The sequence below is a fragment of the Rattus norvegicus genome, chromosome 15, assembly GCF_021556685.1.
Source record: "Rattus norvegicus strain SHRSP/BbbUtx chromosome 15, alternate assembly SHRSP_T2T, whole genome shotgun sequence".
Lineage (NCBI taxonomy): Eukaryota > Metazoa > Chordata > Mammalia > Rodentia > Muridae > Rattus > Rattus norvegicus.
In genome coordinates, this window is record NC_141548.1 from 23,363,660 (window position 1) to 23,435,748 (window position 72,089).

At 42.2% G+C, this 72,089-nt stretch overlaps 1 pseudogene; it reads right to left on the reverse strand.

Annotated features, from left to right (window-relative positions):
* Positions 1-31,891: 31,891 nt before the first annotated feature.
* Positions 31,892-32,037, reverse strand: LOC120097285 (U2 spliceosomal RNA; annotated as a pseudogene).
* Positions 32,038-72,089: the final 40,052 nt, after the last annotated feature.

The following is a 72,089-nucleotide window of genomic DNA, read 5'->3' on the forward strand; positions in this document are numbered from 1 at the left end:
GAAGGAGAGAAAAGGAAGGAAACCCCATATAAATAGTAAGAGAAGTCAAATTGTCCCTGTTTGCAGGTAATATGATCCCATATATATAAAAATTGCATGACTCCACCAGAAGACTGTTAGATCTGATAGATGGTTATGGGAATGAAGCAGCATATAAAGTTGGCATACAATAATCAGCATCTAATAGCAAATTTTCTGAGAAAGAAATTATAGGAGAAGCCCCATAACACACACACACACACACATACACACATGTATTTAGATTTGACTATATATAGAGAGACTACATATATATATATACATATATATGTATGTGTATATGTATATTTGACTATATACACTATATATGTATATGCATATATACATGTGTATATATTTGACCATATATTGAATATATGATATATATATATGACTAGATTCCTCATATGAGATAGAACATATTTAGGTTTTTAAAATTTATTTCAAGACATACTACAGAACCACAGTAACAAAAATAGCATGGGAAAAATAGACCCATACATAGATGCGTAGAGCAGAAAAAAAGCACCAGGAAGTAACCATGTGTCTAGCTAGAGCCCAGTGTCTCTCAGGATGAGCACTGAGATAGATAGGAAAACTAGATATTCTATGCCCACATCTAAAAAGCTGACCTTTCTCTCTCATCGTATATGCAAATCAATTCTAAATGGATCCAAGTCCCATGGGGCAACAGGTCGGTATTGCTAAGGACCACTATTTTCCCAAGGGAACTTCAGAAGTACAGAAACAGAAGCAAACCATGGCAAACGGTGTTGTGCGGACAGAGAGATCTGCACACAGCAAAAGAAACAATCAGCAGAGGGAAGGGCATGTGCCTTGAATAGACACATCTCAAGAGAAACTGCTGCACGAAGGAAATGCCCCATCAGATTAAGCACCAGAAATGTAAACAGAAGTCAGAACTCTCCAATGAGAGGCCATCAGAGCACAGGGAGAACTGTGACCATCGAAAGAAAAAAATCAATAAATGTGTGCATGGATGTGGAGAAAAAACAACTAGTCTGCCATTGGTGGGAACATAAGTTATTGTAACCACTGTAGAAAACAATATGGATGTCACCCAAAAGCTAAGTATAGAACTCAGTGCGATAGAACTGCAAGACTCCAGGACTTACTCTTGGGAATTCACATCATCGTCTTAGAGATGCATGCAAGTTTGTATTTATAGCAATGTCGTACGCGATGGCTAAAGCTATGGAATCGGCTGAGGTGCTGATCAATCAATGAGAATGTGGAGTACAAGCAATCAAATGGTGTTATGCCATAAGTGAGCAGATCATGCCATCTGCACAAAGACAGACAGAACCAGATGGATCGTAAAGCAAATGAGGCAGACTTGGGGAACCAAGCATCACATTGTCCTGCACTTGTGGAAGCTAAAACACGTCAACTTGAAAACACAACAGTGCTTGGTAAGTGTTCAGGAAAAGGCTAATGGAGTGGGAGTGTGCGAGTCCAGTGAGGGTGGATGCTTCCGGTTAAATGTGCTCTGGGCATGTAGAGAAAAATCACAGTGCATCCAACAAATTTGCACAATGGGAATACGTGATACTTCTTATAAATCAATGTCCCAAGAAACATCTCCAGTTCGATCAGACAATCACGTTCGCGCCTTTATTGATGACTCTAACATCATCAGAGGGTATCTTTTGCAAATGACTGAAAGGAAGGCATTTGGGGGATGAAGAGAAGATAAGTACTAACCGTTCTAAATGTTTATAATTAAAACTCTTACAAGTAAATGAAAGACCTAAAAAGCCTATGGGATATGAAAATCTCCCATGCTACATGGCTTGCACCCTGACTTCTCTTTCTTTGCACTGACGTGTTGCTTAGCCAACAAGTAAATCCAACTGGACCCTTTGCTTAGAATGACGTCAAGCTATTCTAACCTCTTTATCAAGGTAACATGTAAAGGGGTGCTACATTCAAAGCCCCTGGACGTGCCCAGTGTCCCCAGGTTACACATGGGACAGGCTGCAGCAAAGTGCATCGTCCACAACTGTAGCTTCTCAAGACTCAAGTCTGTCCATGATGGAATTCCTCCCCTTCTGTCAGAGAAGACTTTTCGATGGAGGCTCACTAGAGTTAGCCTGTATCATTGTTTGTCACAAGGTTTAATGACAAGGGATGATGGAAGATGGAGGCATCCATAGAGTCTCACCCAGTCTTGGCCTCTTTGTTGGGAAATGTGCTGGTGAAAGCCCCTTATCCTCACGCATTACTTGGTTCCTTCTGGGGAGACGCATGCATGTACAAGTGGTACAGGCTGTGGACCTGGTGGCATCAAGTTAATTTACTGCTTGAAGATGTTACCGAACATGTACTTTGCTTCTTCTCATGGAATCCCCAAAGATCCTCCAATCCAAGTTCTCTGTCGCATAGGGATCTTGTGGCCCTTTGATAAAGTCCAGTAACATATCAGTTCTAAGACATATTTGATGCCACTGGCCTGCCTACACTACACTCATCCTGGACTTGCTTCTTGTTCTAAATCTCTAAGCACAACATCCCGCTTCCTGGTCCACACTCCCTGTAGTAAACCAACCCTGACAACTGCTATCACTAATACACGAACTGGACATACCTATTGCCTCCGATCCAGACCCCATCTTTAGGTCAGAGCAAGCAGTGTAAGTGTGAGGGTCTCAGTAAATTCCCCAGTGGGACTCTGGGATACTGGACTCAATACCACTTCCTTCTCTATGGGATTCTTGGGCACATTCTGGGTGTGTTTTGCTGTCCTGTGAGACTTATTCATGGTTTTGCCCTGAGCATTTTTCCATGGAATTAGTGAGGCTTGGAATCTGTTGATATTTTCTGAAGACACACTGGAGTAAAGAGAGAGAGAGAGAGAGAGAGAGAGAGAGAGAGAGAGAGAGAGAGAGAGAGAGAGAGAGAGAGAGAGAATAAGGTAAATAATACAACGGACCGGATGTCTAGGAAATTCTAGAAGATGCCACCAATGCTACTTTGCTCAGAGCATGTGGAAGTGCAAATGTAACAGGGCAGCTGGACTGGGGGACATGGACTCCTGCTACCACATACTGAGATGCCACAGGCAACTTAAAAATTGTACTTCTTTCCATGAGTTGGACAACACAAGTTAGAAATTTAAAACATGCAAGAAAGGGCTCTGACCAGAGGAAATTTAACAACATAAAACACCAAAACCGGGGTTGGGGATTTAGCTCAGTGGTAGAGCACTTGCCTAGCAAGGGCAAGGCCCTGGGTTCGGTCCCCAGCTCCGGAACAAACAAGAACAAAAACAAAACACCAAAACCAAGCCTTGAAAACCACACTGGTGGCGACATTTATAAAGAGCATTATACTTTTGACTGTACTGTGTGTGTTCTTTTTTAATTTTTAAAATTCATTTATTTTATGTATATGGGTATCATGCCAGCAGGTAAATCTCGAAACACCTACTTGCAGTGGTCATGAAGGCTAGAAGAGGGCATCAGATTCCCTGGAACTGGAACTATGGACGGTTGTGAGCCACCGTGCAGGTGCTGGAAATCAAACCCAGGTTCTCTGGAAGAGCAGCCAGTGCTCTCGGCCACTGAGCCATCTCTCCAGCTGCAACTCCTGCATAATATATTATTTCGATCAAAGATAGACCAGCTCCTATGGTTTCAGGCACCATGGATTTTTGTGGCTGAATCATTTAGTTATTCAAGTCTATGGCTTTGTTTTTTCATTTTCAATTTTATTTTAGTAGATTCATTAAACACACAAATTGTATTTTTTTTTTACATTGAGACAGCCAAAAGTCCAGCATGGTTGGGGGCAGGACTCCTGTGGCCCCACACCCTGCTGAGGAGATCGTTTTGTTTTGTTTCTTAGTGATTATCTGTGGGTTTCATATCATGCACCACCCCAGTCCCACTCATCTCCCTGTCCCCTTGTATCCACCCTCTGCCCCTGCAACCTGCCCTGACCAAAACACCCCACCTACACACACTGTAAACAAAAAAAAAGCATAGAAAACATCTCGCAGTGAAAGATGTAGTCTGTTACAGCATTACAGTGTGTCTCACAGCACATCCTTCTGTCCACACGTCTTCGTTTGCAAATGTTCATTGCAATGAGTTATCTGTCTGGTTAGAGGCCTCTGGCTTCTGTGACAGCATCGATATTAGATCCTCATCTGGACTCCTCCTGGTTATCCTGTTGTTGCCCTGTGCCATGGAGATCCTGCAGCTTTGAATCAGCAGAGTTGATCCTTCCACAGGCCCCAACTGTTCACAGATGGTGTAGATTTTGGGGTGGGCCAACTCAAAGCCCTGGATTGGGCTTCAGTAGTAACTAAGCTGATGAGCTCTCCAACTCTACTACTGTATTAATACTACCGGGGTAAATCTCCCACAGGGCTCTGGCTAGGCCACCCAATGCTGCTCTCAGTGAGAGGCAGGGTCAGCCATCCTTCTCTCATGCTCTTGGGCTGGCTCACTTGCACCCACATCTTCAGAACCAGCTCCACTGTACTGCCCAATCTCGGTGTAGGACCCACTCTCCCAATGCTGCAGCCAGTGAGGGTCTGGGTGAGTTCTTCTGTTCTCACACCCTCAAGGCTAGCTCACCCATGCCTGTGCCTTCAGGGCCAACTTCATCGTATTGCCCAAGTGAGGTGCAGCGCCTGCTCTCCCAAGTGTTACAATCAGTAAGGGGCATGGCTAGTTCTCTCATGACCTCAGTACCAGTTCTTCTGACTGCCTCAAGAGTCAAGGGATGAAGATGGGGGAGAGAGCGTTACCCCCACGCCCACTTAGCAAGGGAGCTTTTAACAGTTAATGGCTACTGGTTGAAGGAGACTTGTTCTTCTGAGGGTGGTCCCTCAGAACTGCTCATGCTCAGTAGATGGCCCTACCTCCGTGCACATACCAAAAGCACTGGTTGGACTCAGTGGGTTATAAAACCAAAGAAAACTACATGACCTTGGGAGAGGGATATGCTGGAGAAGTTGGAAAGAAAAATCGAGGTACGTACATGATAAAAATACATTTTATATGTGTATGAAATTCTCTAAAAATAAATAAAGATGTTTTAAATGCATGTTAGAGGGAACCAATATAATGTTCCAAAAAATGTATAATATTTAAGCTAACTGAAACATCTCAGATATCTGCCATTTCTTTATGGCGAATGTTCCAAAAATGCATATTATTTAAATGAACTTAAACATCTCCTCAAACTCATTTCTTTATGGAGAAACATTCAAAAATCCTTCCTATCAGCGCTTTGAAATACACAGTACATTAACCTCACTCACACTGCTTCACGCTCCTATGCCCATTCGCAAACCTTCCTCTGGCCTCCAGTACCTACTATATTATTCTCAGTGTCTGTGGGCAAAGCTTTGTTACCTTTCATAGGACAGTGGACAGGCCATCCCTAACAGTACAGTTTATGTTTTCTCTCTCCTCGGTACTTCCTGTCCAGCTACTTATTAATTCTCCATTGTGCGGTCCATGCTGTTGCCCCATGATTCCAGATCACCTGTCTCTCCTTCTATGTCTGATGGGCCCTTTGAGGTCTGGCAATGATCTGTCCCTCTTACTCTTTGAATCTATCATCCTATTGATGTACCCTGGACATGAGAGAGACTCAATAAACATCGGCTGAAGGTGCGAGCGAATGACTAATTCTTCTGAAAGCTACTACAATATTGGTTTTCGGTTTCACGTATCCATCCACAAAGGATGCTTTTTGTGCTGTTCAATCAAATTGTGTCTGGCCTCCTCTTTCTTGGACTAGGTGATCCAAAGGGAATGCTTCTTTACCTCATGACTAATGAGCCATCCAGTCTCCGTTCATTGCTATGACTTTTTAAGTACACATTTATGGAGTTTTTAAAAACCATTTGGAAATGTAATTATCATGTCTCCCACCTATATAAATACATAAGGAATGGCTTTATTTATGTGCTTAGGTGTATCAACGGGTCCTGGGCTTTTTCCCCTCTAGAGTTTCCGCTTTTCCAGCAAACATTACCAGAGCAAAGAAGGTTATGCCCTATTTTCAGTCAGTGTCTATCAAAGGTGAGCTGGAGAAAATGTGCATATACCCAAGAGTCCCCTGCTCACAGGCCTTAGGTAGTGACTCACTCCTGTTTACAAGAGGATTTCCCCTCATGTGAAGCAGGTGTTGAAACATTTGGACAGCTCTGTAAAATCAGAGTGAAATGTGGTGGGCATTAATCATCAGTCTGCAGCTTTTAGAAAGTGTTTTGGGTCCTCTGAGCCACTTTCAAATTGTGGGCTAACCCTTTTTTTGTGCTTCCTTTGAGGTACTCTGCGACACCCCCAATCCTGTAGCTGCTACTAATACCTTGCAATATATGTTCTTAGCCTGTGACTCTCGATGCCGCCAGCCTTGTTCAGAAGATCTTCTTTGGAGTTCTGACAACTCCCCAAAATTTCACAACAAATTCGCCACTCTGTGAAATTGGCAGACCCTAGAATTCTCTTGGTCCTTGTGTGGTCTGAATATGCTGCCACTGGTCATTTCTCTAGGTGGTTACACATTGTTGAGTTCATCCCAAGAAATGTGCTTGCAACAAGACGAAAGTTTATTATTGAAAAATGCCTCTTGGCCAACTCCGGACTCAGTTGCCAAAGTGCTCCTTTGAAAAAAGAAAACAAATCATAGCATTTTTCATAGTGTTACCTAGAAGCATAAAATGTTCCCATTTTGTACGAAGCACTCCACTGTTTGAAACAATATCCTACTTGAAGAAATTATGCAGCAACGTCTAATTTGTCAAATTTCTTTTCTTTCTTTTTCTTTGGGTGCAACAGGGTAAAAAAATGATGTTAAACAGAAATGGGAAGCACGTGAACCACATCTACTAAAGAAAACTTAAGTTATGGAGAAATTCTCAGAAACATAAGGTAAAAGATTATTTTATATTGGTAAAATATTATTTTGTATTGCAAAGACATTAATTCTACCAAACTTTATACAGAAAAGCAAAATTGTCATGTTTCCTTTTCAAACTTTGACAAGACAATCATAAAATTTATACTGGCCAAAAGAGGGCGTCAGAGTCCCTGGGACTGGAGCTATGGACAGTTGTAAGCCACCGTGCAGGGGCTGGGAATCAAATCTGGGTTTGCTAGAAGAACAACCAGTGCTCTTAGCTGCTGAGTCATCTCTCCAGCTCCTGTGTAATAAATTATTTTAATAAAAGACAGACCATGTTATCAAACAACTAAATGGCTTGAAAAGAAAAAATTCCATGCAAAGTGATGTTCTGCTGGATGTAAGCATTCTCACAGAGCAATTACAACTACATTGATGAGATTTCTGTCATGGGGTATATAAAGTAACAAATGCATATAGAGAAGAAAGCTCCCACGTATGGTGATGTGTACAGGGGCCTTTGGTGTCAGACATGAGTTGCTACAGAAGACCAATGAGGAAAGGACAACACCTCCCTCTAAGTTTCCCAAGGAGAACTCATGCATGAAACAGAGTATATGGTCCCGTGGGTGCAATAGAGGTTGTCCTCAAATGGCAAGAATGTGTGACTTCACCAATTGCTACCTTCAATCATTTGTAAGGATCACCCTGAAGCAATGTAAATTCCTCAATACTTCCAGGGTTCTCCAAGGATACAGACAAAGCAATTCGAGGTAGACCCATGACCACCATCTGCCAAAGAGCTACTAGGAATGTACTTGTTCATAAGCAAAGGATCAATCAACCTGAGGGTCTGGGTAGAAAACAAGACTGTTTAAACAGAGACTTCTAATAAATGGTGCTAAAATATTTTATATTGATGTTTTAAAAAGAAAATAAGACTCACACCCCAAAAGAACTCCAAATAGGATAAAGCAAATTGAAATGTTAAAACCAGAAAATTTCTCTAATATGCTTCAGTACTGGAAATAGTCTGGAGTACTTGAAGTTGGGAAAAGATTTCTTAGAAGTAGTAAAAAAACATTATCGCAGAAATAATATTAATAAATCCAACTACATCAGAGTGTAAAAGAACACTGAAGGTCTCTTGAAAGCACCCAATAGAATCCCCTACTATAGGAACTGTCTAAAATATTTGCAAACATGAAAAGAGACAGAATCTTCCCTCTATTGTTGGGACCCAAGGTAGACCCTGATTTCATCTCCCCTAGGGAAGGAATTTTAGCTAAAATATGGAACAACTAGGATCTTTATGGGCTGTTTGTAGGAGTGTTAATTGATATGATTGCTTTGCAATATAAGGACATGACAACGGGGGGTTTCACATGAGCAGGACCCCTGTGCATTGCTGTCCAATTTTCTTTGTTGTTTACTCACTTATCCTCTGTTCTGCAGTAAAATGATAGTTAAAGAAGTCGAAAAGGTCTTCAGATCTCCCTGGAGTAACCACGTCAGGAATGGGTAACAAATGGATAAGAGGGTCAGGAAGAAGATAGCTCGGGAGGTTTGACTTCAGGAGAAACTAGATAGTGGTGTAAGTGTAGAACTTCGTACGGAATGTTTCGAAGTAGCCAGCAGAAGGTCTCGAAACAGAAGGACAAAGTGTCGAGTTTAGCTCGGACGCCATGGGTGCTGTCGTTGGGTCACAATGACTGAAGCCATCCATGGTCAACTCTCACAATCTCTGGCCTGTAGGCTGTGTTCAGGGATGATGGGCAAGAAGGTGAATTTGAAAGATTCCACCTCAGTGGAAAGGTAAAAATGATGTCTGATCTCATTCCGCATGCAAACCAATTTAAATATGCAAGCAGGATAGTCTTCAGTAAGTGGATAAGAGAATAGCAAAGAAGCTGTGACCTTGCTAACGGAGCTGTGTCTGTCCGCTCAGTGACTGGTGGTGACGTGATTCTAAATCAAGGTGGACACGTGACAATGAAGTTGTCTTTATTACCGTGCAGAGGAAAGTGCCTCTGAAGCACACAGGGGAGGTCTGTAGTAGGGATACCAAAGGAGAAGCGCACTGTGCTTGCATGACAACCGTGATAGATTTCTCAGACGCCCCCCTCCCAAAAATAATAGTGTTTGTTAGCAGTCAACAGAGGGCCGGAGTGATGGTGCCAATGATAAGAACATCTGCTGTCCTTACAGAGGATCGGGGCTAAGTTCTGAGACACAAAGCAGGCATCTCACGACCATGTGTGACTCCAGTTCCAAGGGCTCTAACTCCGTTTTCTGAACTTCATGCACTGCACACATTTGGTGCGCAGACATTCACGCAGGCACACATATACATAAATAAGAATTTTAAAAATACGTAAAAAAAAAAGAATAAAACAAAAACAAATGTCACACAGTAGGTTGCCTCTTCCTGTCTAGGGAACCCCTTCATGCTCTCTCAATTGATCCTACTGCTTCTTCTCAGCTGAGAGTGTGGGTACAGTCAACAGTGAGTTTTCAAAGTGTGTGTGCATTCGTATATATGTGTGTCTTTGTGTGTGTATACTCATGTGTATATATGTATACACTCACACGTGTGGGTTTGTATATACATGGTGGGGGTGGGAGGACAAGCATGTGTGAGTGATGGTGTTTATGTGGAGGTCATAGGGAAAGGCAGGAACCACTTATCTCCCGACACCATGAGAGTGCTGCGGGTTGAGATCAGAGTATCAGGGATGCATGGCAAGCATCTATTACCTTCTGAGCCATCTCACTGACCCAGCCTTTCAATGGAACTTGTGGTGCAGTTTCATAGGCAGAGACTGAGGCCGAGTTGTTTTTCGCTGCTACAAAGCCATTGTGTTGCATGGGAAGCAGAGATACACCAAATTTTCTTCTCTGTGAAATACTTCTCTCTCTCTCTCTCTCTCTCTCTCTCTCTCTCTCTCTCTCTCTCTCTCTCTCTCTCTCTCTGAGTGTGTCTGTGTGTGTGTGTGTGTCTGTGTGTCTGTGTGTGTCTGTGTGTGTCTGTGTGTGTGTGTGTGTGATAAGGATGTCGTTGCTGATCTTTGAAGGACGTGTCATGAACACAAACCGCCCACACAGTGAACAGCCAGCGATGCCCTTGCTTCCTGTGCCTGAGTTTCATGCACAAAATTGCTTTAAGTATAGCATAAAATACCTTCAGACTATGCGTATTAAGTTTATATAAAACACTTCTTTTGTTTAGACAAAATTCTCAAAGCTGGAACACCTCTCCTGTGCTCAAAGAATCATGGAAATTTAGAAAAACACCAAGTTTTGCATTGAGCAAATAGAAAAACACGAATTAAACTTTTAACATAGCCAAGGGGAGGTCAGGGAGATAGCTTAGTTGGTAAAGTTCTTGTCTTGTTAGAATGAGGATCTGAGTTTGGTACCCAGAACCCACAATTAAAAGGCTGGGGCATGCATGGTGGTAGCTGTGTAGTTCCTGTGCTGGGGAGAAAGAGACGTGTGGACCTGTAGGGTTCACTGGCCTGCTGGCTTATGTCACTGTGAGTTGTAAGCCAGTGAGACTTCCTGAAGTGCACAGGGCCTGACCACCAGCACCTAAGGTCATCCTCTGGCTTCCACACACATGGGCATATAAAAACACACACATGTGCTTCTACACACACACACACACACACACACACACACACACACACACACGCACACTTCAGAAAATGTCCCCAATGAAGTGGCACAGAGAATGTAAGAGACAGAGAATGGGCAGAGTGCACTGTTTTCTGGACACGACATGGCTGCTGCCCACTTGCGCTCACAGAAACTCCATAGTTCCACAACACCATGGATTGATAAAGGAGCGTACTCGAGGCTCCACCCTGACTGAGAAGCTACTGACAGTTAGTAGCTCCTGGGCAACGGGGAGAGTAATTTTTCTTGAGGGGTGTAACCTCTTGCCCATGAATTAATAAATAAACCCACATCTGTGCTCATGCAAGCAACCCTAATAATACTCAGTGGGCCACTACAAAACAAAATACAAAGATACAGAAGGAGGAGAAGTGTCGGGGACAAGAAAGGATGGGCGGTGAATATGATCCAAAAAAAAAATCATATGCATCTATGAACTTCTCAAAGACTAAATAGCTTTCAAGTTAACTGCAGAAGAGTAACCACGAGTTCATTTGCATAAAGTCTGCTGTCCATATACCAATATTTCCTTGGAACGGAAGTCGCACTGCAGTAGGCAGCGTGTGCAGTGATGTCGGGCTGTGGATTACTTTAATATGTAGGAGGTTTTCCACTAAGTGTATGCAACTTGAATAGTTAAAGATGAAACAGACTGGAAAGACGACTGACTCCCTGGGCAAAGCACCTGCTGGCCAGCACAAGGGCCAGAGTTTGAGTCCTAGAATCCATATTCAAAAGGGAAAAGAAAAGGAAAAGACGTGGCTGGGTATCTTTAACCTCAGCCCTTAGGGAGCAGAGACCAGGAAGATTCTGGGAGCTCTTGGCCAGTCACTGAAGCTAGAGCAGTGAGCCCTGGGTTCAGTGAGAAAGTCTGTCTCAAAAATAAGGCAGAGAAGCAACTGTGGAAAATCCTGATATCAAACCCAAAGCTTGAATATGGGTACAACACACATGCACACACACACACACACACACACACACACACACACACACACACACACAAATACACGCACGCACTCACGCACCCACACAAAGGAAAAGAGAAAAAGGCCATGTTTAGCCCTGGCTGGTAGATAGCAATAGAATTGAAGCCAGGGTACAGAGAGCAGTGTCTGAAAATGGCCCCTCCCTTGTGATGACAATGTATTTGGAAGGACCCAAGAGGATGTTTCCAAGGAAACTTAGCAATGAAGTCCCAGACTATCATCTCTGACAAAAAAAAAAAAAAGAAGAAGAAGAAGAAGAAAGGAGGGTGGGGTTTCTGTCTGCACTGTGAGAAGATTAAAAGGGGGGAAGTGAATTAAATTTTACATTAATAACAAAGCAAACATCTTTGTTTAAAACAACAACATCGTTGTTCCCCCTGAAGCTATTGAACCTTAGCAGACAGAGCCAGACGAGGGCTGCCCAGATAAGACCTTGCCAAGAGTGAAAGTATCAGCAAGAGGAAACGTATGCTGGTCTACAACAAAATTAATTTCGGTGAGGGTATCACAGAGAACAAATTATCATGTCTGATAACACGGAGTCCTTGTCAGCCAAAGGACAAAGATAACACTCGAGTTCAAAGACTCGCCGTTTGCTTTGCCTTTAGCGGGCTACAGTTACTCTGAACACAAGAGGAATCATTAGGGATGTTTCCTGTGCAGTCTCTGATATCAATTAAAGCTCTCCAAGGAGACCCGATAGGAGAACAATAGCAGTGTAGCCAGTCAGATAGGAGCACAGATCCATTTGCGTTGCTCACTGCAAGTCAACTAAAGGCTTTGTCTCCGAGCCTATCTGAGAGTCACTTGTTTGTGACTTGGCTTAGAAGAATTCAAAGTGCACTTGTTTTGATGACAACTAATCGGGATTCATCTTTCGTCCCGCAGTAAGGAGACAAATGGAAGCCCAAATGCGGAGGGACACAGCTCTGTAGGGTGGCCAGCTCATTTGGCAGTAGCCAGAGATTTGCGACTATCTGGTTACCATTGTTTGGCCACTCAAATGTGATTGTTTTTGATTTTTGGATAGATTCGGGAAAAATGTGGGGTTGATGAAGCACTCGGGAATGAAGGTTTCGGCCGTGTGTTCTCACTCCCAACTATGACTCATCTCTCTAATGAGGTCTGAGGGCAACTGTGTAATGCCTGTGTCTCAGTGTTTCATCTATAAAATGGGAATGGTAGTGCCACGTGATCCACCAGGGGATTTTCTGAAGTTACCTAATGAGCGTGAAGCTATTTCCAAACAAATAAGGCAACAAGAACATATAGATGTATGTGTAATTTTTTTTATCTAGTTCTGAAAGTTTTTTTTTGTTGTTGTTGTTGTACAAAACAATGGATTTCAGCCCGGTATTTTTATACAAATATTTCTTGTCAATAAAGGTTGACAAATGATTTATTTTTAGGGAAGGAAAACATCTCTCGGGAACGAGCTTTCACAGCAGAATAAATCTCATTTCTCTTGGGTGGTCCTAAAAGACCTGAAGACAAATGCTGTGGTGAGACAAGCTTTCCAGGTTGCCCCGGGTTCTCTGACTTCCTCATCCCGAGCAGATCTGCTCAAATGTGCACATCGTCCTTGTGTTCAAACAGCGGCAAGAGTACCACGGTCCCTGTGCATTTTAGAAATTGGACAGCACTGCTGAATGCTGACTCATGTTTTAAACTGAAGCGACCACAGTTCTTTCAAACCTCAAGGAATGTTCATAAATCTTAATCTCAATTAATTTTAGCAAAGCAGTTGCAGGGTCATGGTTCAATTAAAATTTGACCGGAGCCCATAGTCCTTGGGAAGGGGCAACATAAAGGAGCTGCTTTCAAACGCTGCGACGGGATGGGAAATGAATGCAACAACAATTAGACATTTGTACAAGTGATCTAATAAGCACATGGATGGGTATGGATGCCAGAGCTGGCTGCCCGGTTTGCAGCTAATATTTCTAGATGTCGGAATATGCTGATCGCCATGTGTTTCTGAAGACGGTTTCAGAAAGTGAGCGAAGACAAATGACTGTACTCTGGCATGTTGATTGGCCACGTGAGCAACTAATATGAGAGTTCACCCTAAACTGGGGAATAAAGCAAGAAGCCTGTCTACAGCTGTGTGGGATTGGGGTGAATCCTGGGATTCTTGACGTCATCACTTTCTGGCTGACCAGCTCACCAACGTTAAGCAAATGGAAACGGTCCTTTGAGTATGTATTAATTGTACACATATCTGGGAAGATGAAGACATGGGATTTTGTGTGATATTTCCCAATGAAAGCTGGAAGTATGATTTTGTTTTACTTCAGGAAACTAAAGCCTCTAGGGCTTTTCAATGTTTAATTTGGACAAAGTCTGTGAGATCATTCAGTATTTACCCTGGTGCCACGTGAAGTGTGTGCTTTGGGCCTGAGATTTTGGTCATGGCAAGAACCACGGCAGACCTGGTGCTAGAGAAGTGGCTGAGAGTTCTACATCGGGATCTGAAGTGGACAAGAAGAGAGAGTAAGCCACTGAGCCTGACTTGAACATCTTAAACCTCAAAGCATACCCTGAATATTTCAACACACATCCTTCAACAAGGCCACACCCACTCCAACAAGGCCACACCCACTCCAACAAGGCCACACCCACTCCAACAAGGCCACACCCACTCCAACAAGGCCACACCCACTCCAACAAGGCCACACCCACTCCAACAAGGCCACACCCACTCCAACAAGGCCACACCCCCTAATTATGAGCCTATGGGAACCTTTTTCACTCAAACCACAATATGGGAAATGTGGGGTTTTTTTTTAATTACTTTTTTTATTTTATCAGAGAGTCTTGCCTCATTTCTTCATGTTATGTTCCTCACTTCAGTCCTGTGCTTTTCCACAACTATTTTAGCAACTTAACATAGTACTCTCTTGCTACAGGATGAAGCAGTCTTAACGAAAGCAACAATTTAGGCAAGGAAGCAGCTAATACTCTTGAAGCAGAGTGAGAACACAAAGTAGTCTGGGGATAGATGCATGGAGGAAGGGATTTCTTGGTTCTGAGGAATAGGAAATTGGTAAAAAATAAAAAGGGGACCTGACTGATTCATGTACACCAGGACTCTCCCGGCAGAGCTCAGAAAAATATATGTTATTCTTCCTATTCTTTAAGGAGAATAGCCTTATGTGACTTTACTGGCAATGGAGACATGGGCCAGCAGGACAGCATGGAGCTCCCTGTCCTTGGGAACACAGCAGCCAGCTGCCTGCATCTCTGCTGTGAAAGAGAATCGCTTGCAGTTCCCCCATGATCACGTTCTTGTGAACCGTGGAAGGCATCTGGATCAACATCACTACTCCATAAAACAAAGTCAGGCTTAGCCAGAAAGCTGTACCTTCAAAAAGAAATCTTGTATGGAGACCGAATATTCAAAATATCTAAGTGATAATTTAATTGACTTAAATGATTGCCCAAGACCCATTCACTCTTGAAGAACTGATTTTAAGGCATTGTAGAGAACCTGTTATCTATCTGCTATTGGGATCTACGGCTTATGAGCTTCTGAACCCTTTGTGAGTAATGTACGGTCAGTATTCCTGGAGCCTGTATGTGAAACGGCCCACACACTGTGTCTGTCACTTACAAATGCTCGCCAAGTGTCCATGAGGTGATGGCCTCTGGCCTAGTGTCAGCGAAGCAATTCTAAGTCAGAGAACTATGGTCCTTGCCATAGGGAAATGAATGGACCGAGATGCAACTCTGGTGAAATGACCCAACAACAAAAACATCCTCGTTGCCCTTCTGCCTTCTCTCTGACACTCCCGTTTGCCTCAGGTCTCCATTGCTGCAGTCCTTGAACAGTAAGGCTGGTAATGGAAGGGGAGGCTGAACACGAAGCAAATCCCCTGAGAAGATCTTGGATGCCTCAGGCCACTAAGTTAACTTTGGGCTATAGCAGATCCAGAACCCATTTAAATGAAGAATGCCGTGGGGGAAATGTCTCAAGTGTGGTGGGGTGAGGGCAGAGGGGTAAATATATAAAAACATAATGGAAAGTCACATCAAGTCATTGTATTAGAAGCAGAATAGTCTCTGTTTATATGTTGTGCAAGGTGGGGCTCAGGTCCAGGAGTGAGCATTACAGGGAAGAATACTTACTCTCAACATGAAGATGATTTTTGCAATAATTACAGTGTTCCAGATTTGGAATGGGCTGCCTCAAAAAGGAGAGAGTGCCCTTACTCACTGAAAACATTTGGGTTAGGATGAACTCACCCTCAATTAGGGTGATGTAACGAGATTCCTGGGACTGTTTCAACAGGCATTTGCTGTGCTCCAGCCATGTTGAAACTGGGGGGTGTGGGGAGGAAGAACCTATTTTCCTAGAAAAAAAATCACAATATACAGACTGACATGTGAGCAGACCTTTTTCACAATGTGCACAAAGAAGTGTGGGTCAAGTTCTGCAAAGTAAATGGGTTCTCAGTTCTGTTTTAGATTCCAGATTCCTGGATTCCTGTACCTTGAAATCATTCCTTTGGGGGCATATGAAATATTTCTTTTTTCTTTTTCTTCTTTCAAAGTTTTTAAGATTATGGTGATGGTGATGATGATGATGATGTATCTGTCTGTCTGTGTGTCTGTGTTTGTGTCTGTGTCTCACTCTGTGAGTCTGTGTGAGTACAGAGTGTTTATAAACAGATTACTTACATTATGGTTAAATGTTACTGTTTTTCCATCTGATTAAGGGGAAAGTCTTTCCCCCTGCCATTGTGGGCTTGGTGCCATTTTATCATATTGAAATGATTCACCTCTCTGTCTGCTCTGCTTTATAAGAACTCTTGAAAGGAAATAATTTAGGCCAGAGTTCTAGTGGGGCAGTATAAGTCTTTTACGCGGTAGAGAGAGACACCTGACCACAGTTCTGTGTAGCTTTGTGTGGGGAACTTTGGTTAACTTCTCCTGGGCCATCCTGAATTGCAGAGACAGACACAGGGCCCATTGGATGAACCTTGGATGAACTGAATTTCACGCTTGAGCACAGCATAGACGACTTGTTCAAAAGCACCATCAAGATATGATGGCTGCAGCTTCTAGGCCTCCATTTTGGGGATGGGCGTCACCTTGTAAGCTCTCTTTCGATTTTACTGTGGTGGAAGGGCAGCTCCATTTGTCCTGGGGCCCACAAGAGATCGGCCAATTAATACTCCAAGAAGACCCTCCTCTACCTGGGGCTCTTACATCAGCTTCTGACAAGCTTTTGGTCACTTTGACTAGCCAGGTTTTCTCTTGTCTATTCCATCTTCTCTAAGCTTTGTCCTCTTCTATGCTTCCTTTTAGATCTACATAGGCCTGTGGGACTAGGAAGGAGGTAAAGCTGAGGTGGAAACAACCTCAGAAAAATTGTTCCTTTCTTTCTTCACCACTGTGACAAAATAGCTAGGTGAAGCATCCTATAGGAGAAGGTTTTGTTTCGTTTTCCTTCATGTCTGTCATGAAACGGAAGCAGTAAGATGGCCTAAGTCCAGGGCAATAGAAACCAGTGGGGTGGATGGTTCATATCTTGGTAGACCAGGAAGCCAACAGCAGAACCAGAAACAGATACCACCTTCCAGGCTTGTATCTCAGCAACACACTTCTGCTAGCTGGTCCACAGTGCGTGGGGACGTGTACTCATCTCCCCACTGGGGGTAGATCCTCTCCCATCCAGGGCTAATTTATAATCTACTTTTGAGATCACAATTCTATCAGAACCTTCTCCCCAGCGAGAGTGTTCTTGGAAATAACGGGGGAGCTGAGACCAACAGTGCCCATTTTAATAACTGCCCATCTCACACCAGAAAATATGGAGGTAGTTCCACCCCTCTGAAAGCAGATTCGCTAAAATGATAAGAGTTACCCAGGTTAGCATGAAGCTGTCTGGGCAGGTGACGCTGATCATTCTGATTACTTCAGAAGAAATAATTCAATAGTGCCATAAACTATTCACTGCTTGTGCCCAAATGAGAGTCTAGCAGAGAGTTCCCAGAGGTTCTAGAAAGAAATGCTTTGGTAGCTCATGATACTGGTGGGAAATCGAATGAAAACTTGCAATGTTAATTCAGGGCTCCTATTTCTTACGAGGACAGAAGCAGAAGCAGAAAGCCTCAGCATAGGAGCTAAAAGAGCCAGGGTGTGAAATGCACATGCATGGTTTATTTTTGGACATATCTAATGTATAAAATACAGTTTTACATCTAAATACTTTAAAATACATGTTGTAGTTATATCATATTATGATGCACGTGCGTATACAGCCCATTCATGAGTTTTTTTTTTTTAATTTTCCTACTTGTCAAAATTTCTAATGTCAAAGCTTTCAGCATTTTAGAATCTTTGATGACATGCATATGTACAGAGTGGAAGCTGGTATTTAACTCTAAGGTCATGACCCCTTTGGCAGTCAAACAATCCTCTCACGGGGATCACCGAAGATCATCAGAAAACATCGATATTTACATTACGATTTGTAACACTAGCAAAGTTACAGTTATAAAATAGCGACAAAAATAACTTTGTTGTTGGGGGTCACCACATGAAGTGCTGTATCAAAGAGTCACAGCATTGGGAAGGTTGAGAACCGCAGCTCCAAGGTTTGGCATTTCCAGGTGGTCAAACAAAGGTGGTGTTTGCTTTCTCTCTCATTTTGGTGCTCAACTACGAAGTGTCCCTTTCATGGTCTCTTTTCTGCTACTTTGCTATATTTTATGATTTCTTTTTACACGATTTTGCTGTTCAGAATGTCCCCAAATACAGTTTTAAGGTGTTGGCTAGTGTTTCTACATGCAAAAAGACTCTATATCTGCTTTAAGGAAAAAATATATAGGTTCAACAAGCCTCATCTAATTAGGAATAATAGTAGTATCAGTATTACCTGGAAGTTCCAAACAAAAGGGTAAACAATATGTGTACTCTAATCCTACCTTTCCCCAAGGGCAGAGATGCAGCACTCTTTAATGTAGACTTCATGGTGACTTTAAGGAAGACAAATACTTCACATAATAAAATTTGATTTTGCATTTATATGCTTTATTACTTATGTATATAATCATTTTGCATCCCGTGTTTATTCTGCATAGTCTTTCTTATCGTTATAGGTACATGTGTGGCTTGGGGAATATTGAGCAGATGTGCTGAACAAAGAACTGGATAAACTAAAGGAAGGAGGAGTAAGTTCTCCTGGGCAAGCAGCCCTCTTTGACCATTTTCTTAATTAAGGGTACTTGCTAACTCTGGGTAAAGACTGAAGGTTGGTCTTGAAGGACTGATAGAGACTAGGAAATCTTTCAGTGGCTGGTGCAAGGCTGGTGTAACAAAGCAGAAACTCAGCAGCTGGTACATCAGTTTATTTTCTGAATCCTTACGTGTGAGGCTGGAAACCTTCTGACCAGCACACTATGGGGTTTGGATGAGAATGTCTCCTGTGGGCTCATGTACTTAAACATATGGTCCCCAGTTGGTAATGCTGTTTGGGGATTTGACATCCTACTCCACAGATACCCGTCCAGCCAAGTTCACCACTGCTCTGTTCACAACAGATAGGAAATGAGAGCAACCTACGTATCTTTCAGTAGATGGATAACAAAAATGTGGAATGTGTACACAAGAGGATTCTATCCAGTTGTAAGGAAAACCGGAGTCATGAAATCTGCAGGTAAATGAATGGACCTAGAAAACACTGTATGGAATGAAAGAGCCCAGATCCAGAAAGACAAACACCACATGGCCTCTCCATCTGAGGTACCAAGCTCCAAATTCTCAGATGTATAGAGCGCTGAGGAATTACAGAAATCAGGGACGTATAAAGAAACATTGTGAGGGAGGCTTGGGAAGTGAAAAGCAGAATACAGGTGATATGACGTGAGATGTGGAGTGACAGGGAGGGGGCTCCAACTGAGGGGGGGTCAATATAGAAGGAGGAGAGACAAATAAACCCAAGGTTGTTTGATAAAACCCTCAACGACTCATATTATTTTATCGTTACAGAAAATTACACGTGATACATAGAGACACAAGTGCTTGTATATCCATAAACATATGTATTTGTCTCTATGTATTATATATACACATATTCATGTATATGTGTACATTCATAGGTACATATATCTAGAGGAAGTTAAACCACTTGGGCTGACAATTCTCCTTTATCTTATAACATTTAACCATAGTCATCAAAATAAACTCAGATGTCCCTGCACCCCAACACTGACTTATAATTCAATACTGGAGAGACATAAAGGAGGCTTGTCAGGCCCACTTTGAATTTACCTCTACAAATGAGAATTATAAGACATGTACAGCATTGTTGTACCCTTGGCAAGGACCGGGAGACATTTTTCTAGCATTGCTGAAATGATGTTCCAACAAAATTGGTGCTCAGTGAATGCTGACGTGCTCTCAGTCTCTCTGTGGCCTCCCTAATTTAGAAATAGAGTCTCCCTGAGGTAAGAGGGTCACTCAGTGTCAGCTCATGTAAGTCTTTTCTTCTCTCTTCCACTTAGCCTGACTGGCTCATATAGCAGCAACACTCTTTGTTAAGGAAGAAGCAAATGCCCTCCCCACCCCCATCCCCTTCAGTGGTCAGCAAGTTGAAGGCTCTCCAGTTTTGTGGAAACACTAAAATTATGGAGATGAAAGGGAAGTGGAAGTGATAGGGACTCCTGGATGGTGACTGCCAGCTGAGTAGAGCAAAATAGAAAGGGGTGGCTTGGGCTGTGGGTTGATGTATCTATGCCTCAATAAAGCTTGGTCAGTTATTGCCAGAACTCAGTCCAATAATGGAGTCCAATACTGAGAATTCTGAGTGCTTGTGAGAAAACTCCAAGAAAGCAAGACAAGCCTTCTGACCTCGACTTCTTCAAAATGTGGAATTGTTCTTGGAATGTGTTTTTGTGTTCCTCCTAGGTGTAGCCGGGAGGAGTGAGTGAGTTTACGTCTGTTCACTGTTGCTTGCACTTGTAATTCAGTTAAATGTTTATATGCCTCTGCGGAAAGACATTTTTACCATGTATGGCGCATCCTGGTGACTGCACACAGCTTGAACTCATGAGAACTTTACTCATGCAATTGTTCTTAGTCCTCGGTATAAATTGTCTGATGCTCTAAAGTAGGCTATTGCATGAGACTTTAATCCATCTCGTTTATTGACTTAATTCCTGCAGGTCTCACAGCCTCTAGAGAAGTGACAAGTTGTAGAGGAAGCAGTTAATACACGACAACAAACAGCTTGAGCAGGCTACTTGTTTTGAGGCTCAGCAAAAATAAAACCCGAAAGGTTACCAGCATAAACACGAATAAATTTAAAACGAAGAGAGGAAAGTTAAATTTTTAGAGCCTGAGACTATGATTTTAATCATTTTTTTTTAAGTTTTAGTAGCCAGTAGTTATACCTGTTACTAAAAGTAGATGAATTACAAAGGCCACTATATTGATTTAAATCGAGGTTTAACATTATGGATTCAATTTTGAACTTTGAAATTTTAGTATCGTATCATTCTCTCTAAGTCTCATTTTTAACATTCCTTAAATCACTTCCTCAGACCATCGAGACTTGTATAAACCTTCCATGTTGCCTTTTAATTCTGGAAACACCCAGCCATCTTAATTTTTGTCATGACTTGTATAAACCTTTCACCTGTCCACCTGAAAATATTCCACCATTTTAACCTTCATTACGACTTCTACTGATCGGGGACTTCATTTACTCGTGTGTGTCCAGCTCCTGTGACAGAGTTTGTGAGCCTGTTAGAAAGCTCCGCTGATTCGTTTATTAACCAGTTTAGGCTGGCAGGTAATTGAACCTTGGTTTCGGAGTTTTGGGTTTTGTTTGTTTGTTTGTTTTTTCTATTCACGGTACTTGTTTTATTCAATTTTTTTGTTAAAGCTTTCAAGTATCCGCAGCAAGAAACACATCCATCGTTTACACCGAAGTTATCGAAAAGCCAGGACGTTTTTAAGGTGAAAGGAGGCATTTTAGTTATGGAGTGACCAGGCAGCCTTGGGGAGGAGCCTACTGGGGCCTGTTTGCTGCCCTAACAGCAGGTGGCAGAGCCGATAAACTGTCTGATGAAGAGAGGCTTGGGACGTACAGGGATGAGCTATCAACACTCATCGCAGAAGTCTGGGAAGGATACATTTTACCAGAGTAAGCATGAAATAGGGACCGAGTAACCTCTGTCAATGAAAAAAAAGTGACAGAGACAGTTAGCCTGAGATCTTCTGTGGTAATACTGATGGTTATATTGGGGGCTGAAGTTCCAGGACAGCATCTGTCTGCAGCTGCCAGGTCCTGTAGAGACACAAATTGGGGGACTGATCTACCTTGACAAGGCAAAGGGGGCAGTTGGCCCTCCAGTGTCCAGCCTGTCCACAGTTTGGACAAAGCCCTGACAGCAGACTAATGACTAATGGCTAATGGTGCCATATTTGAAGCAGGTTCCAGGTGGAGTTGGGGCCATCTTGATTTCAGTTACTTTCTTTGGGTTTATTTAGCTCTGACAACAGATAAAGAAGACTGTTTAATGAGGGGATAGAAAGAGGCCTCTACATCCAAGCTGGTCCCTGAAAGTGGACTGCATTTGTGTGCAGCGCGACCGCAAGCACAGTTCTGAGCACATTTGAATTTTCGACTATTTACAAGATGACTGACCATTACGCTGTATATCTTAATTATCTTCAGCGGTTTTCAATCAGTGCGTAACTTATAGAGGTCTGGGATTTCATAACTTTATCCCCGTTAAGTTTGAGCCTTAAAATTCTTAACTGTTGCATTGAAGATCCTTTGGCATCAAAATAAACCTTGTGTCATAAATACAGTTGATGGAGAGACTAGAAACCTCATTTTCCCAATCTCTTTATAGCATACTTTTACAAAATATGACAGTTTGTTATATGACTCAGTTTCTCCAAATAGCTAAGCATAACAAAGTTACCAAAGGCATATGCGGTTAGGCGTACATTTGTAGGCCAGTTTCTATTAGCCTGAATAGACATTACAACCTTAGGAATTTACAAACTTTAATCATCAAACACATGGGTAGCCCAAATAAACCATTTTAACCTGAGGAATTTATAAGTCTTAATCATCAAGCATATGTTGCCAGTAAGTTCCATTTTCCAGAAACCTGTTTATGGTTTTGTCCTCACCTGTTATTTTTTACTTTTAAGACAAAAGTCATCACACAGTATCTATTTTTATCCAAAATATTTTAGAGGCCAATGTTGCTTCCATACTCTAGGGGAAAAAATAAATAAAACAAAACAGCATGGGTTTCTGCTGTTGCTTTCTTATTCAAACAAACAAACAAAAACTATTTTTCTAAACAAGAGTTGAATACAAGTTACATATATATCCAAGTTACATCTCATGGCAAATTAAGATTACCTATACAAAGAGTGTCTAACTTTCGATCCTGTTTGGTTATAAGTTTTAAGCTAACTTTTTCTGCTTGGGATATTACAGATTTAAAATAAAATAATAAAAAAAATCCCTCTCCCAGAGGTCTTATAAATCCTGAAATAAAGAAACTACATTTCAGCAGAAATCTTCAAAGATATCTATAACCTTGAATAAAAGCACATTTTAGTAAATAAAACCAAGAAAATTTAGACATCTATGCTTATATTTAGTCATTTCAGTTTTGTGCATAAATTTTCTTGATTAAAAATGTTTATGTACTGTGAAATAAGAATAGCAACTCCTACTGGAAATAGTTTACCTCCTCGCGGCTCTCAAGCATATAGTGTCCTCTTCCTAGACTGTCCTGTTGTTTTGCCTGTCGTGGAATTAGGGGGCCAGCAAGACCCAGGATAGAGTCTTTGGAGAAATTTTTTAGATAAATAAAGTTGGCAGGCCAAATCCCATCTCCAGAGCTACCTTTTCAATTAGCATTAAAATCCCACGACAATCTTCCAAAATTATCCATACCCAACAGACATTTGAATCTCCTTAACGTTAAGCCCTGTGATCAGAGGGAGGGACATGAGTGGAGAGCAAAGAAAGCTTTATTTCAGATTATTGCTTGCACGATGGCAGATGTCACAATGCATGAGAACCTGGAAATTGAATGTGCCATTTTTTTAGCCATTGAGTTTGATGGTTGAGCTTGTTTTGTGGCCAAGTCATTGCAGCAAGAAATTAGATGGCTTAATGGCATCCCTAAGTCAAAGAAGGTAAAGAGATTGAAGAAGGCAGGCCAGAAGAGTCAAGGAGTCTAATTCTGAGAGGGAAGAGCCCAAGGTTAGCTAGAGGGAGGAGGAAGACTCCCTTGAAGAAAGAGTAACAAGAATTTCAGAAAGAAGTTTCCTTCCAAGTCCAGGTATCAGGGAATATCAGAAGGAGTCTCACCAGAAGGAAAGGTTCAATAGGAAGGAGGAAAGACTCATAGAAGGCAACACAGTAAGGGGTAAGTGTTGTAGGACAGAGTCTAAATCCAAAGGCATCTTCAGGGAATGAAGACTTGTCAGAGGATTGCCTAGTATCTCAGTGAACAGGCAGCCTTTGCCCATTGATGGGGTGCCCAAAGGGTGTGGGAAGGTTGCCTGACCCTACCAGCATGACTTTTGATGGGTGAGCAGAGACAGGCAGAGAAGGTGGCTCCAAGAGGACACTTACCTGAGTCTGTGAGGAGAGGTAGGCGAGTAGAGAAGGTAGAGGAGAAGAGCAGTTGAAGAGATGGACTCTAAATTTGGAGTCAAATATGGTAGGTGGTGGGAATCAGAAGAGACAAATGATCTGTACCCAGGAGGGAAAAGTCAGCAGTTTGGTTCCGTTATAGTAAGGATGGGGATTGAGGGGCACTAAGCAGCCCTCTTGGGTTTCAGCACAAATGTAGTAGGCAAGGTGCAGTAAACCCACTAACCTAGATCACCCTGCAGGTAGAAAAACAATTTATTGGCAGACACAAACTGCCAGGTTGCACCTGTCAGGAAAAGCCATTTATATTGGGAAGGCAGTGGGGGGGGGGGGGCAGGGCCTGGAAGCCAGAGCAGCCTGGGAGTTAGCCTTTGATCTGTTGCAGGCTGTTAGGGTTAATCAGGAACTAGATGCCCATTGTGTGAGGTAGTTGGCCATTGGGGGCAGATAAAGGAAGTGATGCCTTCCCTGGTAAACTGAAACTTGCCTCATGAGATTCCTGAGAAATGTTTAGGGTTTTGTTTACACTGTAGTAATCCTTTTGTTTACCTAGTCAGGGTCAGTCCTGACTCGGCTGGTCTTGGTCAACATTTAAGACATTTAAACAGTATTGCTATGGGGTGGGGGGGCTGACATTGAACCTGACATTCAGCAAAGTAGGTACCTTGCTTTGAACAAGAAGCTCTCACATTCTGTTGGATACGAACCACTTTCCTATTTATAAAGGAATGGCCCATTGCTTTCTCTAGAGCAGCTCTGAAAGTCCTTGTCCTCGTGTGTCCTTGGCTCCGAGACTCTGTTATAAAGTGTAATGTGCTAAGCCCAGTGTACTTTCTGCTGCAGCCTCCCAAATTGGATCTTATTAGCTAGAACAGCGAGGCTCTGCTTACTCCATGATAAATGGTGCTCATAATATGACCTTGATTACTGCAAGATCAGGAAGTGTCTCATGAATCATCGTAGACTAATTGATTCAATATGATTTTTTCCTATTGAGTGTATTTGCATCATGCCAAGCCTTTGAAGTTGGTAACCTAGGGGAGCCCCTTGAGGGAAAGGCTCTGAAGCTGTTTATCAGAGTCCTGTGAGGTACATTCACAAGGCTTGGAGAAGCAAGAGCTCAAGAAATACAAACAAAAGAAGTGAGGGCAAAATATTCGTCGAGACCAGATTTTGCCCCACCCCCAAGCTATTTCACATCGTGTAAAAGAATGTAGTTCTTACAACCACGTCTTACCCATTCTATGAGCAGCTTTTGATTGACATTTTAAGGACAGAAGATGACCATGCTGTGGGTAGGCACATGAATGACCACATCTGCCTGCACCACCCATGAGACACATACTGATAATGTCTTCATTTCTAGAGGTAAAGAAAGTGATGCCTTTTTAATTTTCAAGGCGAACCGTGGCTGCAGGCCACATGAGCATATTAAAACCCTATCAGGCAAACCAGGCCCAAGAACTTAAGGACATAACAGTCCAAGAAAATTGTGCAAATTCCTTACCTGGACCCGACAAAGAGATAGACACCTTATATTGTGGTGGGGGATAGCCCCCAAACTTGTGTCTGATTATTCGTTTTGTACATCACAAGATCACAAGCAGAGCTCAGCCCTAAATGTCCAATGTAATTGCGAATCTACAATCTCTTATGGATTCTTCCATTTATGTGTTAGTATTCTTCAGATATTTTAGGAATATATTTTATAAAATAGGGTGAGACTGTTAGGAACTATCCAGGGGGATCCAACATCTAGTGAGTCACAGCAAAAACGGGTCCAGAGTGGTCGTTCTCAGCCTTCTGAATGCTGCCTTTCAAATAGTTCCTCATGCAATGGTCGGAAAGCACTTAAAGATGTATTCAGAGTCCTGAGTCAAAATGCAAATCAAAACAGCTCTGAGGCTCCACCTTACGCTGGTTAGAATGGCTAAGATAAAAAACTCAAGTGATAAGACACACCGTCGAGGATGTGGAGCAAGGGGAGGACTCCTCCATTGCTGGTGGGAGTGTAAATTTGTAAAAACACTTTAGAAATCGATTTGGTGGTTCCTCAGAAAATAGAGGAATAGATCTACCTCAAGACCCAGCTATAGCACTCCTGTTCATATACACAAAGGGTGCTCTACCATCCCACAAAGACACTTGCTCAACTATGCTCACAGTAGCTTTATTTGTAATAGCCAGAAACTGCTATTACAACTGCTTAATGGATGTCCTCAACTGCTTAATGGATAAGGAAAGTGTGATACATCTACACAATGAAATACTATTCAGCTGTTAAAAATAAAGAGAGGCTCTAACCAGCAGTTGACTCAGACAGAAATAGACACCCACTGCCAAAGAGTGGGTGAAGCTTGAGGACTCTAATGGATGAACAGGGGGAAGGATTGTGGCCCTGAAGGGGATAGGAACTCCACAGAAAAACCAACAGAGCCAACTAATCTGGACCCTTGAGGCTCTCAGAGACTGAACCACCAGTTAAGGAGCATTCACTGGCTGAATCTAGGCCTCTCCGCACATCTGTAGCAGATGTGCAGCTTGGTCTTCATGTGGGTCTGGAACAACTGGAGAGGGGGCTATCCCAAAAGCTTTTGCCTGTACGTGGAATATGTTCTTCTTGCTGGCCTGCCTTGTCTGGCCTCAGTGGGAGAGGATGCACCAAGCCTCACAGAGACTTGATGTGCCACAGTGGGTGGATATCCTGGAGAAGAGGATGGGAGATGGGGAGAAGACTTGTGGGAGTGGGAGGGGAAGTGATCCAGATGTAAAGTCAATAAGTAAAAAAGGAAGTTCCTACTCCTCCATTGTTGGTGGGATTGCAGACTGGTAAAACCATTCTGGAAATCAGTCTGGAGGTTCCTCAGAAAATTGGACATTGAACTGCCTGAGGATCCAGCTATACCTCTCTTGGGCATAAACCCAAAAGATGCCCCAACATATAAAAAAGACACGTGCTCCACTATGTTCATCGCAGCCTTATTTATAATAGCCAGAAGCTGGAAAGAACCCAGGTGCCCTTCAACAGAGGAATTGATACAGAAAATGTGGTACATCTACACAATGGAATATTATTCAGCTATCAAAAACAATGCCTTTATGAAATTCGTAGGCAAATGGTTGGAACTGGAAAATATCATCCTGAGTGAGGTAACCCAATCACAGAAAAACACACATGGTATGCACTCATTGATAAGTGTATATTAGCCCAAATGCTTGAATTACCCTAGATGCCTAGAACACATGAAACTCAAGACAGATGATCAAAATGTGAATGCTTCACTCCTTCTTTAAAAGGGGAAACAAGAATACCCCTGGTAGGGAATAGAGAGGCAAAGATTAAAACAGAGACAGAAGGAACACCCATTCAGAGCCTGCCCCACATGTGGCCCATACATATACAGCCACCCAATTAGACAAGATGGATGAAGCAAAGAAGTGCAGGCAGACAGGAACTGCATGTAGATCTCTCCTGAGAGACACAGCCAGAATACAGCAAATACAGAGGCGAATGCCAGCAGCAAACCACTGAACTGAGAACAGGACCCCCCATTGAAGGAATCAGAGAAAGAACTGGAAGAGCCTGAAGGGGCTTGAGACCCCATATGAACAACAATGCCAACCAACCAGAGCTTCCAGGGACTAAGCCACTACCTAAAGACTATACATGGACTGACCCTGGGCTCTGACCTCATAGGTAGCATTGAATATCCTAGTAAGATCACCAGTGTAAGGGGAAGCCCTGGGTCCTGCTAAGACTGAACCCCCAGTGAATGTGATTGTTGGGGGGAAGGCGGCAATGGGGGGAGGATGGGGAGGGGAACACCCATAAGGAAGGGGAGGGGGTGGGGTTTGGGGGATGTTGGCCCGGAAACCAGGAAAGGGAATAACAATCGAAATGTAAATAAGAAATACTCAAGTTAATAAAAAAAAAGGAAGTTCCTTATGTTGTGTTGACCCCACCCCCAGTCATAAAATTATTTTTGTTACTACTTCATAACCATAATTTTGCTCAGGATGCTTGACATATGACCCCCGTGAAAGGGTCACATGACTCCAAAGGTTGAGAATCACTTGTCTAGAAGTTTTTTGTTTCTTACGAATTCTTCATTTTCTTGTGATTTTGGTATATCCAATCTGAAACACAATGTTCTCTTTCTTATACTTAGGTAAAACAAAGTCCTTTTCAGTGTCAATGAAATTAATCGTGATTCATGTGTAATAGTTGTGTGTGTGTGAATGTGTGTATGTGAGAGAGACAGTGACAGAGAGAGAGAGAGAGAGAGAGAGAGAGGAGTCAAAAAAGAAAGAGAAGGGAGGAAGTAAGGAAGACAGACAGACAGACAGAGACAGACAGACAGACAAAGGAGATGTACATTCATGCAGGTGTATGTACCTGTGTACAAAACTGAAGAGTTCAGAGGAGGACACCAGGAGTTCTGCTCTATGATTTTCACCTTAATCCTTTGAGAAAGGGTCTCTTACTGAACTCGGTGTTAGGCTGGCCAAATTTGGACCAAATTTGCACAGCAAGCATTCTTTCTCACATAGCCATCTCTTCAGTCTTATTTTGTTTTTGAACACAGGGTTTTGCCATGATGCTCAGGCTGACATCAACCCCATTAGCTTCCTCCCTTAGCCCCTCAAGTGCTGAGTTTACGTACGTGTGCCACCAGAGTGATGTTGAGCCTTGAAATGGAAAATTCTGCCAGTCTAAAAACCCCCAGCCCCTTAACGCCAGTCTGGCTGAGGCTAATGGCAAAACACAGACAGCTTAAGAGAAGAGAAAGGGACAAAGGCTGAGAAGAAATGGCTCTCCTTCATACCTAATGCATTAATCACTCTCATGCTAGCAGTAGCCATAAGCAGGTGCTTTTCTAACTCCACCCCCAGCCATGCCAGATCCCCACTGTCTGTCACGGTGGAACACAGCTGGGCTGGGTGCATTTCTCATGGACTGGGCCTCACCCGTAGTCCCATCTGATGAGTTATGCTTCCTGGGTTATGCAGGCACCACCAGCCCAGGCTCTCTAGATTTCTATGAACTATCAGATGTTTTCTTTTCATACCCTCTTCTGGATCCAAAACTTGCGTATTCCTTAGCCTAAGTTTACTGTAGCATACTTCATGTGAATTTTTATTTTAAGCCTCATACATCAACCTTAACATGGTGTTCTTGGAGAAATTATGAAATGACTGCTTTAACTTTTTTTTCTTTTATTGAATTAGGACATACATTACCACATCTGTTTCATAGTTACTATAATAAATAATGTTTCAGTTCTCAAGACTGAGTTATAAAAATAATTGATTTTGACATTAGCCCATCTATTTAATATGCTCTATAAAATTTTTTTTAAATCCCACATAACACGATTGCCTGACAAAAGAAGCAGGATAAAGAGCTTGGAGTTCTCTCTGCAGAGTTCTTTAGAAACAATTACTAAAGGACTAAAAAAGGTATCAGCTGTCCATCCCCGTGTTTGTTTATCTGCCCAGTGGAGCTGATGGTAAATGTCTGGTATTTGTTTCTATGGTTATAAACTGCCCCACCCTGCTGGACATTTACATTGAATCAGCCAGCCAGCTAGTTCCGGAAAAAAAAAAAATAAAAGCATCTGGGAGTAATTAAAATAAGAGCTATAAAATTTTTTTTGCCATTGTATCATTTTTTTTCTGTCAGACTCTAACAAAATTCAACAAATCTGAAACAAGATGAACATAGCTGAAAATATGAAAATATACTAGCAAATAAGGAACTTATTAGTAATTGATTCCAGCTATTAAAGCCGTGTGATGTGAATAAGGTGTTCCCATCACCACCATACCCTGACACACACCAACAGTCATGTTTATAACAGGGTACAAACAAGCTTGTGCAGGGCTGGCCCCCTTGTGAATTATAAAAGGAGTCCCAGAGGCTTCTGGGAAAAAAAAAAAAACTCTTGAGGGAAAGGTGGGGCCAAACATAGCAGCTGGTTCAGAAGGGTTCCAATAGTCAGAGGAGCTGAGCAAGTGGGAACCATCTAGCACCTGTCATTCCATTTCGTCCTCTAGGGCTTGCACCAGAGTGAGACCCACAGTGAAAAACAACTGTGGAGGGAAGCTGAAGTAAGCTTTCAAGGAAGGCTCTTGCCTGCACAGAGTTGGCACTAAAACCTTTAGGATCTGTAGCTGTGCACACTGCGGTACCAATGGCCAAGACGCTTCAGTAGGAAGAAAAGGACAAGGATACGCCTAGCAGTAATCAGTGGTGTGATACCTTCCACATTGCTGGAGACTCATTTACTAAACCAGCCATTTCCATTCTGTGTAGGAGAGAGATGTTGTAGTTCTGAGAGTACTAGGTGTTTGAACCATACCCAGTAAGGCTGAGACAATAACCCAAGGCTCTAAGACTTGCCTATTGCCCTAGCAAGCCAGTTTTTTGTTTGTTTGTTTGTTTGTTTTGTTTTGTTTCTGTACTAATAGGAAAGCAATGTATTTATAGACTTCAGATTGTCTCTCTCAGAGTGGGATGTAGGGTCAAGGCTAGTTTTAGGAAACCACCTAGTCTTGCTTATAAAGCAATCTGGAAACCTTCCCAAGTGTCTGAGACTGTCTAAGATTGTTAAAACTTACTTACATAGGATTCTTTTAGATAACAGACCAGAAGGGTGAAAATAATAACAGACTCAATTTTATTTAACTATGACATTTCTTCCAATATTACGTTGCTTCATATCATCATCTGTAAATTGTGGGATTTTTAAAAAAGAAAAAGGCAAAACAAACAAACAAACCAACCCCCCCCCCCAAAAGTCAGGTGTTACTAAGCTGCAAGATTTACGTGTGGCAAGTCTTACTAGCTAATGCCAGTGCCAGAATATAGAGAGTAAGTAGGGAGAATCAGGAGAACGCTGCTTAAAGCAGCATTCTTCGGGCCACGTTACAAGCATACATTTTTTACATCAAGCTCTCTTTTATTGGCCTGGTAAACTGTTGCTAGAATGGCCTCGCTTAGAATGGAACTCTGTTTCACACTGTCAACTGGGAAGCCTCCTGTTTGCTTCCCTGGAGTCAGTAAACTGTCAGTCAGCGTTCGTGCCAACTTTAGCTTCTCAGTGACATAAACAGACATCAAAGGCTTCATAGGGAAGCCTTACACACCAGTGAGTTACATAGCCACACCCTGAAGGGAACAGAGTCATTATGGAAACCAGATATTAATGAATGCTAAGCCAGTCTAGGAATGTCCATCTGAAGATCTGGAATGGGGACAGGGAATGATGTAATATTTAACAGAGGTCATACTTAGTGACCACAAACATTAATAAATTCTTGTCAACACTCTCAGGGGCTACTCCTAAATCAGTAATGAGATGATCCACTGGGCACATAAATAATCTAGAATTTCTGTCAGTATTTTATATATATCTAACCTTTGATTATTTTGAATACATAGATTGACAAGGAGGCCTGTACCGTGTACGTTGTGCGGCATATAGCATAGACGAAGCCCAGTCAGGCAATCCTAGATCGGAGGCCGCAGATATAGGTGTCACTGTGGATGTTAAGCCATCGCTCTATCCAGCTATGTGACTTCACTCGTGATAATGTCCATTTGCACAACATGGACAAAAACAGTAAACATGTTCTTTAATGCAAAATCCCCGATTGAAAGCATAACTAACAATACAAATGTGGCTCACCAGGGATGGGGGTACTTCAGTTGCCCTGAACAATACCCAGAATCAAGGATATTTTTAAAATTCAGTACCAAAATTGTTTAGAATTATAAAGGACTGTGTTTTACACTTGATCTTAGCCAAAAGGCCGAGAAGCGATAGTACCACCCTGAACGCGCCCGATCTCGTCTGATCTCGGAAGGACTGTGTTTTAAATGACAAATTCATAGTTACTTTAAAAAGTGTGTGTGTGTGTGTGTGTGTGTGTGTGTGTGTATGTGTGTTTGTGTGTTTATGTGTGTGTTTGTACATGTGCGTGTATGCATGGGTGCACTGTGTACACAGGTGTCCCCAGAAGTCAGATGAAAGTGTCAGGTACCCTTGAGCACGAGTCAAAAGAAGTTCTGAGCTGCCATGTGGGTGTTGGGAACCCAATTCCAATCCTCTTCACCGCTGAGCCATCCCTCCAGCCCACATGGTGAATTTTAAATTGAATTTTGGCTAAGAATGTGAAATTACTTATGACTTTAGTTAATAATGGTTACAGCGCTGCTGTCAAAATGTCACTTAAGAAAAAGAATACTTGCTGGGGATTTAGCTCAGTGGTAGAGCGCTTACCTAGGAAGCGCAAGGCCCTGGGTTCGGTCCCCAGCTCCGAAAAAAAGAACCAAAAAAAAAAAAAAAAAAAGAAAAAGAATACTTTTTTTTTTAGATGTTGGGCCTGATGGTGGACAATATAACAGAAGTCACATTGTTCATACTGTTGATTAATATACCGACCGGGATTGTTCCAATTCCTTCTTTTTCAGAAACTCTCTGGGGAGAGAAACAGAAATGGGGTGGGGGGAAAGAATTTGATTTATTGTACAGAATGACCATTGATTTTAATAACAACACACTTCCATGTACTGAGATGAAATATGTGTGTTAGTGAATTTCCTTGAAGTAGCTTAGATCCTCACTCCTACGTTTTCATGACAAGCAGTGACTTGTAGTCTTCATGGTCCACTGTCACTCTTCAACACACTTAAACGGGAGGCCATACAAATGGAAGGAAAATAGCACCTGAAGCTCTTTTGTATGCTTAACAGTAAATTTTCCTGATGCAATGCTGAAACCTTGGCTTTTCTCTGGCCTAAATGTGGAAATAATTCAATGTGCAAATATGTGGAAATTCATATCTAAGAAGACTTCGTATTTGCTCAGTTCCCGTGAAGAGCAAAATATATGTATGGGCTTTGAAGAGGGAAAAAACATCATGCAAATAGGCTGAAGAAATTATGATGGAATATGTTACCACTTATCCCAGCCCGGACAGTGGCGGAGAATGTGAGTAGAATTGTCTTCATGTCCTAGTGCATGGACAAGAAACCAGAGTTCCAGAGAGACAGACTCTCTGAGGACTGCATGACATAGGCTCATAAGCCTGAATGGAGTGGCTTATTACCTCAACATGCTGTTTGTCAGGAGAGATGTAGTTATACTTCAATGACATTAAAAGTAAAATTAAATAAAAAAAAATTTACACTGACATGCCTCTCCTCTTTATATATTCCCTAATGAAAGACAATGAGTGGTAGGGGTGATGGTAGAGCCTATTTGTAACTTTATTTTTTTCAGTGCCTACTTTTAATGATGGTAAAAATGGGTTAATCTCCCTTTTAGCCCACCACCTACAAGAGGCAGTGGAAGAGAAAGGATATGGGGGAAGTGGACCTATTTAGAAGAGTTCTTTGGAGAAACTCCCATGTGTGTTGTCTGGAAATTGGCAGTTCAGTTCACAGGCCAGCAGCCACAGCTCAGTGCACACATAAATACCTCACAAATACACCAGCAGTCCAGTTTAGTAAAGTTGGGTTAGCAACAGCGGTGACATAAGCTGGCAGAGACAGCCAGGCCTCAGCCTCAGCGTAAGTCAGCAGGTAGAACCAGTAGGGATGTCAGAAGTTCTCCACTGTGCCTCTCTCAGGGAAGCGAAGATCAGTGAAGACTCCAGACTCACAAGTGTTGCACAGCTATCTCTACCAGTACCCAAGCTCCCCAGCCACTGTCTGTTGAGTCCCAACAAATGGAGCTCAACTACACAATGTAAGGTGGACCAATACATGTGGATAGTTAGTGAAGAAACCTTCGTCCCATGTCCTTTCACATATCTGCTTTAGCAGAACATCTTCTCTCCTGTGTCTGCTTCAGCTAAATATTCCTTCACCAGTCAGCCTCCAGTTTTTCACCTGTGTCCACTTTAGGAAAAAGTCTCACCAACATGACAGCACAAATGTCAGCTGTGCAAAGACAACAGTAGACATGCCAAAGGGGATGGAGGAAATCTCAAGAGGCCCCAGTCGCCAATCTGACACAAAGAACCGAAGGACTTTGTTGATCACCGTGGGGTGTGTGTGTGTGTGTGTGTGTGTGTGTGTGTGTGTGTGTGTGTGTCACAACCTGTAGGGCCAATGTAACCCAAGTACCAAATAATTAGAGAGAGGAAAGAAATCAAATAGTTTCATCTGATCTGGTATAGCCCACTAAATAGCATGCTCTAAGAATTATGGGTAATAGTGAGAGAATCAACGTAGGAGAAGAGGGAGGATACAGACTCTCGTGCAAATTATCCACAGATTCCCACACAAGGGTCTGTATCATAACCTCAGTGGGAAACTGTTCCTCAGAATAAATGGCTGATAAAATAGTTAATTGTGGTTCCACTCTACCCATGCTATTTCCTTTTTTCATTATAAAAAGTTTCCCCAGTGTTCTTAGGATCATGGAAGTGCGGAAGAGTCACGGGCTTTATTTTTCTTCCTTTTCTTGCACTGAACTGTTCTCTTGGATCATGGGAAACATACTCAAAGTCTATCGCTTTGAAAGGTGTCACATGATTAGCCTAACAGAGACAGGTGAAGCTCAGGAAGAGTCTTCGTGAGGGCTGAGCCCCTCAGGACTGTGGGAAGAGGATATGCTGGGGGCTTGGATGCTGAACCGCTCATACATGCTTGGCGTCTGGTTTATTCGGTCCTTAATAATGGAATTTTATGGGTGCATTCGGTCAGGATAAAAATAGGAGGATGTCTAGGTAACCAGCTTGTCTTCCAGAGACAGACACGGGTTTCAAGCAGTAACATTCAACCCTCAGGAAATATCTCAGACCTCCAAAAGAACAGCGAAGTGGAAACTTAATGTCATCAAAGTCCTTCCGATTGCTTTACCCCACACGAGTGCCCCATTCTGCCCTGCTCCACAAGGTGTCAGTTTTCTCTGCTGCATCCTATCTATGTCTTTGGTATCACAAGGCAAGATTGGTGTAGTACAAAGACCAGGGTAATGAAGTCTAAAAGAAAACAAAGAGGCGTTGACACATAGAGAGATGTGGACATTCTGGATGCTGGAAGACAGTGAGACCATGGCTGTTGGAGGAGAGTCGACGAGCACCAATAGTCTCCACCAGCAATCTCTAAACATTTGTCCCTGAACCCACAGACAAGTGCAGTCCTTACTCCTCACCAAGGAAACTTCTCTTTGCAACACATGGAGACCATTACAGAAAGCCATGACCAATCAAGTGTAGAGCTGTGGAGCCCAGTCCCAACATCCATATCTACAAAACATTCCCATACCTAGGGCTCTGGGAACATCATGGAAGACGGGGCCAAAAGATTCTAAGAACCAGAGGACCAAGGAATTTGCTGTGAGATGAACACATTCATTCTCTGTCTGCTCTTGACTGCAGATAGGGTAATTTTTACATCAACTTGACGCCAGCCACCGTCTTCTGGGAAGAGGGAGCCTCAGTTGGAAAATGGGTCTACAGGATTGGTCTGTGGGCAAGCTTGGGGTTGAGCACGTTCTCTCAAGCGTGAGTTTTCTGGATTGATGATTGACATGGGAGGGTTCAGCTCGCTGAAGGTAATGCCAGAGCTGGGTTGAGAGCCCTGAGCACTATACAAAAGCAGGACAGGCAACGCATGAGGAACAAGCTGGGAAGTAGCATTCCTCCATGGATTCTTGCTCATTCCTGTCTCCAGATCCCTGTCCTGCTTGAAGTTCCTTCCCTGATGTCCCTCAGTGATGATGGACTATGCTGTGGAGGCATAACAAAGCAAACCCTTCTCTCCCCAAGTGGCTTCCGGGCATGGTGTTTTGTCACAGTGGTAGAGAGTGAGATGATGTGACTAGGTGTTTCGAGCTCCTGCTGCTGTTACTTCTATGCTCTAGGGGACAGGAACCTTGGACTCTGAGCTGGAACCGACTCCTTTCTCCCAAGTTGCTTTTTATCAAGATATTTTATTGCAGCCACAGAAATAAAACCAAAATATGTCTAAAGGCCTAGTAGCCTCTAGCATTTGCTTCTTCCATAAAGGATTCCATAAATTTGGGGCAAAAAGAGTTCTTTCATAATGGCATATTTTTGGCCCCACTAATGGTGACAAATGCTATAGTCTTTGGGTCATTGTCCTATCATATGGAAATGTTCTTGACTCTACACACACAATTGGTATAATCAGAGGGGGGGGGGCTATGGCAGCTTTCCACATTTACTATGGGGCTAGAGGCTACAAAACCAATGGATTACATATCCTAGAACAAAATGTGATTCAGGAAGGTCTCGGTGAATGGAGACAGCACTTCTCTCAAGCTTGAAACAGTCTTGAGCAGGTACAGGCAGAGAGCAAATAAGACTCAGGAATGCTTTGCTCCACCAGAAGCCCAGAGCAACCCCGTCCCCCCGCCACCGTGTTTATGACACGCAGGTGGTGCGGACTGCCAAAAGTGCCCAATTTTCAGTTCAAGAAGTGCTCCATCATTTCTTCCCCATCTTGACTCACGAGAAGTGATTTTTTTTTTTCCAAATTCTTTCCGACACTGGAACTGATCCAGGGAGAGATCACTAAGCTCACTTCTCCTGAAAGTTTTAAACCCATGTGCATCAGAGAGCACGGGCATCGTACAGATGCTTCTGATTCATTTATATTGAACTCATCAAAGGCCTGTGTCATAAGGGTTGTTTGATGTTCAAGAATCCTTGAGGGTTTTTAAATGCAATTTTATACTTTCGTTCACCGTTTTTCTTAGTGAGCCAGACGCTGTTGCTAGTAAACAAGCTTGGACCCTTGAGAATCTGGGATGTAGTCTTATATTTAAAATGACGAGGAGTTGGCTGGCAGTTGGCAAACAAGGCATCCTTAGCCTTGGGCACATGCTGGAACCATTCCCCGGAGGGTAGGAGGGGCTTAGGTGGAACAGGGAAACTCCCTGCAGAAGACCTTCATTCGTTTTGTGGTTGAGTCATTCAATTCCAAGAGTCAACCTCAAAGCTGAAGCTAATACAGTCTTGGAAGGTAGCTGAGGGTTCCCCCTTGCCAGCTTGGGAAGGCGGCTTTGAAATGTTTCTGCTGCACAAGTGTTTCCTTTTTGTGGAAGAGAACCCAGCTTTTCAGGAAAGTGGTGGGTATTCACCTGAATGCCCCACCTCCTACATTGATGGGCTGAAGAGTCAAGACAAGAATTCTCTGGCTACAACTGAAAACCAATTAAGGCTGCTCTCTTACAAACATTTTGTGGTTCATTCCATTCTTCCCTGATTAAGAACAAAAGGAAGGGGAGTCGTTTACTGCCATGAGTCACTGGAGGTACAATGGAAGGAATTTCAAAAGGCTCATGAGACAAAACGAAGCTGACATTATAAAAGCCGTGTCTACACACTAATTTAAACTGTCAACTCACTCCCAAGGAAGAGTCCTGACAGACAGAGAATTAAAGCTTGAAAGACCTCATAAATCACTGCGATTAACACCAGGGTGAATGGCTTAACATACATTTCTGCCATCAGAGAGCTAGAGGGCTTCAAAGAGGTCCTATAGGACTTGATGGGGAAATTGGTTGTAACAACTAAAAAGAACAATTCTCAAATATAGTTCCTTGGAGATTTCAGGGCATCCGCGTCGCCCACCACAGTTATTTCAGATACCCGAGTGAGTGAAACACAATCCGCCTGCTTTCAGGATTTGGCATAGAGTGTAATAAAAAGTGACTTGAGAAATGTTAAAATTCAAAAACTATGATTTACAAATACGCAACGTTTCTCAAGCCCCAAGCCGTTGAAAATAACGAAAATGCTTCTTAAGTGTGTAACTCAGTGGTGGCTTCCACACCACACTGTCCGTCTCCCATTTCCCATTTGTGTCTCTCCCAATAACTCTGCTTCATGCACAACTGTTATCCAGTAAGACTCATCGCCCTCTCGCCCACTAGGCTGAGTTGCTAAGCTCTGCTGCCAAGACAAAGATGCCTCCACAGAAAATGTTAGCCCCTTCACCAGCTTTTGTATTTTTAAGTAACGGCTTTTTAGGGCCCTTGAGTTAAGAATTAAAGAGCCCCCAGTATGTCTGCTGCACAGACCTAATGACATGAGGACCATGTACAAACATGGTCGGAGAGACGCCATGATGCCCATGAAGCCATTGGGAGTAGCGCAACCCTTTCACAAAGGAAAGGAAACTGTGAGCTCTGTAGGCTTAAGTTTCAAGAGAGTAACTGCTCTTCCACTCCCAAAGCCACCCCAATTATTTCTCTATAGGTGTCACCCCAACCCACACAAAAACTCAACATTGCTTCCTGAGTCCTTTATACACCCTGGATGAGCTTAGACTTGGTTCTTATCACAACCCAAATGAATTTCTGGAGCACATGTTGGTCTGGTCTGTTCCTACCTAAATCAGAAAGTTTGCATGCAGCAATTTTATTCTTCTCTCTCCCTCTCTCCCTCCCTCCCTCCCTCCCTCCCTTCCTCCCTTTGTCCTCCCCCTCCTCTCTCTCCCTCACTCCCTCTCTCACTCCCTCCCTTTGTCCTCCCCCTCCTCTCTCTCCCTCACTCCCTCTCTCACTCCCTCCCTTTGTCCTCCCCCTCTTCTCTCTCCCTCCCTTCCTCTTCTCCCTCTCTCTCTCCACTCCCCTTTTGGCTTAAATGAAGGTGATGCAGAAACCCACATGGAGAAGAGTACAGTATAGCTGACACTCTTTGCACCGAGCCCATCCTCAGCCAGGACGCAGCTGCTAGGTCCCTGGTCCTCTCCACACCCCACAGCTCTCCCTGTGCTCCCCTATCTGAAGCGGCTGTGGGAAAACTCAGCGGCCGGGAGTAGGTGATGAACACAGAGGCAAAGAACGCCTTTGAGGAAGTGCCTTGAGGTGAGTCAGTTGACAGTTGACCGAATATAACACGCACCCAGCAGTGGGACACTCACTCCTCAGCTCCAAGACATAAAGCTGACAGCCCCGCTTCGACATGGGTCTCAGGACCCCTTTAAGGATGTGATCTGCTCCAAAAGCTTCTCTTTCTGGTTCACGTGTATGTCAGCCCTCTGCCCAGTGGGAATCTCAGCAGAATGTTTTAGTGCTGCTACAGCGATTGAATTATGGTCACATTGCTTACTATCCAGGTCCATAATGTAATGCCAAAACTATCGCGCTTTATATTTGATTCTTTTTATATTTTTTTTTTAAGAAAAGAGGCAAACATGCAATGTAACCAAAATTCCTCCTCAGGCTGATCTTATGGATTCCAAAGCAGAACTCTGACCAGAAACTGCAAAAAGTGGTCTCAATAAAACTGTTGTAAAAAGCATCCTGCCTCCTCGAGGCTGGACGACGTCACGTGCCCACAAATCTCCCCCAAACCACAGACTTTAAAAAAAAAAAAAACAAAAACAAAAAAAAACCTCTCCCTCTCCTACTCAGAGCGCAAAGCTTAGTGCGCGCGCATGCGTGCGTGCGTGCATGCGTGCGTGTTTCTTAAAATGGCTCCACTTGAAAACTGAAAATTCCCACAAGACCATCATGAAAGTGGCTGTCTCTGAAGAGGGAAACGTCGTGGAGGAATCCACTGAACTCACTGCCCTCATGACTCGGCCTCGTGATCTACTTATGAAGCCACTGTGTGCTTCTTCCTGCCCATTGTATCACAAGGCTGAGGCTGCCTGAAGACGCCCGCCGCCCCATTCTAATGGTTCATGTGTATTTCCAGGCTCTCGGTTCATCATGAGCTCAGAGATGAACCAGGCCCTTGTGGTTCCTTGTAAAATTTCATAGAAAACTGTCCCAGGTATTAGGCAGAGACTCTGGCATTGGGATGGGGCGAGTCTGCCAGCTCTTGAAGTGCTAGAAGAATGGTTTGATTTGGTTACGCTCTTTCAGGCTCCAAGTCCAGGGAACACCTTGCCAAGCCGGGACCCGTGCTTTGTGTTTGCAAGTCAAATGACGAGCCTTTTAGAAAAATCACAAAGATCATATTTGGATTTGGCCGTATCTTGCTGACATTCCTCCTGTGTTTGTAAACATTGCTGACTTTGACCCCAGTCTCTCACAAATCCATGACCAACACCAAACAGCCCCAGAGGAACTGCAGAACAGAATGTGATTTTTGTAATACAAAACAGGATGGCTTGCTAAATGGGCAGCTCTGGAGCGAATGCCTGACATAATCCTGCTTACGTCTTCTATGATAATCATTTCCATCTTTAGAACACACGCAAACAATGCTTCCTTGGATGGTGCTCCTGGAGGCTGGACCAGAATCCCTTCTGCTGGGTGAGCGGCATGCAACAGGATACTGAGGCAGAGGGTGCGGGAAGACACAATGTTGCCTGTGAAAGTAAGCGCGAGGGGAAGCGAAACCAGAGTGCTAGCCAAGAGAGGCTTCTGCAGATGGCAAATAAATCTAGCAGCAGTGATGACCCCACCCCAAACACTTGGAAAAAAACGTTCCAGTCATGGTTTCCTTATCCACATACTCACTGAGTGAACACTGAGTATCTACTGCACGCCAAGAGCGTGCTGCACCGCAAGGATCACTGTGAGGAAGTACATCCGGTCTCATCTATTGGAACCTTGAAATAGAGTCCTCATTTACATATGAAATGAATCAACCTCCCTATTGGCTGTCCCCTTCTACCTTGCTGGGTCTTTTTTTGTGCACTGCTTGCATATTCCAGCCTACCTGTCCCGTGAGCTTCTGGGGTTCTCCTGTCTGTTTCCCATCCCAACACTGGGGTGGCAGGCACAAGCTACTCCTCTGGCTTTGCGTGGGCTCTGAGATTTGAACTCGGGGCTTCATGTTTGCACAGTAGGTGCTTTACCCACCAAACCATCTCATTAGCCCCAGAATAGCATCCTAAGAACTTCCCAATATGTAATTAATTTGATAATAAAGGGGTGTGCTTGTAAATGATATTTTTCCAGTTACTTCATTAGTAATTTACTGAGCTTCTGTACATAAGAGGAACATAAAGGCCCATAAAGATAATAATTTAAAGTGAGAAACGCGTAACAATAGTGTTGATGGAATAAAGCCCTATAGATAATACACCATCACAACGTGGCTTTTCTGAAAATCGGGTTTGGATAATATACGGTGTACCCTGAAAGATATATTCAAGTTATATCTGGTTAAAAGACATGAAATTGAGGATTATCAGTTAATTTAACTTTTTGTTTGTTTTTGTCAGAGAACATCTTAAAGTTGAATGTGATCTTTTAAAAAAAAAAGAGAGAGAGAGAAAAGCATCAGAGTGTGAGCTGAACTTGAAGTAGGGTAGATTTGGGGCCAGATGTTTTCTCAAAATTCAGTAAACACCAGGTCTGTCTGCTAGAGTTGGTAATTAAGGTTCAGTTCAACTTTTAAAATTCATAAGAAGCAGGGGCTACTACCCAAGAATTGTATGAGGCGCTTAGTAGGCAGCAAAGAGGTGCCGAGAAGTTTAGATGTATACAATGTGTTTAGATGTATACGCTGTGCTAAGGAGCTGAAAAGCTGTTTTAAAAAACTCTGCTGACATTTATTCTCCTTTCTAGTTAAACAGAGGCAATAGGCAGCATCAGGTCCATTTCGATCACTGTATCTAGCCCATTTTAACAGTGAAAGTTAATGGTTGCCTCTGAATGGACGACCATCTGAACCAAGAGTCTGAACTTGAGTTTACACACAAGTAAAGCATTGCTTCAAAATAGCACAGACACTGTTAAAAAAAAAAAAACAAATTAGAATCAACAACCTGCTAAAAATAAAATCTATGCTATAAAAGACAGGTCTAAGAAGCCTCCATGGAAAGAGGAGAATGGCAAAGAGATTAAGTAAACAAGAGTAAAGACTATGACAGAAAACTGGCCAAGGAAGTCTAACCAGTGCACAAGAAAAAATGGGATAGAATAAATTATCAAGGATACACAAAAAGAAAAAATATTCTGGAAAAAGCAATGCAATCACACAATTAAAAACATACTATGAATCAAATAAATTTATTAAAGAATAAGTAAAGCCAAGCATTGATGAAATTATAAACTTTTAGAATAATAGTGGACCTTATTAAAATCATTAAAACAGAAAAAATTATAAAAGATTAGGCTTTGCCTTGCTGTTAAACACACACATACACACATACACACACACACGTACACACACACATATACACATTCACACACACTCACACACGTACACATACACATAGACACATACACATACACACACACATACACACACGCATATACACACGTACACACACACATACACGTTCACACACACTCACACACGTACACACACACACACACACACACTCACACACAAAATCTGGTGAGCTACAGCATTTATTTGATTCTGACCCAAGATTTTACATTTAGAAATGAAAATGTTCAGATATATACAAACTTACAATTAAATCAAGTAGCTCTTATTTTTCCTTAAGGTTACCCTGGTGGCTAGAGAGATGGCCTATTTTCCAGGAAACACTAACAAAGAATTTCTTTGAGTGTGCAAAGAAAAGTTTAATTTTTAAAATAAGCAATTATATCCTATGTGCTCTAGCCATGGTGAAACAATCCCAACAATTATTTGCAATGCACACGCAAATATACAACACTGAGGGCCTTAACAAACTTCTACACCAAGATGAACTACGACCAGCGAGGAAAACTATGTGCGTTCTTACATGGACCGAGAGAGCATTCTTCAGTGAATTCAGAGTTAACACTGAAGGATGGTCTGTCGACCAAGACCAACAGGAAACCACATGGCTGAGGGATAGCCAACCCGGAAAGGGATCCTGGGATAGCCAACCCGGAAAGGGATCCTGGGATAGCCATCCCGGAAAGGGATCATGGGATAGCCAACCCGGAAAGGAATCATTCGCAGGGGAGCAGTTGGCGCCACATAAACAGGAAACTTTAAACCCCAAATATTTTGATTTAGCCTTGTTTAAAATAATTGGGAAGATTATATGTCATGAGGCTCAATGGTATTTAAGCTAGATGCATGTGGGCAGAAAATAATTGTTGATACAACCTTTTGTTTAAAGAACTGGAGAAGCTGAAGTTTTACATAGAGAAAAGGAAAATGGAGTCTCTATATAATTTAATTTATACTTAGTTTTTCATCCTGTTATTAGGAATGTTGAGTTTTTATCTAGTCAATTTATCAAAAATGTTTCTAGTGAATTTCCAATCATCTCCATTGACCGTGATCTGTGACCTGTGTGACCTATGACCTAGGTCTATTTAGGTTTATTTCAGAAACTAGATCTTTATGTTTCCCCTTTATAAAACTATTTTAGTATTTTCAAGACTCTGTGCATGTGTATGTGTGTGTATGGTGTATGTGTGGATGTAGATATGTACACGTGTGTGGAGGTCAGAGGTCAATGTCAGCTGTCTTCCTCCAGAGCTCTTTAATGTTAGTTTTTGTGAGACAGGCTCCCTCACTGGACCCGGAGCTCACCAACTGACTAGACTGGAGAGGCAGCCAGCTCTGGGGATCTGCAAGTCTCCTCCGTATCCCCTGATCTAGGATTGCAGGTGTGTGCCAAGATGACTCTCTTTTGTGTGGTCACCAGGGATCTGACCTCAGGTCCTCTTGCCGTGTGGCAAGCACTTTATCAATGGAGCCATCTCCCTGCCCCCTGTAATGGTTTCTCTTTAAACATGGAATTTTTCCACCAGTCTTGGCAATAATTACCTCACCAATGATGTCTCGTCATAGTTCTTGATGCAATTAATCTAGCTATAAACTTTAAATTACCCCACAAATTAAAAATTGTTTGTAGGCTTTCTAATTAAATATTTCACAAATAAAGTAGGTTTTTAAAAGTGATTTCTTTTTAAAATGGAAAGCATCACCCATGGTAGCTCACAACAACAACAACAACAACAAAACAACCTTTGTTTATAAAAATAAAGGCATGTGCTACGTAAAAGCCAGAATAACTGAAGATAATATAAGTAGAAATTAAAGGAAAACATGCAATTGTATTAAAAAGTCATGGTCCATTTACAAGCAAGCTAAAATTTATTTTGTTATATACAAACAATTGTTGGGTTTGTTTTACTATGATTAGACCACATATGATATAATTATTTAATTTAGACATTAAACTTTTCTTCACATACTCAAAAAAAATTTTTTTAATATTTTCTAGAAAAAGAGACATCTCCCTAGCCGCTGGTATAACTTTAAAGAAAAGTAAAAGATAATTTCATTAATTGTAAATCTGTGAATATCCAAATAATTATGTATTTGTGTGTGTATATATGTGTGTATGTGTGTGTGTGTGTGTGTAATGTATATAATATATACATTTTAAGCCCTCACCAGCAATGCTTCTGGGCCAGCCAAAGCCAGCTGCCTGTGCCCAGGTATAGCTCAGAAACTCAGCCATGGGTGTGAGTGAGTCTCCAGGACAGAAAGCCCAAGAAGGAGGAACTATAGAGCTGTCAAGGTAGATGATGAAGATCCAGTTTTAATGAACATCTTTAAAGAGAATCAAGGAATCTCTTATCCTTAGAATGAAAAGGGATTAAAAACATAAACACACAAAAATAAAGACCTCGTAAATATTACAAGTAAAATGAAATAATTTAAAATGTAAAAGATAAAGTTGAATAATTGCCAGAAAACAATTTGAAAACAAAAAAACTGAAGAAAACTGGGGGAGAGAGGGGGAAATAAGAGCCATGGGAAATCAAGCAAACAAGAAAAGGCAGCTCAGAGGAGGAATTATAAATATAACAGCATCGATAGGTTTATGAAAAGCATATGTCGTTGATAAGATAGTTACCTAACACAGCTTACACAAGAGAGACCTTCTCTTAGGATCACTAATGTTCATTTCAAAAGACCAAGGCTGAAGACAAAATCCCAAAAACTTACACAGAGAGACAAAAGAGGTTGTCCCCTAGTGGAAACATCTTCCTCTCTCCCCTCCCAATGCCCCACACCCTAACTTATTGGTTGTATTTATTTGCATATGAGTGTTTTGACTGTATGTATGTCTATTATAACCTGTGTGCCAGGTACCCACGGAGGTCAGAAGAGGGGCTCGGATTCTCTGGAACTGGAGTTGCAGATGGTTGTGAGCCACCACGTGGGTGCTAAAAACTTAACCCAGGTCCTCTATAAGATCAGCAAGTGCTCTTAGCTGCTGAGACATCTCCCAGCCCCAAAATATTCTTGTTGAAGTTGCCTGGGGTCACACAAAGAATAAAACGCAATTATTTTATAATATAGACGGTGTAGCAAACAAAGCTGATGTGGAAATATGTATTCTGAAACGTAGGGTTTTCACGACTCATAGAAAATATTTAGGCTCATAGTGAAAAGTGTGCTTATCAGCCCTGACACAGAAAAATAGGAGAAGAAAAGGTGGGAGGTAGAGTGTGGCGGGAAGTGTGGGTCCCAGGGCAGAGCAACAACACCTTCACCTTAAAAATTCAGACTCAAGAGGTTCAGTTGACAGCAGATGGCTCAAGAAGGGCCACACTGCGGAAAAATAAATCTGCCATCAGAAGAGGGCAAAGGAAGATGACCTTAGGTAAAGGAAGCTCAGAGTCATCATAGGGGCCACTTGGCAGATCATGTCTAGTGTCAGCCAGTCAAGAACTGAGACCAGAGGGAACGGGGAGCTAGTGGAGTCAGCCAGATACTTGCCTTGTGAGCCTGAGGGCTGCTGTCTTGTGCCTAGAGCCAGAGACGGGTACATACCAAGGCTCAATGGTCAGCTATATTGCAAGCTCCAGGCCACTGAGAGACTGTGTCTAAAAGAAAAAAGGAAGAACGAGGAGGGAGAGGAGGAGGGGGACGGGGAGGGGGGGAAAAAGCAAGCAAAGGGAGTTAGATAACACCTGAGAACAACAATCAAGTTCTCCCTTTACCATACACACATGGGCACAAGCACACGCACACACGCGCACACACCAGACATATCTATGTTACACAGAGAAGCTTTTTAAAAGTACATAAATATATGTATATTTGGAGAAGGAAGGTAAACACAGACACACACACACACACACACACACACACACACACACACACACACACACACAATTAAAGTGGACTTCCACAGAGGACAAGAAGCAGAAACTGACTAGTTCAGATTTTCTTTGAATATTCGGTCCTGGAACATCCAGGGATAGCAATACAAGGAGCAGTCGCATTGAGAAAAACACTTAAAAGAGCAAGCTGAATACTTAACCTGTGGGGCGCAAGGCAGGGGAAAGAGTCACTGGAAGGACGTGTCCAGAACAGTTCCTGGAGCGGGGACCCTCAGTTGTCATTTTTCTCTCTGCCTGCTACATGAGGTAGATGGTGGGGCTCACAAAGCCTTGCATTCACTGTATCCCCAAACTAAACTGTACAGTGCCTCAAAAGATTCATAGTAATCTGCATGATTGAAGCGACTTTATGCTCCGCTCTTGCCTGTTTTGCTACTAAGAAACATTGTAATTTATTAATAGGCTGTTGGCATTATTTTCTGAGCTAGCCTGATCTTCCTCATGGTTAAAACCCACATGAATGCCCCATTACTTGCCAAGTGAGTGTCTCCTGGGCAGCTTCTGCTATAGTTGTCTGTCCTCAGGGTGCGCTTCTCTGGGCCATCTGCTTCTGGTCCATCCCTTGTATGGCGACTTCCTCCTCCTCTTCTCCACTCTTCCTTCCCCTTGTGGTCTCTACCTGAGACCCCCCTACTCATTCTCAAGTCTGGTTTTCCACTCTCCCCTGCTCAGTCACAGGCTCTGGCCTTTTATTACCCATTCAGAGATTATTGGGGAACATTCTTCACAGCACATTGGTCAACATAATGCCAGTGTCCAGACTCAGCATATGAATGCAAAGCGACAAGACCATCCCCAGGACTGCATAATCCCAAGTGTTTGAAATACTATTTAAGTGAATACCAAAAAAATCTGTAATCAGTAGTCAAAAAATCCATTACGCACGTTGTCCAATTTAAAATGGCTTCAGATGTGAATAATGAATGATACAGTATTCACAATCCAAAGGGAAATCAAACACCCAAGAGGGACTACAGAAATCACAGAAGGGATGTGATTAGGCAGAAGGGGTTAAAGAGCTGTCATAAACAGGCTCTGTATGTCCAAGGAAGAAAGAAAAAAAACATGGTCATGAGGTGGAGAAAAGACTCCAACATAACTTAGAGAAATAAATTCTGTACAAACGAAGTCACCATGATCTTTACCTGAGATCGAACATGCGAAAAACGGAGCTCAGGAAGAGTCCAGGTGTAACACCATATGCGGGTGTGAAGTCAATTGATTTTCCGCAAGATTCCAAGCCATTCCGTGAGCAACGGGTAGTTTTTGTCAAGATCCCTAAACCGATTGTGCAACTAAGTGAATGAACAGCTTTGAACCCTCTCTGTAGATCCCAAACTATCTCTCAGGTAATCCTAGATCTCACGTTAAAAACAGAAATTAAGCCAGTGACTATGAGAAAAACTTGTGCTCCTGAGTTAAGGGGCAGGCGGGAGGGGACTTTTATGCAACACGAGAAAGCACAACTCATAAAAAACAGAGGTGATAAATAATTTTCAACCAAATTAGATTTTATCCATTGAAGCACAATATTAAGAGCAGGAAAAAGAAGCAGTAGGCTAAGACAGCCTATAAAATACGTGTCTCGTCGTAAACTTCTGTCCTGAGCAGACAAACACTCCCTATGATGCAACAATAAAATAGCACAACCCAAAAATAATGTTAAAAATTTTAATAGATACTTCCTCAGAGAATATTGGATGTCAAATAGTTACATGAAAAGGTATCCCACATCCTTTATCATTAGGAAAATACAAATTAAAACCATGTGTATCACCGTACACACCAGATGTACAAAATGCCAACTTATCTGCCTGACCAAATTCAAGAAAAGATACTGAACAATGAAAACTCTTCCTTAGCCTTTGATCCAATATCAAAGGTGCAAACACAGTTTCCCCGAAAGGCTTGCACAAGGGTGTTATACAATAAGCTAATGCCTCACAGCCGTAATCTAAAAACCATTTATAACACAGATGTCCGTCAACCACTGGATGAGTAAGCAAACTATGGTTTATCCACACAATAAAATACAACTCAGCAATAAAAGTCAATGAATGAATGAATGGTTTGCACAGTGCCATAGGAGATTCTTAAAATCGTGCAGAACAAACAGAGCCAGATCCAAAAGATGAAAAGCATCTAACTCTTTTTATGTACAATTATTAGGAAATAAAAGATAAAAACAAAAACATATCAACAGTTACCAAGTATGGGTAGGAAGGCTTTGTATGGTAAGGAAGGCTTGACTATAATGGGGTACAAAGAAGGGACCCTGGGGTGATGGGGACCTTCTATATAATGATCACATTGGCAACTGTTTGGTCGTAGACAGCCAATAAGACAGGACAATTTTTGCACTTCTTTAAAAGGGGAACAAGAATACCCTTGGGAGAGAATAGGGAGGCAAAATTTAGAACAGAGGCAGAAGGAACACCCATTCAGAGCCTGCCCCATATGTATGTGGCCCATACATATACAGCCACCCAATTAGACAAGATGGATGAAACAAAGAACCGGCCGACAGGAACTGGATGTAGATCTCTCCTGAGAGACACAGCTAGGATACAGCAAATACAGAGGCGAATGCCCGCAGCAAACCACCAAACTGAGAACCGGACCCCCGTCGAAGGAATCAGAGAAAGGACTGGAAGAGCTTGAAGGAGCTCGAGACCCCATATGTACAACAATGCCAAGCAACCAGAGCTTCCAGGGACTAAGCCACTACCTAAAGACTATACATGGACTGACCCTGGGCTCCAACCTCATAGGTAGCAATGAATAGCCTAGTAAGAGCACCAGTGGAAGGGGAAGCCCTGGGTCCTGCCAAGACTGAACCCCCAGTGAACGTGAGTGTTGGGGGGAGGGTGGCAATGTGGGGAGGATGGGGAGGGGAACACCCATAGAGAAAGGGAGGGGGAGGGGCTAGGGGGATGTTGGCCCGGAAACCGGGAAAGGGAATAACAATCGAAATGTAAATAAGAAATACTCAAGTTAATAAAGAAAAAAAAATGTAGGAGTTTCGTCAGATGTAAATTACTCCTTTAAAATTGATCCTGAAAGAATACAAGAGAATATTAAGGGAAATAAGCTTGTGGTTAAAAGCACACCATTTCTTATTATGTGAATTTCTATAGTTGTATTTCTGTGGACATTTAAGACTTCAGTTTTCTTAAATGAGGGAATAAAGAACATTGAACTTATCAAATTAATCTGCATCACACATGAACATGATCAATAGACTGTGCCCTTTATGTCAGCAATAAAATAACATGCTTTCCTCAAAATGCCCAAACTACAGGTGTCATCCATAAGCTCGAGAACAGAGCAAAATCTCTTCTTGACAGAATGTCAGGTAGGATTGACACGTTGCCTTTTTTGTGGCTTCCCTTAAACATTCATGCCTCCTGGTACTGTAAGTATATACCCACAGAAATTTAAAATGCAGTTTCGCCCACATGTGTATGCACACACACAACTTGTGACTTCCTAAGTGTTGACCTCTGCCTTATGAAACAAGGGTGTGGTGAATTTTGGATGCCGTTCCATGCTCTGTGATTTAGTGACAGGCCCCCATTTGGTGGATTGATGTCTGTTTACAGCAATCTTTAGCTAAGTGATCTTGGTTTACAGTAGATGCTTGGGAAGGGAGGCTGACCTCATAATGGGTAGAATTCTTCGAAGTTCATTCCCATTACAACACGAGATGTAGATAAAAACTACGCTTACTTAATGGGTTTGGATTTTAAATATTTAGTTTGTGGACAAGATGCTTCTAAGTCTGGTTATACACACCAGCCAATAGAAAAGTACTAGTTTGGGCAAACCAGGAGTATGTAAATTTGTTTGTCAATATTACCTGGAAACTCTGCCGAGTAATGGGAGTTTGGGAGTTTATGAATCAACTCAAACAGCCTGCTGATGGTCATTTAACAGACTGTGTGGGAAATTGAGTTTCCTTCAAATTTATGAACTGATGGAGCCATTCCTTATAATGATTAACAATGAGTCATAGAAGAAACCCCAGGGTCACTCGAAGGCACATGCATCTAATGTCAGGTGTGGAGAGAGTGAGAACAGTTAGAGACGAGGAAAGGGTCTCGTGACATCTGCTGGCTAATTTTCATTTTCAGAGTGAAGACACAGACTGGAAAAAACTTTCAAGGAAAACATAGTACCTAAAAGCATCCCCCCAACTGGGCACTTTGTGAAAAGTCTGGGTTGCAATCCCCAAAAGATGATGGTTAAATGCGAGAGCAATAACTTAAAGGGAACCACAGCAATATCACAATATGTTTACCTAATCTGGGGACAGAATATGAGCGCGGGGAACATAGGGTGAGCACACGCATTTCTCTAACAATTGATGCCGTTACATGAAAAACACATCATACACGCATTCCAAGGCCCAGATGTGGAACACTTCCAGAGTATAGAAAAAGAAACTGGAGCAATTTTATAGCAGATGGTTAAATAAAAAAGAAGGCACAGACACAGAACCTAGTTCCTAAAAGGGACTTCTGTAGTGCATTGTAAAGCATGCTTCACTAGAATAATAGTCCCTTCCACAGGTATGGAACGGAACATCTGTCTTGCGCAAGAAAGGACCGTGCTGAGCACGTTAAAGACTCTCTCATTCCAACACCACCAGAATCTGATGAGAGAGAGACACACATGCGCGCTGCCGCGTGCCTTGTTTTGTCCAAATGAAAACCAAATATAAGAAGCGTGATAACCCACGGGAGCTTTGTGTAGCCAACTTGTGGTAGAATTGGAATTCAGTTCAAGGTGTTCTGACTGCTAAGCCAATAAAATATGATCACATGAGATCTAGACTCTAAGACAAAAAAATTAAAAATCAGAGTAAATATATATATATATATATAACAGATTTTTTAAATTTTTGCTTTTTAGACAAAAATCTGACTTTAAGAAGCTCTACTTACAAACTTTCAGGTTTGCTTCTTTTTATAGTATAACCAGGAAACAAACCAATGTTCTCTCTTGTTTTTGTTGTTGTTGTTGTTGTTTGTAAATGGTATTTAGGTCCTATCAACCTGCCAGGCAGTGCTGCTGCTTGCTTTTAGTATCATCACTAGGGAGGCACGGGTAGGTGGATCTTTGAGTTCAAGGCCAACCTGGCCTACAAAGTGAGTTCCAGGACAGCCAGGACTCAGTTCCAGAGAAACCCTGTCTCGAAAAACAATCAAACAAGCAGAACTACGAACATTCCCATCCTTACTGCCCTTCTGTGCCTCTCAAGCACAAAGCTTACACAACATGCATGAGGAACTTGTGGTCTAAAATAAAAGATCAAACATATCGATTAGGAATTACATTGTTAATAATTTTTTATGTGATTCTGTCTAACCAATCGGCAAATGCCACCGTGTACAAGAAGCCCATAATATTCTCAAGTGTAGTCCAAAGAAACCCCAGAATCCCAAGAGGTCACGAGAGCTCTTTAAGGTCACTCTTGCTTTCACTGTTGCGTTTAACTCTGTGACAAACTCATGGGTGTACTTCCCACTGTCCTGGGCTTGGGAGGTGGACTCCCAACTGTTCTAGGCCCAGCAAGTGGTCGATGCTCTATAAAGACCTTAAGTAAGTAGGTCACCTAGGACACTGGGTGAAACTCTTTACATTCATAACACATGATCCCTGAGCCCCTTAACCAGACTTTCAACATCTATGGCAGAAAATGCTCCTGTCTCCACTGGAGAGCATGTCCCCTGGACACCACTCTCAGATAGTCTGACTCCGTGGTCTGTGAGCGTTGGGAATTACTGCTGTAGTCCAACCATACTGCCCTCCTCTACTCTCCCTCTTCCCACCCACTCAGCTGGCTGGGCTGTAGTGGGTACATCCTTGTGTGACCTATTCTGATCTCTTCAACTTCCCAGGGGTGGAGGGTGGGGTGTTGAAACAATCATAAATAAAATTTTCTCTACAGGTCCAGACCTGAGCGACACAGTTGAAGTTGGATGGTTTCACCTTAAGCTGATTCCTGGGAAATGCAAAGTTATGCAGAGAAGACCTTTAGAACAGGAGGAGAGAACAGGGAGCCTCTCCAGGCCTGCTTCCGTGGGTGACAGGGCTGTTTAAACAATACTATTATCTGTAACCACTGAGAACGTGAGCTTGCCATCCTTAGACACTTCCCCCGAACCCAGCAGGATTCTAGAAGTCTCTGAGGGCCTGTTGTCTTAGTAGAACAGTTGCCAGGATCCTGACAGAATTAGGAAGTCCCCCTTGAGCTGCCCTCCAGAGGGGAGAACACACAAAAAGGTAGCCTTCATCTGAAATCTTAAGTAAATGACTGTCAGGTGTGGGGAACTGGAATAATGATGAATTTTCAAACAGTCAAATTGCAATATAGTACAACCTGGAAGATATTTAACCAAGAACAGAAATTCCACCTTACCACATAACAGCAATTATGACAGCTCAGTGTCCCCAAAGATGAGGACTTTACCTGGAAGAGTTTCTGTCTAGCTCTCTGTCTCTCTGTCTCTGCTCTCTGTTGCTGTCTCTGTGTCTCTGTGTCTTTGTCTCTCTCTGTCTCTGTCTCTCTCTGCCTCTCTGTCTCTGTCTCTCTCTCTGTTGCTCTCTCTCTCTCTCAGACACACACACACACACACACACACACACACACACACACACACACACATCAAAATTTGGGGGTGGACGGTTCCTTCAGAAAAGAGAGAAGGAAGATAGTTGTCTCCAGAAGGGATGCTTTAGCACACCTGCCTTTGGAAGGACTGATTCTCTTCTTGGAGATTTCCATTTCCATTAAGGAATTGTCTCTTCCTCTACTCCAGGCTCCTGGGGAGTTTTGTTAACGGATACAGTTGTGTTGCACTTGACCTGTTCCATTCATATTTTGCCAGGGTCTGGTGCCCTCAGTTGTATCTAAGCCAAGAACTTCACTAAACCCCAGCAGATATCACACATCAAATTCACCAAGGTGGGCTAAAAGGAGACTGCTAGGTGCCAGTGTGTACAGTGCTTGGGGAGCGTCTTCTAAAGTGGTCTAGCTGAGGGAATAAACAGATTGATTTGTTAGAACGAATGAGCTGTGAAGCTTGCTGGGATGAAGACAAATGGGTCCCTCAAATACTGAACTGTGAGAGAACGAGAGAGCAGCATGGAAGCAGAGAAAGCCTGAGGCAGGAGACCGGCATAGCAGGCCGAGTTTGAGCTTGCGTCAGGAAAGGCAGAGCAAGAGGTGCAAGGCTGTCATTACACTTTTACCACCTGTGTCTGTCTGTCTGGCAGGATGCCCATGCAATGTGTGCACACACACTACCCTAGAGTCTCCTGGGAGTCTGACCATCTCAATCACAGAGCAATGCCCCAAAAGATACCCTGAGAGGTTTGGGGGAACTCATTCAAATAACATCTTTGCTTGGAAACATTATTAGAAGTTTTTGTGGCGGGGGAGAAGAGGGAGGTTGATTGGTTTGTTGGTTGGTTTGTTTTGTTTTGCTCTTTCACCTTAAGCTTGGATATCTAACTTCCTAGTGTGAAACCCAGGGTCTGGGGAATGCATTCAAATTTGTCCCTTGTTTGGAGTGAAGTTCTTGAAGAGAGCCACGTTGCAACGCCTAGTATTTATATATAAATTTAAGACAAGAAAGACATCAGCACATATGTCCTATTCCATTGGAGACTAACAGAAGTTACCCATGCAAATCTTATAACCTCAGACCTTCCCTGGGCTGCCTTACAATTTGTAGTTTCAATTTCACCATCAAAAAATATCGAGTGAAAAATTAAAAAGGAATGGTTTTTTTCAAAACATGGGGTGGGGAGTGAGAAAACACAGCAGAATGTAGGAGGAAGTTGTTGGAAATGAGGCCAGCACAAAAGGAGCCAGGAGGGAGGTGGAGAGGGGGAGATAAGGTTGGCTGACAGGAAGCCATGCTAGAACTGCAGTCCCCTTCTGCCTGCCTTCACTGTGAAAAGTACCACAGAGTCTTGGAGGAGGTTTCTCCCAGGGGCACACCCATTATCAGGACTCCAAACCATCTGTCTGGCCGGCCTTCAGTATTCGTGTCCTTGTGGGACAGAAGGAAGACAGACAGAATGCATGGGCTGGAGGAGACGATGCATGCCGGAGGCGCCCTCGAGGATTGGAGGAAGCCAACCAGGCCAGGCCAAAGAGCCAGACACCTGTGTAAACTGCAGGAAGCTGAGAGGAGCCCAGCTGAGCCAATGGAGACACCACATGCATGTGGCAGTAGGAGGCAAAGTCACACAGAGACAAAGACACAGGGGTGCAGGCAGGTGTGTATGTGTGAGCAACAAACTCTCACATATGCACACATTTGAGAACACACACACCGGAAACATGAACGGAGAGTGATTCAGAAAGGGGCAGAGAAACTTTGAAGGGGAAAATTAGTGTTAAGACATGCAAAATGATCTCCCAAAAGTTTCTTAAGAATGAGTACTCCTAAGCTATCTTGTTTTGCATTTTCATAGATATTTACTATTTTTAAAGTATAAATGGCCTTTTTCTTACCGAGCTTACTTACGGAGTTGAGTTCTGAGTTATTAAATGTAATAATTTATCTTATCTAGAGACTCCAGAGCTCGAAGGTGACATGGGTGTTTTATGAGATCCCAATGCTCAGGCCAACCAAATCAGAATTTCAGGGCTAAAGCAAGCGTGGCCACACCCACTTTATTTAAAAGTGACTTGGTCACTGGCAGTAGCTTGCATTTCTCTAGGAGAAACAACAGAGCCTGTTTCTAGGGCATGAGACTGCCTCTCTGCCCTGTGCATTAAGGGGAATGAATACACACAGGACCACAGAGAGGGGAATGCTAAGAAAAGTTCTTGAAATCAGAATTCTTAGAAAGTGAATCAACATTATGAAAATAATAACTTTCAGACTTTCAAGACACTCTCATGTAATATCAGTAAGGTGAGGTAATTTTTATTTAAGAATCTTTCTCCTCATGGTTTTTTGTTCCTGTAAGAGTTTTGCAAGATAATATTTCCTAAAGCACGCTCTATGTCATACTAATACCCAAAGGCTCTTCAGAGAATAAAGTTACAGGAATTTGAGAAGGGCTACATATTTCCCTAGCACCTCCACACATGTACCAAGTACCACAACACAGTGAGCACCGTTATGAAACCCTTTTGTAAACCCATTTAAGTTTATTTTTAAAAGCATTTTCCTAAGCTTATGTGACCACAGAACCAATTTCCAGCATAATGCTCACAAGGATTATGAGGAAACAATATTGCAAGGAATTCATTTATAAAAAGCAGGGTATGCTTACATAAAGAGAGGTAACTCATCGCCAGCCACAGCTTGTTGTAAGTTTCAACAGAGAGCGCTGGTGATTTGTGGGGTTATAATTATAAAAACATAGTCACAGAGTCCTGTGTTAATAAACCACATGAGCTAACACTCGGACCGTTCCACATTCTTAATTACCTAGTGGATCTGAAGTGAAAATTAAGTGAAATTTATTGTACAGTTTTCCCGAAAGCTTCTGGGGAATGTGAGCTAAACGCAGTTCTGACCATCCGAAGATGCTGGGGGCATCCGCAGTAGAGGACTCCGTGAGCTTTTCTCAGGTGGTTGAGGGCCCACTACCCATTGGGTTGCGGAATGAGATGAGGTCCTGTCCCTCACTGTTCACTTGACAATGACCCCAGCAGAGCCAATAGAGAAGCAGAAGATGCCTGGAGGTAGACTAAAGGAGCGAATTGTGAAAACCACTAGGTTGATTCATTGCCATCCAGTTCACCAGCTCGTGCACATCTGCTTCATAAGCGATGCTAACTCGACAGAAAGGCCTTCAGAGAGACCTGGGGGCGGGGCCAATCCATTCCCAGCAAGGAACACAGGATGTGAGACCGAAGTCTCTGGAGGGGAATTGGGAAGACGGAAAGTAATGGGAAAGGTAAGAATATCTTTAACTTTTTTCTTTCTTTGTAGACCTAATGAGCCCAGAAGAAATCTCCCCGAGTCATTCCTGAGGGAATCCATAGGAGGGCTTGTTAAAGTGAGCAAACAAAGTAACGTTTCCAAGCGAAGCTTTTTATCATGGAGGGTGGCTTTTACACGTGGTTTTGGAGTGAACGGTTGCTAGGAAATATGACAGAATGAGGAAACAGACTGTAAATGATATTCCGGGTGTGTGCAGGATCGGGTGTGGTGGGCAAGATGATCTAATGTAACTAAATGTGACCAAATACATTTCTCTTCCCTGGTTGGTTTGGCATCAATTTTAAGTCTTTATTTTGCGATTTCCAAAGCACACCTCTCTAGCCAGGTCTCAGAATATGAAACCTGATACACATTCTTTTAAAAGCCCAATGTCCACACAGCTTTTTGTGAAGAAGAACAATTTAACAGAAGAATAATAAAAATTTCCACTGGCTGTTTTATCAGGTCAAGATTTTTGTTCAACAAGTCTCTCCTTTCTTCATAGAAACAGGTGTGGTTTTCTTCTGCAGCAAAAATATCAAATAATCTGCTAACACTGACAAAGCTATGTTCCGAGGCTTGTTCCCATCGCTCTTTCCCAAAACCTCACCCAGACCCACCCCTGAGTATTTCAGCAGAATACCAAGACAATGGCTGGGTGAATTAGACCATAGCAACTGGCTCATTTGGACACCGTACCAGTAAGTATCATGCACATCAGCAACACTTGAGGTACACAAATTCCAGGCTGGAGTTTGAGGCAGCTTCCTGGGAAATGTACCACAGATACCAACTGACCTGGCCTGGACTTCTGTGTGCTTCTGTTGCCTCTCACAGGAGTCCTTGCTGAGGGACAAAGGAAAGATTTTTATGACTTTGGGATTGACTAGACTATTGAAACTGTGTTAGATGGATGAAAATGTAAAGAGGTGCCTATTCACTTGTACAGTATACTCACTATAGAATGAGGGGGCCCATCTGTGATGAATGTCTTACATGATGGCAGTTCCATAAGATACCATGGCCTGGTAACATTGAAGCCATGTCAGCTTGGTTAAATATGCCCCATGGTGTTGACACAATGGCGCCCTTCGTTGGTACACTTCTTAGGCTTCTCTTTGTGTGTCTCTATCCCTGTCTGTCTCTGTCTCTCTATCTCTGTGTCTCTGTGTCTCTTCGCTGGGAAATATTAACTGTGAGTCCTAAAGAACTACGACCAGATGGTTTTATTTTACTCAGCTAAGTATTTTTGTTGTAGAGCACATATTGTAGGTCAACATGTCAGCTGCGATTGCGGGCTTTGATGGAATAGACTCAGAACATGAGTGAGGCAGGCTTCCCTCGTTTTTGTCTTCAGAAGTGAAACTGTCAAGCTAACATTTCTGAGTTCCAGGTCTTGTATCCAGGGGCCGTCCATCCACACTGAGATTATTTTAAAACCAAGAGAATCTCTACTTCCTCCTCCTGGTCTTTCTTCTTCTTCCCCTTCCCCTCTTTTTCATTCCTCCTCCTCATCATCCTTTTTTCTGTCCTTTTGTCTCCTCTACAGAGGCTCACTGTGTAGCTTAGGATAGTCTTCAACTCATACTCTCCTGTTGCAGTCCCCAACTGCTGGGATCGCAGGTTCTACTGCCACACTTGGATAAAGGGATATTTTCTTTAAAGATCCTTTGCACAGCAGCCATTACTCCATTAAAGGGGGAGGGTTTAGCATGCTACTCTTAGGCAGGGATCCCTGTGAGGCTGGACTTCCACGAGATCGCCCAGCAACTTGTAGATATTCCTTATTTCGAGGGAGCATGGAGAACTGCTAATTAACACACCAAGGGTGTGAATACCCTGTAACATGTGAAACAGAAGTTGCTGCCAACCAAGTGTGGGTTTGTGGTTTTAGAGTTGATTGGGGATCAGAGTTGATCTCTCCTGGATCAGAAATGGACCACATGTAAGGGTAAGCTATGAAAGAATCACAATAGAGCCACAAAAGGACCATCCAAAGGAAACCAGAAGAAGACAGACGGTTCTTGGAAAATTTGAAAGTAATTGTAAATAACCCTAACGAATAAAATTACTCTAGGTTCCCAGTGGTGGACATTTCTAAAGTAGCAAGAAGATTAATGGGAGGAAATCAACAGCTTTAACTAGAATGATCAAATTAGGATATATTAGAGTGAAAGTGAGAACTGTAAACAATTATTCTGGGACAATAAATATACCCTGGCCTCACAGCAGGCAACATGAAAAGACTTCTCATCCAGACAGCCTTATGCCAAAGGACTCCTTCTTTGGCTGCTGAAGATTGGCTCCTGTTCCACTCAGCTACACCATGTGGGGATGAGAGAAGTCTCTCAGATTATTACAAAATAAACTTTCATAGATGCTGCCTTTAAACTAGAAGACCTGAATTTCTCCTTGGTGAAAAGGTCATTATAGTAGCCTGAACTTACTAATTATGTTTTTCAGATCTTCAAGATGTCCGCATTATAAAAACAGCTTCGATCTGTTTGTTTCCTGAGCGTCACACTTTGAAACTTCCAGCTAAAAATTGGAGATTGCTATTTTTCTGCCATTCTGCCGTTGTTGCTTTGTATCTCTTGAAACTATATTGCCAGGTGCATACCCAATTATGTCAGGGAACATCTTCAAAGAAAGTAGGGAGAGCTGACAAATGTCCTTCAAAGGGATAAAGAACAGACAAAGAACTGACTTCTGGGCAATGGTAATGAGAACCAAATGACAGAGTATGCTCAAAAGAGCTAGAGAGAATAACTACTAACTTACCATTTTACTTCCAGTGAAATTATCTTTCAAAGTGAGTACAAAGTAAAGACATTTTCATGCAATAAAGCTGAGAGTTAGCCATCAACCTAACCAGAGGAAGCCTTCATGTGTTCCCCAGCAGAGCAACGCTCTTACATGGAAGGTATTGGATGCAGAAAACCAAAAGAGGATTTAATAAATGTGTGAACGGAAACAAACATTGGGAACATAAGCAATAACAGTGTCTTACATAGTTCTAGAAAAAAAGAGATAATGCTCAAGTACTCTGTTACAAGCACACAGGGTAAGCTATCATCAAAGATGAACTGTTATAAGATATTCATATTATTTGGAGGAATAATAAATCTATTTTTGCAAATTAAATCTTGTAAAAGTTTAAAATGAGGGCTAAATGTTTTTACGGTAACTAAAGGAGGTAAAATATAACATCTCCAAGCTAATAACGATAAAATGTATGGAGAAAACTATTTAGACATGCAAACATGCAAATGTCAAAGCCCCAGTGACACGCCTTCTCCAACGAAACCACGCCTCCTAATCCTTCCCAAATGGTTGCACTAAGTGGTGAGTAAGCATTCAAACACAGGAGCTTGTGGGAGCCATTCTCATTCAAATCACCACAGTTGCAGACAAGGGAAGAATGTGGGCTCTTACTGTTTTATTCAACACGGTGCCAGAAGTTTCATCCGTTGAAGTAATATAACAAAAGGAATAAAATGTGCACAGATCTAGAAGTGAGAAACAGGACTGTTCCTATACACAGGACACTATAGCCTACATGGAAAGTTTGAACACTTCCTTTTAAAAGGTATCCAGGGAGGTTGGGTGGCTAAACAGTGTTGTCAGCTTGCTGGGTTTAGAGTCACCATAGAAACACAGGTGTGGGTATGTCTATGAGGGTGTTTCCAGAAACGTTTTAAGGTTTTAACTGAGGGTATCAGTTTATCTGTGGATTGTATCATTCCAAGGGATGGGGTTCTGGATGAAATAGAGCTGAATACGAGCTTAGCACCAGCATCCATTTCCCTCTGCTTCCTGGGTTTGGATATAATGTAACCAACCACCTCCAGTTCCTGCCACTGTGTCTCTCCTTCCACAGTGGAATGTGCGCTCACCTGTAAGCCAGACGAAACCCTTCTGCCTTAAACTGCCTGTCAGGCAACTTGGCAACAAGCGTAACTAATACAGAAGTAATACATACTTTAGAAATTGGAGCAGGATGCAAAATGTTACGCTTTGAGTGTGCTTTGTTCTCCAAGGTTTCACCTGCTGGTAGTACGGTCCTCAGCCTGGTGATGGTAAGAAAACATCCAGCCTTTGAAAGACAACATCTAGAAATAAATAATTAGCTCATAAAGCCATTGCCTCTAGGAGAGATGAATTCTGGTCTTACATAAAGTGAGTTAGCACTAAAAGAATAGGTTATTAGAGCGTGAGTACAGAGTTAGAGAAATGACTAAGTAGCTAAGAGCCCTTGTTGCTCTTGCAGAGGACCCAGGTTCAAATCTCAGCACCCACATGTAGCTCATAACCATCTACACCACCGGTTCTTAGGGATCTGATGCTGGTTTCTGACCTCCTCGGGGAGCACATGCACAGGGTACATTTACATACATGCAGAGAAACATTCATACAAGCAAAACAAAACAAGTCAATCTTTTTTCGAAGGATCAAATGTGCCCGCCCTGCTTGCTTGGTCTATTATGAAAACAGACCTCTGTCTTTCGCTCCACTTGGCTGTGATACACCCACCAGAGTCCTCAGCAGTGTCAAAAGAGAAACAGAGTTGCCCGATTTTACATGTTTATCCTCTAAAGCTGTCAGCTAATTAACACCCCTTCTTCAAAATTACTCAGATTGGGAGAAGTTGGTAAAACAAACAAAGTGACACAAAATCAATGCTGCTTCAATGAACCAGCAGTGCCATTCACATGAACACAGAAGGAAAAGTGACACCATTTTCACTTTTTCAAAATAAAGAAACCTTTTGGTTAAGCCTAACAACCAAAACAGATTTCCCTGCTAATGAGTGAAATTTTAAAATTCCTGAATAATTAGAGAAACATTTAATGTAGATGGGTCTCTCAAAATCAATATAAAGATTTCAATCTCCCCAAAAATGTGATATATATGTTTATGACAAGGTTTATAAAGAACCTTGTGGGGGGAATAGATATTTACCAAATTGTCATAAAATGTGTACTCAATGTAAAGAAAAACTAAAACAATATTTAAAGAGGAGAAGGAAAGTGAGAAGAATCACCTTTTCTGAGTCAAGACTCACTACTCAAAACCCTATATACACCAAGTTTTAAAAATCTAGAATCTTGAGTCTGATCACCTGAGTTTTGACAAAGGTTAAAGCATAGGTGGAAGAGGGGTGTTGTTTTCATAAATGGTATAGAAGCCATTCGTCATCCATAGGTAAAAATCATCTAAACAATATAGGATATCTGAAAACTAAGCTGTTAACTCAAATGATCATCAGTGTAATGTAAAACAGAAAACTATAGGTTGTGGAGAGATTGCTCAGTGGTTAGAGCACTTGTTGCCTTTGCAGAAGACCCAGGTTTGAGTCCCAGCACCTATAAAAATGCTCACAATCATTTGTTATTCAAGTTCCAGACCCAATGCCCTTTTCTGATCTGTGGGGGCACCAGGCATGTCCATGATACACACACACACACACACACACACACACACACACACACACACATATATATATATGTGTGTGTGTGTGTGTGTGATATATACATATATATATGTGTGTGTGTGTGTGTGTGTGTGTGTATGCAAGCATTCATGCACCTACATTAATATAAATAAGCCATAAAAATGGTAAAAATAAACAGTATAATTTTTTAAATAGCAGAGCAGAAAATCTTCTAGACCCAGGGCTTGAAGAACTGCTTCTAGGCATAAAACATAAGCAGAATCCATTGAAGGAAAGTATGTTTTGCTGGACTTGATCAAAATTAAATGTTTTACTAAATGGAGAAAAGGCAGCTGGGGCTGGTGGTGCACACCTTTAATCCCAATACTTGGGGAGGCAGAGGCAAATGGATCTCTGAGTTTAAGACCAGCATGGTCTTCATATAGAGTGAGTTCCAGGGCACCCAAGGCTACACAGAGAAATCCTGTCTTAGAAAAACAGAGAGGAGTCAGGGTAGAGTGATAGAGAGAGAGAGGTGGGGAGGAGGAGATGGAGAGAGGTGGGAAGGGGAAGATGGAGAGAGTTGGGGAGAGGGAGAGGGAGGGACGGGGAAAGAAAGGTCGAGGGAGAGGGGTGGAGGACTGGGAGAAAGTGTTTATAAACACCATATCTAGGGTTGGGATTTAGCTCAGCGGTAGAGCGCTTGCCTAGCGAGCACAAGGCCCTGGGTTCAGTCCCCAGCTCCGGAAAAAAAAAAAAAAAAAAAAACAAAAAAAAAAAAACAAAAAAACTTTGAACAGCATATCTAGCAAGCTCTAGACTACATAAAGAACTTCCAGACACAGCAGTATAAAGACAGACATGAGCCATACAAACATTACGCATAGTATATTCCCACCAGGGCTACTGTCCAATATGTTCAGTGTGGACGTTGGTAGGATCTAGAGGAAGCATTCACAGATCTACCAGAACTGTCTCTGTTTGTGACTCCATGATCTTTCAAAATTTCAAACAGAAAGTTTTTTTTTAACCACAAGGATAATGAAATTTAAAATAACAACCTTACTGTGGCATTTGATTCTTAGTGTCAACTTGACTATATTAAGAAATGTACGGGTCAGTGACACACACCTATGAAGGCATTTGTCAAGCTTAGATAGGGAGGACTCGAAGTAATGATAGATTCATAAGACAATGGCATTACTGGGTGAAGGTGAACAGTAGGACGAGAGTCCTACCTGGAGGAAGTACATTCCTGGGGCGTGTCCTTGAGGGCTGTGTCCAGGCTGTCCCTGTGTTCTCCTTGTCTCCTTTTTGCCAAGTAATGATGACAGGTCTCTTCTTCACATTCCTCCCATCGTGACTTTCTGCCCAAGCCAGTAAGCCCCAAGAACCTAAGAATGGAACCCTCTGAAACCAGGAGAAAAGGTAAGGGTGGCTCGCACCTGCCAGTCCCCAGTTAACTCTGACCCCAAGAACATTGGAAACGAGGAGAAGGCGCTGGTGGAAATGAGTTCCTTCAGTTGCGCAACTTTTGACTGGACAAATTTAAGAGTTATGGAAAGAAGGCAATTCATTCCTCAGCTTTTGAGGTTGTGCTTAAGGACCAACATTTTTGTTTATTTTTTGTTTTTTTTTAAATTATTTCCCTTGTAATGGAGATAGTTATTTTCTCATACATTATATCCCAATTGCAGTTTCCGCTCCCTGTGCTCCACTCCACCTCCCCACCCCCTCCAGATCTTCCTTTCTGCCTCTCCTTAGAAAAGAATAAGCTTTTAAGAGATAACAACCAAACACGAAAAAATGAAATATAAGATGAAGCAAAGCCATCAAATCAAACTTGGACACGGCAACCCAACAGGGCAAAAAGACTAACAGTTTAAAAATTATCGACTAGCTATTTTTAATAGTTGAAGGTAAAATAATAGACAGATCTACCAAAGTTACATAGTCTAAAAAGAAAGAAAAGATATTTCTAGAAAAAAAAAACATTCAAGGAAAGTTTACTTTCATGTTTTATTGTGACCGTAGGTGAAGAATATCAAATATAATCTTGTATCTTTGCACATCGGCTTCGGGCCATGTAGACAGAAGCAGAAGTCTGATGAAGTTTGACAGACTCGGAGATTAATGACAAGTTCAGCAGTGTGTCTACTTCCCTTGGCAGCCGCTTGACTTCTGGGTGTCACTCAGCTAACTTAATGATTCCGATTAAATAAATATTTATAGCATGAAAGCATCACCGCGACAATGAGCTTGTAGTCATCTCAGACACGGGACAAGTTCGATGAAAGCCATGGCATGATTTAGGAAGGGACGCTGAGTGTAGGATGCTGTGTTCTCACCCTCGTTTCATCAGAAAACAATCATAGGATGCCATAATAAATTATCTTCTGTCACAATCAAGCTCCGTGACGTGTGACAGTTTAGAAATGCTCAGCTCGACTCTCACAGGACATGCAAACACAATGAACCAGCACCAAGTAGCCAGTTTCTTTGATACCCTGGGGAGGAGGCAACCACACATTTCACAGCTAAGAAGGCTAATGCAGAAATGCTAACTTTGAACCAGTGTTAGCTCACTGGGACGTTGTTTGGCGGAAGCAGATGGAGATCAAAACGTTGAAATTCCCGGAGACAGCAAGTATTTCCCATGGAGCATTTGATAATTCTATTTCAAGGAAAACCACGTAATATATATGTGCATGACAAGCGCTGGGTAAGATTTGAGTGAAGACCCAGGTAGCTTCCTCACCTTGATTGTTACTCATTTGCAAAGCTTAATTAGAAGTTTCTTCAGGGTTTGAAGTAAAGTGGAATGGCAGGCAGCCCCAGCCTCTCTCGCTGCGTACCAAACCACAATCGAATTCAGCAATTCAAACCCACCATTATGTGAAGCTTTCAGATTTGAGGAGTCATTCATTAAAAAGCAAGGTCGAGCAGCAAAGTCTATGCTCCACCAAGTAAGTATGGGAGCTTCTCACCAGCTGGGGACAGGATGTATTTCTAGCCGTTTATACTTGTTGTTAACTAGTACCTCATCTGGACTATAAAAACAAGCATTATCTCCCTGGGGCTTTATCCACATGAGCCCGTTTGGTGTTTCTCATAGCATAGCAGTAGGTCCCACGTTTAGGGGTTCTAGGAGAACAAGGTGGAACTCATGACATTTGGAATTCTTGCTCACATCGGTCACTTAAAATCTAGGCTCAGTGGCATACGCTTATACTCCCAACGCTATGAAGGTGGTGGTAGGGTGATCATGACCTTGAAGCAAGCCTTGGTTACACAGAAACAAACTTGCCCCGCAAACCAAACCGAACAGCCCTCACTACATTCCAGAAGAGTAACGTTATAGGTTTTACATCTCCATGGGAGAATGGCCAGCTTCCTTGAAACTATGTTAAACATTAGCTACTACTTTGACCATCTTTTAGAAACACACAGCCAGACATATCAAATAATGTTAGCTCTGCTTCTGAAAACTAATAGTCTTCGTTGAGAAGTATATAGAACTTTATGTTGTAGTGTTACTTCAGTGACACTCTTGTCACCACTGACCAAAAGAGAAGACCAAAACAAGAAGAAAAAAGTTCAAAAAGCCAAAAAACTAAATGAGAGTGTGGTTGTTGACAGAAGATATCATTTCCCAGGGTTTCTTACTATTTAGGGTTCTTACATTCTTTCTGCCCTCCCCCCCTTCATTCATGGTTCTAGAGCCTTAGAAGACATGGTATAAATATCCTAGTGAGGGCTGCACACTTAACTATCATACGGTCTCAGCCCCTTGGCAACCATGTATCCGTACATTCACCACTACCCATTGCAAAGGTAAGTATCTCTCAGTAAGGCTGAAAGTAGCAGTAGGCCTCAGACACCCTTAGTCATGTTTTTTGTTTTGTTTTGTTTGGCCAGGTTTACAGTACTAGACATAAATTTCTTTTGTGGAATGTGCTTCAGGTGCAGACACAGAGCAGTTGGTCACCCGTAACAGATGTGCCACTCTTGCACCAGTGACTTCTCTTAACAGTCTGGTGTTGTAGTCCGAGGACCCATAGCCAAGTAAGACCATTGATGCTCTTTCCTTTTCTTTCCCAAAAAGCCTGTATGGTCTTTTCTGGAACTGTGAAAGCTAGCCATCGAGGAAGAAACTTCTAGAGAGTTCCAGTTTGCTGCCTCTAAATCTTACAACCAAGTGTATATTGTCTTTGTCAACAGAATTCTATCAACTACTTCTGCCAAGCAATCAAGCAGTTATGTCTTCAAAACATCTGTGGCTGCCTTCATGGGCCTGCACAAGACTGGACTTAGAGATAGTCAATCAGAGCGCCAGCTGGGCTCACATGGTCCTGCCCCTCTAAGCTGAAGTATTATCAATTATGGGGGAAAGGGACTTCTTGTCTTCAGTTAAGTACCCACTGAAGAGACACTAGGCTCCAATGGACAATTCTAAACCCATTGTCCGACAGGCAACCCTGTTTAAACTCAGTGGGTCTCAGTGGGAAAAGATATCAATATTAGAAATGGACTTGTGGGGAGGAGGAGGGGATAGCAGTGGTAGCAGGAATATTAGAAGGGTGGAGGGTGGTGGTGATCAGACTGAACTCCACACACATATGAAACTGTCGGCAAACAAATTAAATAAAATCTAAACAGATTTAAATTGGAATTTAAGGCATCCACAGGAGACGTTATACAGATAATCATCTTAAAGTCAAAACAAAATCAGAATTGAGAGAGCAATGAAAACATACTCTAGGAGAATCTCCGTAACAACTGCGCTTCAGTTACTGCAGTGATAAAGAAGCAACTGAGTCCTGAAAGGGTTTGATATTCCTTCATGAGTCGATGTGGTGGTGATAAAGGCAGGGTTATCAGAAATAATGAAATGCAAATTTATTGTAGAAAAGAACTAGAATTTGGATAACTGAAACTGGGAAGAGCCCATTAAAGGGATACATAGATTCAGAATGCTAAAGAGCTATGTGGAAACAAGGAAAAAATTATTTGATTATAGGGTCCTGTGAAAACTTCTCCTGTGGAGAAACATAAACAAGACCCACCCCTCCTCATATGATTCCAACAATAAACCGGAGTCCAAGTCCACCAAAGTTCACCCTGGGGACCCAGTGACCCACACTGATGACCACATATCTGCATAGATGGAGCCTCTCTGTTAACCTTAATCCTGTATGCTTTAGCCTCTCCCTGGAAGCACTTAAGGCCACATGAAGCTATGGCAAAAGCCCAACAAATGGCTGGAGGCTCAGATGAGAGCCCAGTGGGCCTCTCCTCCATCTCTTATGAACAAGTGTCACCAGTCCAAAGCCTGATAGTGACGACTCTTGCAAGGAGTCACAGGTAATCTCATGGGTATGATGGCCTCTTAGAGTGGAAAACAGTGTTCTCCAACAGAGAATTGTTTAATAATTCAATGTGGGGGAGAAATCTGGAAAGTAAGGCAGGAAACTGCCTGGAATCTAGTTGGGAAAAACATCAGTGTGCATTTTGCACTGTGTCCTGTAGACAAATCTGTGTGGGTTTTGAACATCACCATAACAAAATTAAGAAAAGTTTTTCATGGTCAGACTGTTCGGATGGGCAGAAGTTAGACAAAGCAGAGTCAAGCATACCGGCTGTGATCATCTAGGAATGAAGTACAGATGGCCCTGCACAGTCTTCTAACCATTCTCTCACTCGCAGATGTGAAAAGCCTTAAGAAAAGTGCTGGTCCGGGTAAGCCTGAGTGACATTGCAGAGGGACTCTCACAGTCTTCAAACAGATCTCACTACTAGTCTTTAGTAATGAAATACATAAATCAACACAGCCACCCTACCTCTAGGTGTCGATGGAAGAGAAACTCAGATACGTACACAAAGGAGATGGGGGTAAGAATGTTCACTGTAAGATTGAGCTGGAAAATGTAACTCTGAATGAGGTAGCTCCAACCCAGAATGACAAATGTTGCATGTTCTCTTTTATTTGGAGACCCCGGATCTGACAGAATCTCTAGGTTTGAATTTATTACTCTGAGTAACTGCAGAAGCCAAGGAAGTAGACAGGGACCATTGAGGAGGGATGAAGGAAGAGTGTTTAGAGGGGGAGACCGTAGAACACAGGTGCAGTGGAGGGAAGGGGGGAAACAGGGAAACACATAACTTGAGTAGAGGTGGAGAGAGTAATGCAGAAACAGGAAGTGTGAGCAAACAACACTCAAGATGCTTAGAAAGGGAATAGGGAATGTTATCTTATAAACTTTCTTAAAAATACATACATAGGGGCTGAAGACACTGGCTGCTACTCTTACAAAGGGAAGAGCTCTCATCCCTAGCACCTACCTGGCAATGAACATCAGATCAAGGGAGGCACAACACATTCTTCTGGCTTTCACAGGCATCAGACCCACACATGTGGTGCATAGACATACATGCAAGCAAAACATAAAATAAATTAAAAAGGTAAAACATATATAACATATACACATATATGAAGAATGATTGGAGTTAGCCCACATGAAGAAATCCTGCTCTCTCTAGAATCCATTAGACTAACAAACATCTTAGTGCTGGACAAGGGCCATCTCCCTTTGAGTTGTTGGTTGGAGGATCCCAACCAACCCAAGACCCCTCCAAATAATACACACTATTGCAAGGGCTCTTGGTTCCCTGACAGAATCTGAGGAGAAAGACTCCATCATTCAAGAAGTTATATACACACTGTGGACACAGAATTTATGGAAACCAAGTTGGTTCTCTGACCTGGAAACCTCTTCCCTGGATGCTAGGTCTCATGGTGTCAGAAGTTCCTATGCAATCTGCCAGAAGAGGAAAGTTATCAGTTGTCCTACCTAGCTATAAATCTGGTGAACAATAATTATTTGCCTGACATTAATATATTGGGGTGCACAACAGTTGTCTAACTGGACTCAATCTCCACTCAATAGGAGTATTACATGTATTGTTTTATTATTTTTTCCTCTAGATAAAATTTTATTGAATATTTTATGTATTCATATTTCAAATGTTAGCCCCTGTCCTGGTTCTCCCCCTCTCCCATCCCTGCCCCCCTGTTTCTATGAGGATGCCCTCCCTCCCACCCACTCGCTCCCACCTCACCGCCCTGGCATTCCCTTACACTTGGGAAATGAGCCTTCAGGACCAAGGGCTTCCAGTCCTATTGATGCCAGACAATGCCATCCTCTGCTACATATGTGACTGGAGCCATGGGTTCCTCCATTTGGACTCTTTGGTTGGTGATTTATTCCCTGGGAGCACTCGGGCTTCTGGTTGGTTGATATTGTTCTTCTTCCTATGGAGTTACAAACCCCTCCAGCTACCTCAGTCCTTTCTCTAACTCCTCCATTGAAGTCCACATGCTCAGTTCGATGATTAACTGCAAGCATCCTCACCTGTATCAGTAAGGCTGTGGCAGAGCCTCTCAGGAGACATCCATATCAGGCTCCTGTCAGCAGGCACTTCTTAGCATCAGCAATAGTGACTGGGTTTAGTGGCTGAATATGGAATGGATCTCCAGGTGGGGCAGTCTCTAAATGGCCTTTCCTTTAGGCACTGCTCCACTGTTCATCCCTGTATTTTCTCCCATGAGTGTTTTGTTCTTCCTTCTAAGAAGGACTGAAGCATCCACATTTTGGTCTTCCTTCTTGTTGAGCTTTATGTAGTCTGTGAATTGTATTTTGGGTATTCTGAGCTTTTGAACTAATATCCACTTATCAGTGAGTGGATACTATGTGTGTTCTTTAGTCACTGGGCTACCTCACTCAGGATATTTTCTAGTTCCATCCATTTGCCTAAGAATTTCATAAAGTCATTGTTTTTAATACCTGAGTGGTACTCCATTGTGTAAATATACCACATTTTCTGTATCCATTTCTCTGTTGAAGGACATTTGGGTTCTTTCCAGCTTCTGGCTATTATAAATAAGGCTGTTATGAACATAGTGGAGCAAGTGTCATTGTTATATGTTCAAGTAGAAGGCTACTGATTTGTTTGAGTTAATTTTATATCCAGCCACTTTGCTGAAGTTGTTTATGAGGTTTAGGAGTTCCCTGGTGAAATTTTTTGGAATCATTTAAGTATACTATCATATCATCTGCAAATAGTGATATCTTGATTTCTTCCTTTCCAATTTGTATCCCTTTGACCTCCTTTTGTTGTCTGAATGCTCTGGCTAGGAGTTCAAGTACTATATTGAATAGAGAGGGAAAGAGTGGGCAGCCTTGTCTAGTCCCTGGTTTTAGTGATTGCTTCAAGTTTCTCTCTATTTAGTTTGTCGTTGGCTATTGGTTTGCTGTATATTGCTTTTACTATGCTTAAGTATGGGTCTTGAATTCCTGATCTTTCCAAGACTTTTATCATGATGGGGTGTTGAATTTTGTCAAATGCTTTCTTAGTATCTAATGAGATGATCATATAGTTTCTTTCCTTGAGTTTGTTTATATGGTGGATTACGTTGATGGATTTCTGTATATTGAACCATCCCTGAATCCCTAAGATGAAGCCTACTTGATCATGGTGAATGATCGTTTTGATGTGTTCTTGGATTTGGTTTGTTAGAATTTTATTGAATATCTTTGCATTGATTTTCATGAGGGAAATTGGTCTGAAGTTCTCTTTCTTTGTAGGTTCTTTGTGTGGTTTAGGGATAAGCATAATTGTGACTTACAAGAATGAATTGGTTAGTGTTCCTTCTGTTTCTAGTTTGTGGAATAGTTTGAAGAGTATTGGATTAGGTCTTCTTTGAAGGTCTGACAGAATTCTTCACTAAACCCATCTGGTCCTAGTCTGTTCTTGGTTGGGAGACTTTTAATGATTGCTTCTATTTCTTTAGGGGTTATGGGACTGTTTATTTAGATGGTTTATCTGATCCTGATGTAACTTTGGTATCTGTCTAGAAAATTATCCATTTCATCCAGATTTTCCAGTTTTGTTGAGTATAGGCTTTTGTAGTACAATCTGAAATGTTCTAATTTCCTCAGTTTCCGTTGTAATTTCTCCCTTTCCATTCCTGATTTTGTTAATTTGGACACTGTGTCTGTGCCCTCTGGTTAGTCTGACTAAGGGATTATCTATATTGTTGATTCGTTCAAAGAACCAGCTCCTGGTTTTATTGATTTTGTATAGTTCTTTTCCTTTCTACTTGGTTGTTTTTAGCTCTGAGTTTGGTTATTTCCTGCCATCTATTCCTCTTAGGTGTATTTGCTTCTTTTTGTTCTAGAGCTTTCAGGTGTGCTATCAAACTGTTAGTTATTCTCCAGTTTCTTCTTGGAGGCACTCAGAGCTATGAGTTTTCCTCTTAACACTGCTTTCATTGTGTCCTGTAAGGTCTGGTATGTTTTGCCTTCATTTTCATTAAATTCTAAAAAGTCTTTAATTTCTTTTTTATTTTTTTCTTGACCAAGTTATCACTGAGTAGAGCATTGTTTAGCTTCCATGTGTATGTGGGCTTTCTGTTGTTTTTGTTGTTAAATTTAAGATCAGCCTTAGTGCATGGTGATCTGATAGGATGCATGGGATCATTTATATCTTCTTGCATCTATTGAGGCCTGTTTTATGACTGATTATAGTCACTTTTGGAGAAGGTACCCTGAGGTGCTGAGAAGAAGGTATATTCTTTTATTTGAGGATGAAATGTTCTATAGATATGTTAAATCCATTTGGTTCATAACTTCTACTACTTTCACTGTGTCTCTGTTTAGTTTCTGTTTCCATGATCTGTCCACTGATGGGGGTGTTGAATCCTCCCACTATTATTGTGTGTAGTACAATGTATGCTTTGAGCTTTAGTAAAGTTTGTTTTATGAATATGGGTGATCTTGCATTTGGAGCATAGATATTCAGAATTGAGAGTTCATCTTGATAGATTTTTCTTTTGATCAATATGAAATGTCCTTCCTTATCTTTTTTGATAACTTTTGGTTGAAAGTTGATTTTATTCGATATTAGAATGGTTATTCCAACTTGTTTCTTGGGACCATTTGCTTGGAATTTTTTTTTCTCAGCCTTTTACTCTGAAGTAGTACTGTCTTTGTCACTGAGGTGTGTTTCCTATATGCAGCAAAATGCTGGGTCCTGTTTATGTATACATTCTGTTAGTTTATTTCTTTTTATTGGGGAATCGAGCCCATTGATGTTAAGAGATATTGAAGAAAAATGAGTGTTGTTTCCTGTTATTTTTGTTGTTAGAGGCAGAATTATGTTTGTGTGGCTAGCTCCTATTGGGTTTGCTGAAAGAAGATTATTTTCTTGCTTTTTCTAGGGTGTATTTCCCCCCTCCCCCTTGTGTTAGAGTTTTCCATCTACTATCCTTTGTAGGGCTGGATTTGTGGAAAGATATTGTGTAAATTTGGCTTTGTCATGGAATGTCTTGGTTTCTCCATCTATGGTAATTGAGAGTTTTGCTGGGTATAGAAACCTGGGCTGGCATTT